General features: G+C 32.7%; 7 protein-coding genes and 1 pseudogene across 9 annotated transcripts; 4 read left to right on the top strand and 4 right to left on the bottom strand.

The window, feature by feature from the left end:
- Positions 1-13,039: 13,039 nt before the first annotated feature.
- Positions 13,040-14,097, top strand: LOC114410350 (annotated as a pseudogene).
- A 471-nt stretch (positions 14,098-14,568) lies between these two features.
- LOC114410349 (psbP domain-containing protein 4, chloroplastic-like) lies at positions 14,569-16,869 on the bottom strand. The gene is made up of 5 exons (XM_028374272.1): positions 16,392-16,869; positions 15,742-15,845; positions 15,398-15,509; positions 15,015-15,242; positions 14,569-14,889 (listed from the first exon to the last, which is right to left on the bottom strand). Exons 1-5 carry the CDS (start codon positions 16,684-16,686, stop codon positions 14,825-14,827), a joined length of 804 nt encoding a protein of 267 aa, XP_028230073.1. The 5' UTR covers positions 16,687-16,869; the 3' UTR covers positions 14,569-14,824.
- Positions 16,870-19,397: 2,528 nt separating this feature from the next.
- Positions 19,398-28,811, top strand: LOC114410348 (putative transcription elongation factor SPT5 homolog 1). Of its 2 annotated transcripts, XM_028374270.1 has the most exons (23): positions 19,398-19,529; positions 19,628-20,072; positions 23,101-23,339; positions 23,427-23,573; positions 23,670-23,828; positions 23,907-23,990; positions 24,111-24,181; positions 24,278-24,632; positions 24,755-24,910; positions 25,013-25,110; positions 25,205-25,253; positions 25,338-25,490; positions 25,573-25,716; positions 25,806-25,896; positions 26,010-26,168; positions 26,249-26,294; positions 26,377-26,471; positions 26,584-26,662; positions 27,010-27,064; positions 27,153-27,267; positions 27,357-27,500; positions 28,152-28,249; positions 28,400-28,645. In XM_028374270.1, the coding sequence occupies exons 2-23, from the start codon at positions 19,703-19,705 to the stop codon at positions 28,643-28,645; spliced, it is 3,153 nt and encodes a 1,050-aa protein (XP_028230071.1). In that variant the 5' UTR covers positions 19,398-19,529; positions 19,628-19,702. The 2 variants fall into 2 exon arrangements, with proteins under 2 accessions (XP_028230071.1, XP_028230072.1); XM_028374271.1 differs by lacking the exon at positions 19,398-19,529 and having other exon boundaries at positions 19,703-20,072; positions 28,400-28,811.
- A 3,117-nt stretch (positions 28,812-31,928) lies between these two features.
- On the top strand, positions 31,929-34,905 carry LOC114410347 (alcohol dehydrogenase 1-like). Its single transcript, XM_028374269.1, has 10 exons — positions 31,929-32,083; positions 32,615-32,751; positions 32,919-32,965; positions 33,129-33,454; positions 33,541-33,623; positions 33,731-33,806; positions 33,916-33,977; positions 34,092-34,187; positions 34,276-34,437; positions 34,571-34,905. The coding sequence occupies exons 1-10, from the start codon at positions 32,047-32,049 to the stop codon at positions 34,685-34,687; spliced, it is 1,143 nt and encodes a 380-aa protein (XP_028230070.1). The 5' UTR covers positions 31,929-32,046; the 3' UTR covers positions 34,688-34,905.
- Positions 34,906-36,735: 1,830 nt separating this feature from the next.
- LOC114410345 (protein trichome berefringence-like 7) lies at positions 36,736-40,101 on the bottom strand. Its single transcript, XM_028374267.1, has 3 exons — positions 38,958-40,101; positions 37,424-37,582; positions 36,736-37,249 (listed from the first exon to the last, which is right to left on the bottom strand). The coding sequence occupies exons 1-3, from the start codon at positions 39,896-39,898 to the stop codon at positions 36,970-36,972; spliced, it is 1,380 nt and encodes a 459-aa protein (XP_028230068.1). The 5' UTR covers positions 39,899-40,101; the 3' UTR covers positions 36,736-36,969.
- A 9,227-nt stretch (positions 40,102-49,328) lies between these two features.
- On the bottom strand, positions 49,329-53,282 carry LOC114410344 (serine carboxypeptidase-like 42). 2 transcript variants are annotated; one of them, XM_028374266.1, is made up of 11 exons: positions 52,882-52,988; positions 52,470-52,551; positions 52,157-52,264; positions 51,957-52,049; positions 51,682-51,774; positions 51,278-51,363; positions 50,855-51,133; positions 50,628-50,761; positions 50,206-50,298; positions 49,978-50,095; positions 49,329-49,837 (listed from the first exon to the last, which is right to left on the bottom strand). In XM_028374266.1, the coding sequence occupies exons 1-11, from the start codon at positions 52,981-52,983 to the stop codon at positions 49,670-49,672; spliced, it is 1,356 nt and encodes a 451-aa protein (XP_028230067.1). In that variant the 5' UTR covers positions 52,984-52,988; the 3' UTR covers positions 49,329-49,669. The 2 variants fall into 2 exon arrangements, with proteins under 2 accessions (XP_028230067.1, XP_028230066.1); XM_028374265.1 differs by lacking the exon at positions 52,470-52,551 and having other exon boundaries at positions 52,882-53,282.
- A 3,922-nt stretch (positions 53,283-57,204) lies between these two features.
- Positions 57,205-60,081, bottom strand: LOC114410343. The gene is made up of 5 exons (XM_028374264.1): positions 59,781-60,081; positions 59,625-59,695; positions 59,339-59,514; positions 58,275-58,383; positions 57,205-57,846 (listed from the first exon to the last, which is right to left on the bottom strand). Exons 1-5 carry the CDS (start codon positions 60,043-60,045, stop codon positions 57,538-57,540), a joined length of 930 nt encoding a protein of 309 aa, XP_028230065.1. The 5' UTR covers positions 60,046-60,081; the 3' UTR covers positions 57,205-57,537.
- A 1,555-nt stretch (positions 60,082-61,636) lies between these two features.
- Positions 61,637-69,020, top strand: LOC114410342 (vacuolar protein sorting-associated protein 45 homolog). Its single transcript, XM_028374263.1, has 13 exons — positions 61,637-61,939; positions 62,559-62,760; positions 62,904-62,983; positions 63,406-63,633; positions 63,948-64,073; positions 64,167-64,247; positions 64,348-64,489; positions 64,605-64,783; positions 66,168-66,323; positions 66,634-66,741; positions 66,835-66,956; positions 67,949-68,080; positions 68,444-69,020. Exons 1-13 carry the CDS (start codon positions 61,850-61,852, stop codon positions 68,502-68,504), a joined length of 1,707 nt encoding a protein of 568 aa, XP_028230064.1. The 5' UTR covers positions 61,637-61,849; the 3' UTR covers positions 68,505-69,020.
- The last annotated feature ends 1,773 nt before the right edge of the window (positions 69,021-70,793 follow it).

Below are 70,793 nucleotides of genomic sequence, written 5' to 3'. Positions count from 1 at the left end.
GGTGATAAAGTTTCTGTGTTTACAAACCGAGGGTACCGCTAAAAGGGCGGAGGATGATTGATTTGTTGATATTACACATCTTGATAAGTTTCCAATGCAACCTGTTCATAGTACATTAGTGTTAACCATTAACGAATATGGTCTGCAATTTGTTATTTCAACCACTGTCTAAATATTCATTGCATAATGATATGTTTTTTTGTTATCAATGAACAATAGACAAACACAAACAAAACATAATAGCCCTCTCTATATAACTTCACTTCTTTTCTTCGGTAGGTAAGACTACTAATAAATTGCTATCAAATTTTTCAAAGATTTGGTATATGCATTTCTGAAACAAGGCATTTTGTATGTACATTCTAGTTTTTCTATTTGTGAGAGAAGGCATTTTGTATTCTACTTAAATTATAATGATTGGTTAAATTAGAATTTATATTTAATATACATAAATAATGAATTACCATAATAATAATAATAATAATAATAGTAATAACATAATTAAAATATAACATATAATGTTTCAAGTTTCTGAAGAAAAAACATAATAGGCATAAGAAAAATGTAAAAATTGTTAATATTTATTGAACATCAAATAAAGAATGAATAACACAACTGATTTTCTTAAAAAAAACTGATTAAGCACATTATAGGGAAAAATGAATTAAAAATTAGTTAAAAAATATTATATTATAACAACATATTTAATATATAAGTGTAAATAACCAAGTGATTAGACAAAATAATTAATGTGTTAAAATTAATGTTGAATTATTCAAATATTATCCAAGTTTAATGACGAGCTAAAACAATACTTGATTTGCTTATCTCTCCAAACTTTGAATTAGTTAAGATTTTTTTCCTATGATAAATTCAAGGGTTAAAACAAAAAGAAATATTTTATTAGTACTATATTTAAAATTTAAAATATTACAACATTAAAAGTTGCACATTTTCTATGAAGGATATCTTGAAGCTTGGTTTTAATTTTAACTTTAGTTCTTAGTTTACTTTCTTTTCCTATTAATCTTTCTCCTCTCTTTTTTAATCTTAATAGTAAATTCGTTTTAGGTTGGTGTTTTATCATTTAAATTTAAATTTTTATTATTGACTGAATACGTTGAATGCTTAATTTGGCATATTCTATAATTAGGATTAATAATCAGTTATTTTCATCACATGAGACATATGAGATTTTCACATTATATTTTCTCATGTAAAAATCTTTATCATCAAAATTCATGTTTTCAAAAAATTATTAAAATTTCTCTCTTATTTTTAATTAAAGACCCTGATTTCATATGACCAAAACATGATAAGAGGGAATTCATTTAACCAAAGGGTTAATGTAATGGTATAAAGTCTGTTAGGCCAACAACACACAGAAATCGTTGCTTCTGTTTATCCTTAATGGGCTAATCATTCTTGTTCTCCATATATATGACTTGGGTCCCAGTGGTAGAGACCGCGATTGCTTTCATTAAAACATTTGGCTCTGTTTCCTTCCTGGAAATGACTCGAAAAGACTACGTTATTCTACTTCTTCAGGTCACACTTAATTTCAATGGCAAAATGCATTTGTGTTATGTGAAATAGTAAGTAAATGGCATATTGAAACATGTTTATGTACGCACGAAATATGATCTTGCGACAAATTTTGAATAGATTCAGCTTAACTCGCTAAAAAACAGATGCTACAAGCCTTCAACCTTCACCATTGACTAGAAGATTCATAAATTTGTGTAAGGCCTTAAGGTACGTCAAAATCATCATTGTAAAGAAAAATAAATCACAAATTGCATATAACAAGAATATATAATACACATCGATCGATCACTTTGATCATAACTCTTTTAAATCCATATTTAACCTTTGATTTTGTAAAAATAATATTTTTAAATTTTGTGAAAAGTCATTTATAATATTTTTTTTATACAATTAAGGATTAAATGATGATTTAAAAAATCAAAATTGGAGTGATTAAACCAATTTACGTCTATGTTGGCAGTCACATTAAGCAACTTTCTTTTTAGTTTCCTTGTCATGCATTAATTGTATAGCCAATTACACTAAACAGTTCTGGTACATTTGTTTTCTTACTTTTTTAAACGCCATTCGTCTTCACGAAACAAAAAGCTTTTACGCAGGATCCAAATATGATAAAAAAAAATTTATATAGATCAATAAGGATTTTAACACTACCGTCTTCACGATCCAAACAAAAGCTTGTATACATTGTTAACCGATTGATAAGTGTATCAATTTTATTATAAATAAAAAAGATTAAAACAAAAAATCGAGTGTCAAATCCATAAGGACACATTACTAAATACTTAATTTGTAAGTAAGAGAAGAAGTAGAAGAGAAAAAGAATTGTAAGTATAAAATTTAAGGATAAAAGGGAAAAGAAAAAAATAACAAGAAAAATAAATAATAATGTAAATGCAAAAGATGAAGTCGGATTATGATAATGTTGGGGTCTAACTATCCTTGATGCAATATTAATATTTTTTTCTATTAAATATTTTTCCAATTTCCACCAACATCCACTAATATGCTCAAGATCCCTCATGATGAAGAACATAATTTATGTTTTCTTTCTCTCAAATTCCTTTGCAAAGATTTAATCATAGACAACATTAAGTGTAAAGATGCATGCAAAGACATAACAAAGTCACTTTATTCCTAGTAATGCAATGTTGAGATTATCTTTTTCGGTTCTTTAGACATTACAATTTCTCAATGTATAACCCCTAAAATCAGATGTATAGATGACCAAATCACACAATAAAGATAAAGAGCAGAAAAAAGACAATAGAAATTAAAATTACATTAATAGATAAGAAGAACAGTTACATTACAAGGGTTTTGACTGCTAAGCTCCAACAGAGGGAGTTGTCTCTCACAGCCATGAAAGATTTTACACTTCATAGGGTAATAGAAGAATGGGATGGATGACTAATAGCAAGAAAAATGGGAAATGGATAAGAGAGAGGATTTCTCTTAAGGGATAAGCTCAGGCTTTGGATCGCTCAAAGACTTGGTATGTCTTTTCCTTTTGCTTCCTCTTTCTTATATAGGCTCTAGATAACTTAATTTTCATGCTGATTTCGCGCTTAGCGCAGACTTTCGCGTTAAGCGCGCCTTTGGATTTCATTGTGAGTTTTTCGCACGGGCATGCGCTAAGCGAGCTGTCTACTTCTTCAAGGTTTTTTCTTTCACTTTTTGTCTAAATTTTCCTTCAAAGTACCCGAATTTTTCTTCTCTTAACTTCTGCTAATAAAAAATAGTAAAGATGTTAATTTCTTCATTATTTCATTGAAAGCAATAATAAAGAAAAAATTATACTCATTTATTAACTAAAATTGATTATCAAATTAACTCATATTTGACCGTTATCACACATGATACAAATATGATAAATATTTTTATATAAATCAATAATAAAGAATACAAACATTGCACAATAAAAAAAATGCGTACAGAGGAGCGCCCAAAGGAATAAGATAGATACCTAGTATTCTCTTTTCTTTATTTTTTTTTAATTCACCTAAGAAGTAAACTTCTAATTTCACAAAGACTCTTGTCGGTTTTGGACATTAGCAATTGCTTCACTTTTTATTTTATTTTATTATATCATTAGTATGAAATATCGGTTTTATAATATCTATGTTGAAAATTTTATTTGATTATTTTTTTGAGATTTTTTCTCTTAATTATATATTTTTTCATGCACAAAATTCAAATTTATAATCTTACATAAAGACATCAAATGTAATATTAGTCGGAATAACAATTTGTTGGACCAATTGGTTAGTCTTTAGTTTAGGAGCCTTTTGGCGCATCCAAACATCATGCATGTGATCCATTTCATGTGCAATGAGAAAGAGGAGACAGAAAGAAACAAAGGAGCTAGTTAACCTTTATTTTCATATGGGGCCATTATTCAAATCGAAAACCTAACCAAATTATTGAATCATGCATGCGTAGTGTAAGTATGAAAGGTAGGATTAAAGGAATGCCCTTCAGAGGACGGCTCTTGCTAAATATTAGTATGTATGTGGCTGGAAAAAGTGCAACGCTTAGAAAGTAGGTTTCCTCCAACTTCTGTTTGGCCACATACAAACAAGTTTCCAGAAATTAATCAAAGGAAAAATGTTAAATATACATTTTAAAGAGTTACTGTTTGTTGGATAGTTTAATTTGACATTGTTTCACATAAAAAAAAGTGAATAGTTATGTCTGAATAAAATTTGAAGATAAAAGTCTTCTTTTGTTTCTCAATGGTTGTTTCTCATGAGCTTATTATCCTCAATTTGAAGATGAAAGTCTTCTTTTGGAATACTAGGTCTTGTCCGCAGGTCTGCATGACGGACAAATTTCTTTTTTTCTTTCTAAAATTATAATAAGGATGAAAATATGTAGTTTAAATCTTTAGAACAAATCCATATGTTCTGAATAAACCTAAAATAAAATAGATGTATGCAGGGATCAGTCGTTTCAAGAAATTCTTCCTAAATATATAATACACATGGCATTCTATTTTATTTTAAAATTGGTAAATTTTATATTTTATATATATGATATGTTAAAAAACATGTTAATAAAAAAAATGCCTTCAATAAAAACAAAATCCAAAAATATAATTCACCTGTGTATAGGCAGAAGAAGCTAAGAAGAGGAATAAAGAAAAAAATATAAAAAAATATTAAATATAGAGAGAAATAGAAATGTGAGATGAAACTGATATGGAAAAGAAATTCACTCTTGTGGAAATAAAGATAAAAATAAATTTAAAAATAAAGATGAAAAAAATAAGATTAAAAGAGATAAAGGGGTTATGTAAAACTCCAAAAACAATCTCTTATCGGAGAAAAATTTCTTAAAATGCTCTCATTAAAAAAGTAACTCCTAAAAGCGTTCTCCTTCAAGATGAGAGTTTATATTTATAACATAAGCGTAAGTCATTTTTTTAATTATTAATATATTAATTATGTTCAATAATTATTATACCACCTAATTAATCAATGAACATTATATTGAACTTGTATTCTAAATTACCCGTGATAAGTTTGGTATCCAATTTATGCTAAATGAGAGGTATTTCCTTCATACTATAAGTTTAATTTGTAAGAAATTTATAATCTTAGGTCATGGTATAAATATGAATGATAACGGGTAAATATGAACTATTTTTTATAATAAAAATATATTAAAAATATCTTTAAAAATATTTATTTAGCTGTAATTATTTTTGGCTTAAATGTTAGGAATTGATATTTTCTTATTTATGTCTTGCAGATATATAAAAGAGGAGTTAAAAGCAAAAAAGATCCAAAAAATATCAAAAATATAAATAAAGAAAAATTTTGACATCAGACCCAAATCTACTTCAACAAAAAAGGGAGTCAAACCCAAGTCCACTTCAACAGTTATAAAAAGGGGGTCAAGCTAAAAAGACTCAGAACTCTTTAGTGACTACATCCTAAATCCCCTTTCTTTCATCAGTTTCTAAATCCTTTTTTATGTGTAAGACCATTTATAGTTATGAGAGACTTAGTTAGGTCTTACATGCATCAGTTTTAGGAGATGTCTTAATAAAATCATTGCTAGAGTGATTGCATTGTGTCAATGCATCAAAGCAAACATCTAAAATTATAACTTCATCTATTTTATTTATTGAGTCTTTGCAAAGGAAGGACAAGTATTCTATGTGGGTAAGAAAAAATTCACCAAATTAATAGAGAAAAATCTAAAATAATACATCTTAAGCAAAAGCAAATAAAGTAGATTAGCTCTCAACATTATCACATGAATTTATCTTTCTTTATCTTCATCTTCATCTTTTATTTTTCTTATCTTATCTTTTTTATCTTTATCATCTTTTAATTTAAATCTTTTATCTTTTCTATCTTCTATTTTTATCTTTAAATCTTTATTTTATCTCTTATATTTCTTTATTTGTTATTTTAAATTTCTTATTTCTTGTTTGTAAATTAGGTTTGCATCAATTTTAAGTTCAAAGTCCATGTGATTTCGACATTCAGACTTCCTAGTAATTTATTATTTATGACAAATTTAGTGTACTTGTCAACAAGTTAACAATAAATAAATTATTATTCATGATTCAGTAAGTGAAAAACATATATCTTGTAATCATTGCTATCAAGTTTTATATCATATGTTCTCTCACATGTAAAAATAGAGAATAGATCAGTATTTATATATAAAGAAATATCTTCAAACTTTTGACTTGTTTGAAATGTATGAATCAATGGAACATAAAAAATAATTTATATGCAAAATCAGATACCCTTCCACCTTATTACCAATACCATAATAACTCATTAGTTTCTCCATTAAGAACAATAAAATGTTTATAATAATTATTGTAACAACTAGTTTACTTTTTTGTAATAATTCTTCATTATCAAGCAATTAACTATGATAATTGGTAATCAAATCAATTCATGAGCCATAAAATATTTTTCAATATACTTAACTAATTAATACATAGTTTTTGACAGAAACAATCATAACTGAAGGTAGTTTTTCTCCCATTGTAGTACTCGACCAAACTATTCATCCAAGTCTTTATGCAAAAAGAGAGTGATCAATTTTTTAGGTCAAGTACACATATTTCATTATATAATTTCTTTTGTATTAACTTGCCATAATCTTGTGTGTATTCGATGCTTGTGTGTATGAGGTCATGAAATTAAGCATGTGCCTCCTGCTTTGGGATAGAAAGAAGACCAAAAAATTAATAAATGTAATAAGTAATCTTATGAGAGATAGGAAAAAAGAACTAAAATAAAATTAAAATAAAGCAACTATATTTATAATAATATTTTTGTGATATATTTTTATCCGTAAAAATCGAATACAACATTCATCATATTCAATCAATAAAGCTATACCACCTCATTAATAACCCTTTCGTTTAATGCTAATTAGGGGTGTGAATAAGTCAGACCGGCCTACAGGGGCCTACGACCTGACCTACATAAAGTCTGGCCTGAACTGAACTATTTAATTAAAAGGTTAGGCTCAGACTTTATTAAAAACTTATTAAATTAAATAGACCGGACTTAAACTTATTAGAAAGCCTTATAAACCTGATAGGCCGGCATATATATATATATATATATATATTATTTTTTGGATACAATTAATATTTTTTTTGAAATTATCAAACTTTGATTATTCTATTCATATAATGAAGGACTTTAATTACAATTTAGGTGTGAGTCATGTCCCTTTTTATATTCTTTATTATTTTGATTGACTTTCATTTTTCTTTAACTTTCTTATTAAGTTTCTATTCCATAGAATATATTAAATATTTATTGTGAAAAGAAGACTTTTAAAAAGGCTATCAGGCTAGGCCAGACCAAACTTTTAAAAAGACTAAATCGAACCAAAATAAAAACCTTTAATAGGTTATAGGCAGACTCAGGTCTCAAAGATTCATTGTAAGCTAGGCTCAGGCCTTCTAAAGTCTGTTCTGACCTATTCCCACCCTGATGCTAATTGTCTTTATCCAGCAGCTTATTGTTGAAAATTCGGGTATATGTGATAGAAGTCTTGCTTTGGTTTGGAATTAGTTGTGGTCATCCACTTATATATTGTAATTAGCTTTAACTACATTGCCCTGTACACGGGTCAACTATGCAGTCCGCAAGAACACGCTGCAAGAAAAATATATATTTTATCTTTCAAGAGGGCAAAATGATGCGCATCGATTTCTTAAGAGAAGCAGGATTAAAAGTAAAGAAAATGTAAGTATGTAACAATAACATTTAGTTATAGTTGTGTCAGACCGATAAACCAGAACAAAATTGGTATAGATTTCTTTTTTATGATTATTTACTTTACTAAATAAGATTCTAATAATGAAGTTTCACTTACATAGTCTTCCAACACGAGAGATTAATATAGCCTTCTGATTTTTGCTGTTTCAGTTGTAATTACCACATTTGAGTTAAAAACTTGTGCCTGGACACTCATTGTCAGAAGGACTAGAACACTAGAAGAAAGCCGTGTACGTAAATGAAGTTTTGCAAAAAAGAGTAACATTACCGATTCAATAACATTAGACTGCATCATGTTCTTAAGGCACCTAAATAGTATAATAAATCTCAAACTGAGCAACGGACCAATAACCTAACTACCACCAAATTGTGGAGCCATCAGACAATAAGAGACTAATTAATTTTGGATTAAGCATAATTTGGTGATGAACAAATTAATGTTGCCAACCTTCCCCTCAAGAGTTTTGGTTTCTTTTCTAGCTAGCTTTTATGTTTCCACAGAAAGTGACGAGACTTTTATGTCTACACGTCTTTTATGCTCCACGTTAAAACCTTGGATTTTTATTATTTAAAACTTTCCATAACAAAGTGTTTTCCGCAGTTTCTGGTTTCTTTTGGGTTTACCTTATTGAAGAACTTCACAAGAGCAAATAACCAAATTAAATTTTAAAGTCCAAATGACCTATTTAGTGTTTTCTTATTTTCATCTTTTATCTTTTAAAAAATCATATTATTCCTTTATTTTTTTAAATTGATTCTTTCGTTCATTGTAAATTAATATCATTAATAATTTAAAAATATTGGCGGCTAAATGCCGTCACAAAATGTGTTTCTCATTATACCCTTCCACCTCTTCTTCTCAATGTGGGTGGGATTTTCCAAGAGGTCAAAGGGGTCACGCCCTCCACGGTGCGAACGTGGCGTTCATGTGGTGGTCCTACAACATCATCACCATCTTCGGTGAAACCATTACCGGGATGAAGTGCAAAGGCATTTTCCCGGCAGGGGCAGTGGGGAAGTTGATGTCCGCGACGAGCTACAACATCACTAGATGACATCTTCTTGGCATCGGAGGAGGAATGCTAAGGTCGTCGACGACGTCTTATTGGGAATCCTCTCGACGTTGTGGTGTGGAACATGGATTTGTCACGACATCAAGATTCCAAGGTCCGTTTTCACGGCTTTCACGCCCCGTTAATTGCGTCATGGCTTCGATCTCGCCAACTCCGGCAGATTTGCGATTGTATTTACAGTATGCAACTTTGGCTTTGCCATGGTTTATGATTGTTGTTGATCTCTATATAATGTGCATTTCATTGATTGTTTTTGTATACGAAGAGGGAGTAGAAGTGAAGGGAGAAGAAGATATGTATATTTGATCAACAATATTAGTTTTAGATTGAGGAGAGGACTATTTTGAATCAAATTAAAAATGTAAAAAAGATAAAGAATTAAACTGGAAAAAAAATAATAAGATAAGAAACTAAATAGTTTATTTGGCCAAATTTAAAAATCCATGAGAAGAAGTTTTCGTGGAAATCATGCCTCTTGGATGCGATTAAACTAGGATCCTTTCCTAAGGTGAGGAGCGGCCTATATGACTAAGCTTTTTATGCATCATTTTCACTTTCTCAATGAATTTGAGATACAATTAAGTTCTAAAAGTATCACATCGCTATATAGTTTCAAGCATCATTCTCACTTTCTCACCTCCTCTCTTCTTCTCTGTATCCATCCTTTTTTCACTCTTTAAATATGCTGGCCATTGAACTTGTTTTTGGAGGAAGTGTCATACACATGTACAATATCATTTTTTATTTATTTATCACTCCATCATTATAACATGTAATAAATGATATGCAGAACGGAAATTGACATGACAACAAAAATGTTGTACAAACTGTTGTATGAATTGTTATACATATAACATTTCTTTTTTTAGAGCAGTCCATGACTTAAATCCTATCAATACCTTCTCTTAGGATCTTCCATCGGCATGTTACCAAGTATTCCTTAATTTAAATGGTTAATTTTTTTTACTAGGACTTGTAAAGCTTCTACTTGAGCCTCAAGCTGACAGAAAATAACCATTGAACTCAGAATTTTAAGCCATTCATTGTGTTTGAAGGGTCAACGAAATAGCCATATAAAGTATCATCCTACTACCCCACATTGATCTCTTCAGTTAATTAAGGTCTTATTTTTTTGGAAACTGTATAGGGAAGACTATTTTCCTCACATGTATTGACCTCTTCACGTATCCAACAATGATTGGTTATGTATTTGCTCTCATCTTTATTGAAAGCAATATGCACTTCATAAGGTAAACCCACAAAATGGGAATCATTGCCTTAAGATAGAACATGATCGAGAATTTAAAACACATCCCATCACTAGATTCCGTAATTTGTACCATTGCTGGTACGTGTTCCTCCAAAATTAGTTGATTTTTTAAAAAGGAGTTTACAGTTTACCCATTACCAACAGTTAAATCCACATTAAGGACAGATGTTCATTGTGGACTCGTAAAATTTCTTTTAGTCTTTACCACCCGAAATTCCTGATCATTTCGACGACATAAAAGGTTTATTAAATAGATAGAGAACCAGAATATTGCTTTCATTAAGGCAGTGAAAAACATAAAAGCAAGAATTTAGGAAGAATAAGGATATATATTGGTAGAATAGGAGCACTTTACATGCTAGGTGAATATTTGTGGCCAATTCGTGCTTATAATTTGCGTTGTCAATAATATATTTGTGAAAGTATTCATATTAGCAATTACGGATAGCAGTTGTTAAATGTCGATTTGATATGAATTTTAGGTTGCCATGATGCCATCCCAACAATGTTAGTTGGATTTGATGCCCGAGTCGACTTAACGATATATCATGATGTAATAGACATGGTGATAATACTGATGCATTATTGAAAGAAGAAAAGACTAAGGATAATGGCTTCTAGAAGAATCAAACTTCATCCTTTTCAGTAGGTAGAAATTAATTGTTTGCTTCTGAGAAGTATATACAGAAATAGGCCCGTTTTTCACAACATACAAAAGTTTTTGAAACAAAGAAGAAAGGGGCTTTAGTGTTTGGTCATATTTTGAAGAGAGTTGTTCTCGAAGAAGGATGAAGTAGAAACCAAATAAAAGGAAAGGCTCAATTCTTCTATTGATTTCTGCTCCTATACAAATAGCTTTCCCGCAAGACAGACACAGATAATAATCCTTGCTAAAGACTAGACCTTTAACCAAAATAACACAAACTCAAACTTCAACTAAAATGTCCTCTCTTCTCTTCCTTTCCTTCTCTTCTCTGTTTCTTGGTTCAATTTTTTGCCCTTGCCAGTTCTGTAACTTCGACGTATTTAAAAAGTTCATGTTGTAACTTCGATGTATTTAAAAAGTTCATGTTGTATCCTGAGGGGACTTGCATGAAATATCATGGATGAGTCTTTTAAGATAGTAATCTACAAGTGCCAGGAGGTCATTCTTTATTATCTTCAACATTGTTTCCAACAATAAGAATGACTTCTTGAGACATAACAAGTAATTCATTTATTTTCAAGCCAACCCATTTATTATCTATTATTTGATTGATTTATCCTTTATATTGGAATGGGTGAAGAGTCAAATGATTTGCCAATTTCTCTCGGGTGGCTGAATCAAGATAATTTTGAATAAGAGTTTTTGATTTTTATTCATCTTTGGCTGTAATAATATCTTGAGGTTTGCAACGATAACTTGATATATTTACTATATGACCATTAACTAAAACATGTTTATGGTTAATTAATTGGGGTGTTTGAGGAATAGTCGCAGCCTTACCCAACCAAAAAAGTATATTATCCAAACGCATTTCAAGTAGTTGTAATAAAATCTGACTAGTTGATCTTTTAGCTTTTCCGGTGATATGAACGTATTTAAGCAATTGTCATTCTGTAAGACCATAATGAAAATGCAAATTTTGTTTTTCTTTTAAATGAATAAGATATTGAGATTTTTCTACTGGAGTGCGATTGATTTCTAAGTTCACTTTTGAGTGTTGGCCTTACGAGCACTATGCTAAAGAATTTATCTTCAGTATTTACACGCAAGTCTCCCAAGATGCAACAATAACTTCTTAGATTGGCTGAGACTACAAAATTGACAAGGACAAAAACTTAAACCCAGAAACAAAAATAAAACTAAAGGAAGAGAAGAGAGGATTTTTCTGTGTTAAAACTGAGTCTGAAAGTATTTACATAATAAGAGAGGTGCACGAAAATCGTCAAAAAAAAATCCCATGATTTTAGTGGTTGGACCGTATCAAAATCAGTCACATTTAAACTAAGGATTTTCCAGTAAGCTTTTTGAATTTTAAATTCATAATAACCTTATTAAATCAAAAGTAAAAATTTTGTAGGCTCATTACCGCATGCACCAGGGGGGTTCAAATCATCAAATTTGAAGTTGATATATAAACACTTGAAAGAAAAAACTATTCTAGGCAACGTGAGACTTTGCCTTTTTGAATACTCATCAAAATACAACAAAATATCACAAGTGATTTTCCTATAATTTTTTGGTTTACTCGTGTTCACAAATGAATGGCAGATGGTCCTTTCCTCGTGCATTTTTTTTTTCTTGATATATATGTTTCTCTGAAGTATCTAATTTGATTTAGAAGCAGTTGAGTTGATGAGAACAGAGAAGCTTCATCATGAAGTTGAACTTTATATCCGGTTGGTCTTTGGTTTTGATCAGTTAACTCCTGTAACCTTATACATTTGAAACCTTGGCCTTGATATAAGTGTAACCCAATAGCAAGACTGCCCCAACTTTGGGCTTGATATTCTACCTATGCTACCAATTGTTTAGCTAATTTCGAAGTTAGAACCTCATGTATACTGTCCAAACTTCCACCATTAAATCGACCACAGTGGGTTATCACAAGCTAGTATGTGCCTTATTAAGAAAATTGGCAATTAAAAGACTAAAGCAATTACTCGTTATTGTTAAATTTAAAATGCTATATGTTAATGCTTCGATCCTACTAGACTACCATTCAAGTTCGTGACAGTTGAACAACCCAAACCGCAAATAACCAGGCATGCCTTGAAGACTTGAAGTGTAATTGCAAACACATACCAACAATATATTCAAATCACCAAAACTCCTGAATCAAAATTTATAGTTGAACATGCCAACACGCCAAATTGCGTGAAACCATAATGAGGCTGTGATGGCTGATGGGTATGCCAGAATAGGGGAGATGGAAGCAGCCAGGGAGGTCTTTGAGATGATACCTGAAAGGAATTGCTTTGTGTGGTCATCTACGATTAATGGGTACTTCAAGAAGGGCAATGTCACTGAGGCTGAGGCTGTTTTTTGACTGGGTTCCGGTTCGGAATTTGGAGATTTGGAATTCCATGATTGCTGGCTATGTCCAGAATGGATTCGGTGAGAAAGCACTGCAAGCTTTTGAGGGAATGGGAGCTGAAGGGTTTGAGCCTGATGAGTTTACTGCAGTTAGTGTTTTATCTGCGTGTGCTCAGCTGGGGAACCTGGATGTTGGTAAGCAAATCCATCACATGATAGAACATAAAGGGATAGTTGTGAACCCGTTTGTATTGAGTGGATTGGTTGACATGTATGCCAAATGTGGTGACTTGGTCAATGCAATGTTGGTATTCGAAGGGTTCCCTGAGAAGAACATATTCTGCTGGAATGCTATGATTTCGGGCTTTGCCATCAATGGAAAATGCAAAGAGGCTCTTGAGTTTTTTGGCAGGATGGAAGAATAAATATAAGGCCTGATGGTATCACCTTTCTTACCGTGCTTTCCGCTTGTGCTCATGGGGGTTTGGTCAGTTAAGCTTTGGAAGTAATATCTAAAATGGAGGGATATAGAATTGAAATTGGAATCAAGCATTATGGATGCATGGTTGACCTTATTGGGCAGAGCAGGGAGATTGAAAGAGGCTTATGACTTGATAGTGAGAATGGCAATGAAACCTAACGACACAGTTTTTGGGGGAATGCTTGGAGCATGCCGGATTCATTCTGATATGAAGATGGCAGAACAAGTAATGAAGTTGATCTGTGAAGACCCTGTTACTGGTGCTAGTTCTCACAATGTGCTTTTGTCAAATATCTATGCAGCTTCTGAAAAATGGGAGAAAGCTGAAAGGATGAAGAGCATAGATGGAGGGTCTCAGAGGATACCCGGATGTAGTTCAATAATCTTCAGTGACTTTTGTGGATTTAAGTGCACAAGTCCCACATTAAAATGAATGGGCTAGGTTCAATCTGAAAAGAAATACCTCTGTCAAATAAAAAAAGAAGAAAAAGAGAAATACCAAAAGAAACACTGCTCTATACACGAAATAGTCTAATGGCGACAAAGACTGGGCTTTTATCATAATTGCAGTAACTGTGAGCCCCACGCCAAGACCAATGCATGGCTGCAGCCTCCATTATGGGGTAATATTCCAACAGTTTTTGATTAGCAAAGCCATTTTGATTTGTGATTCTGATCAAAGAGTTGTCTGAGTAAAGGGCAAGGAAGTGTGGTTTGAAGCCACATGCAAAGTATTGAAAGCTAGTGAAGGTTGACTTAATCGGTAGGATCTAATGAAGTCTTGAGTTCATTTTCTGACTTCATTGATGGATCAGTTAAGTACCATGATAAGCCTTTTCTGAGACCTGTGGCAATGCCCTGACTTGGGAATAGAACAAACCCTCTTCACCTAAAATTTAAATTGTCAGATATTATGTAACCAAGCTTCTTAATTATCACTATAAAATTTCATAGCATTTGATGTGTACTTAGAACGTAGAACAGCAACTTTGAAATATAACACGACTGGTTTGGTATATTGAAGGTACAAAGATTTTGCCTATATGATCTCTTGATTCACATAAATCCCAGTCAGACAAAGTAGTGGGAAACAACCTCTTTGTTGTACTACACTACAAATATAGAAAGCTGCATTTCAATTAGCTCTGGGTTCACAGAAGATTTTAGTTATACAACCCGGAAAGATTCAGCTATCTTCTTCAAATCATTGTAGTGTCTCTTCCACTGAAGACCTGCAATTAAGACAACATTAGATTATTTTCTGTTAGTTCTTATAGCTTCTTTGTATACTTTCTAGCTGTTCAGACTTGATGTTGTGAAACAGTGAAACTATTTAGAAGAGGATAAATAGCTATACCGCTGCCTGTTACTCCAAACAAATATAAGCGGTTGCCAGCTGCAGTGGCAGTAATGAAAATATGGGGAGGCTCTAGCTCAAACTGGTAGTAAGTTCTTCCTTCATGTTCTGCTGCACTAACGCTCAGAACCTTCCCTTCTACATTTTCCCCAATCATTTCTGGACCAAATGCATTGATCACTTTCTCTGGAGGTCCAATTTTTTCTATTGTAGCATTGTCACCAAGATCTGTATAGATGTATAGTAAAAAAGTTATCATATAAAACAAGTAATAAATGGAAGTTACACCTAGAAGTTTCATTGTTCTTTCTGTTTCAACTTTATTCTCCTTGTCTCTAGAAAGCTAAGATGGAGAAAGAAAATGGGGCAAACTCAATACTCACCATCGGAGAATCTAAGAACAGGAGCAACAATGACAAACAAACGTCCTTCCTTAGAGCTGGCAAATCTCAAATCTATCTCTGTGCCACCAAGATCTGCTATTGATACTGGTACCTGTTAAGCAGATGCATCCTGGATGAAGTATACACAAGCAAGCAAGCAGAAGGACAAAAAAAGAGAGAAAATGTCCTCTAGGTGAAGAAATGTGAGAACATATCTTTCAGATTAAAGATAAGTAAATTGCTCACCCAAAACGAGACAAATAGGAGTTATTTCATTAGTCTTTTCCACTGTATACTTAAAAACTTTTTTCCAACTTTAACTAGAAGAGATTATTAAGCATCACCTCTTCCCATTCTTCAGGCACTCTGAAGCTGTATGGAATAATAGGACTCCATCCAACACCATGTCCTCCTGACTTCTCATCCGGCCTGCGATAGGTCCTCCAACCTGTCTGATCAAATACTTGCCTACATTATGTCACTTTCATTAAAGATCTTGATCCTCTCTATTAACAAAACTGACACTCCAACAAACTAACATTTGTCGATTAAAAAAAACATTTAAAATCTATAACAGAAGAGACAATTGGAATTCAAACTTCAAAACATGTATGAACTCAACTTAAGAATTAACACGTGCATTAACTCAACGAATGGAAGAAAATTACTTTTTTTCTTTCCTAGAATGAACATTTGGTAACTGATAGACCAGTGTTTGACCAAATAGCAAATTCTTTAAACTAAACAACCTTACGTTTATTTTTCACAACAAATTTTGACACTTTACATCCACGGCATCCTTCATCATGCAACCGTTAGTGCATGCATTTCCTTTATCACGGCTTCCATGTGAAAATTCTCTTTCTTATGGTTTTTATTCACGTTTGTCTGTCATGTATTGTTACATTACAAAATCATTTACTTTGCGACAACACAGTCTACAGTAAAGAATAAACATAATTTTTTCACATTCGAAATTCCAAAATGAACGAACCTTGTTCATCTGGCTCGGACAGGCCAGGAATTCTCCCTGCTAGAAGGCCTTGTTTCACCACAGCCAAACTCTCACCCGGGAAAGACAACAAGGAAACCCCAGAAGCCAAAATTGTTCTTCTGTTCACCAACAAAGAGGAACACTTGTCACTTTCTATGCTGATATCTTTTGAGGCTGAAGCAGCTACAGTTCTTAGAGTTCCATTTTGAAGTGTCTGTGAAGAGGGTGAGATAATATGCATGTGCTGAGGATTCCTCCAGCAAAGCACACTGGTCGTGGACAAGGCTGATGCCATGTCCTCGAAGGTTTATGTGCTTATTGATTACTTTATTATGCGAGAAAAGAAGAACAGAATTGGTCACCTCAGAATAGAGTGCAGAAAATCATGGAAGCTGATGTCTGGTGGAAAGATTAATGTAGAAGTTGAGGTCCCAATAAGGTTGCCGAGCTCTAAGAATCTTGTGGACACGGTGCTATTGTGCTTCATGAAGATCGAACATTTGTTCCTTCTCGGCTAACACAAGTATCTATTTCTGGCCTTACACGTGTCACTCTTACAATATATAAAAAGGAATTGAAGTAATATAATATATATTGTGTGTGTGTGTGATGATAGAAGCTACATTTGATTAATTATTTCTTAACATTCACACTTATATATTAAATATAATTTCCATGAGATTTCCTCTTTTTACATTTGATATCTCCTCATTTTTATTACATTTGAGTCCCTAAAGTGATCGGTGTAACACCTTTTACGCTTAAGAGGAAGAGTAAGTATAACCAAAATAAAACTCAAAAATTAAGAAATGTTTTGTAGGATTTAAAAGTAGAAGGATAGACTTCAGAGATTTTGTGTGATTTACTATAAATTTAAGTGATTACTTTAAAAAAACAATAGTATATGATATTTTAATTTTAAAATTAATATGTATACTTTCCAAAATTAAAATATTTTTTTAATGTATACATTTTATATTTTATTAAAATTAATTATATATATTCCTTTATAATTTTTAATAATTTTAATATATATTTATCCAATACATAAGATACTTACCAAATTTATTGTTGAAGATCATGAATGAATGACTATGGACAAAGTATTATAGTATTCATTTTCATGCCTACGTTAAAACATTAAAACACATGTATCCAACCTTATATCTATGAGTGTGGCAATCCTCATTCATGTCTTTTATATATATATATATATATATATATATATATATATATATATATATATATATATATATATTTATATTTTATCGCACCTTACTTAAAGTATAAAATCAATAAAACAAAATATTAATTATAAAAATTACTACATTTTTTATTGCAAAAGTCATTCTTAAATCATCTAAACATAATCATACTATATTAGAAGCTTTTTAGTGGGTGTAGTAATATAATACTTGTACATGCATTCATCCCAATCAAATTTTCTGAGTAAAATTCCCTAAACCTATCCCCATTAAATGAATATTTATCTAACTTATTATGGGTATCCGTAGGATTAGGGTAAAATTATCATCCTTATTCATTAAACTGATTTTAACAATTTGGTGTGAAGTTGGATTAATTTCAACTAATCATGACACCTTTTTTAATTAGTGATTGGTAAAGTAGGATAATATTTCTGTTTCAAACATAATTTATTTAGTTTATGGTTCATATAGATTGCGAGTCTTATAAAATACAATTCTTTTAGAATTTAGATTTTTTGTTGCTTGATTTGCGTAATGCATAAACTTAATAGATATAACATATTACATAGTCTAATGTGCATATAATTGAACCTAACTTGAAAAATAGATTCAAGGTTGGAGATCTTAAAATTGACAAGCATAGAGCATGTGCATTCATTGAGAACCCTAAGCATAGTGCACAAGTGCTTAGTGACACTACCTAAGAAATTTGGGTGCTTGTGTTTTAAAGCCATGACATGTTGCCAAGGAATTGGGGCGAGATTCTAAGAAAAGTTTAACATTGAATGGTTGTGTTTTAAGTGAGGTTAGAGAGACTAGAGTATGAACTTAGAGTTGTGAAGCATGAGTTACATGTCGTTTTGTGTGTAATTTTTATGTCATGAGTCTTTTTACTTTGTGTTGACCTTGTGTAATCAAGAGTTCTAGTTTCAAGGTAATTCCTAAAGTTTTATCCCTTTAAAGCAAAGGTGTTTGTAATTTTTCTTGACCTTGAATAAAGTTGGTGATGACTTCATTCTTTTGTCATTTATGGGAGTTCATAGGGCAACACTGTAACTTGATTATTGAACCATGACCCTTAACTAGTGATTTCATTGACATTATAACCTTTTGGTGAAAGAAGAAAAAAGTAGACACTTGAGCCTCTTAGGGAGAGAAGAGAAAGGTAAACATTTAAATCAATATGAAAAGCTAATTTTGTCATATGATTATTTAATACTTCAAAATAGGATTGACCTTAGAGGCTAGAATGTCATTGATAATATGCACCGCAGACATGTTTGTTGTCTTCTTCTCATTGAGGTATGCTAAACTTTGATAATCATAAATATTGGTCAATTTAATTTGTAAAATAAAAAAAACATTTTAATCCTTAAAATAAAACTACTCAACTCAGTAACAATCATTTTATTTTCTGATTTTGCTTGCTAAGTGATAATGATTTAACCCTTAAAATATAAAAAAAAGTTGATCAACATCAATAATAATTTGAGAAATTATAATGGCATTTTTATGATTCAAAGAAATAAATTCACTCTTATTCACAACCAGATGCGCGATTAACTAATGTGAAAAAGCTTCAATTTAATTAATAGTCTGGAATTTAAAATTTGGATCTTGAATTGAATTTTGTATATATAATTTATTTATAAAATAAAAAATACTCATATTCACAATTTTATAAACTAAACTCTAATTTATTTATTTTTTGTTGCAAATGCATGACTTGAAATATGAATAGTAAATTATTTTTATTGATTATATTTTGGTGTTTAATCTAATTTCTTAATGCTAGAGTAGAACTAGAATGGCCCAGGTCAAGGCATCGTCTCTTTTCCTCGTAATTGAGAGACATTAGAGCTACAGAAAGAAACCGTGAAAGGGGAGTCACGTCCAAGTTTTACAGCTGATATAACATTTTTTTTTTCATGTACAGATAATAAATAACTCGTTATTATTATATTATTTTTACGGGCTCCGTTGGTAACTTGGGTGTGTGTTGATGTTACCATAACTCTGTTGTTGTAGGCTTTGCACGCATAGCATTAGCAGCAGCAACACCAACACTCGCATTCGAGAAAGCCTAGGGTTTGCGTTTGCGGCATGAGTCGCCGTGGCATGGACGACGACGACGAGGAGGAATACGAGGAGCAGGACGAGCAGGTCGCCGACTTCGACGAGGAGGAGGACGAGCAGGTCGCCGACTTCGTCGAGGAGGAGGAGGAGGGCAACCACCGAGGACGCGGCGGCGGTGGCGGCAGGAAGAGGGGAAGATCTGGCTTTATCGATGACGACGCCGAGGAGGTCGACGAGGACGAGGACGAGGAGGACGACGATGACGAGGATTTCGATGGCCGGGGTGGCGGTGGCGGTCGGAGGCGCCAGTACAAGAAGGTTTCCGCCTCTAATTTCTTCGATGAAGAGGCCGTGGTGGATAGTGATGAGGAAGAGGAAGAAGAAGAGGGAGAAGACGGTGCGTTTTTTTCTCTCTCTCACATTGTTTAGTTTGCGATTTGATTATATTGGAAATTGAAATCAATCGGATTAGATATGAATGGTGGATGGATGAAATTAGGGTTGGAGCTGCGGATTTAGGGTTTGTTTTCTCTTTCAATTAAATGGCGTGAAAAGCTTATTAGCTGGTTGTGGTTGATTTGAATCTAGATTAGATGTGGTATACAATCCTTGCTTGCGGAGGTTTTTTTTTTTTTTTTTTTTTTTTTTTTTTTTTTTTATCTTTTTTAACCGACTGTGTCTGTATATGAATATCGTTTTTTTTTTTTTTTTTATATATATTTTGGATTACCTTGGGTGTGTTGTTGATTATGCAAGAGTATCCTGCAATTGTAATTTGTGGGATGCTCTTTTGTTTTATTGTCATGGCTCTGGTGGGAGTGGAATTTGACATTGGCAGCCATACAAGTTACAGTTGCAGCCATTGCAGGCTAATGTAATCTGTACTAACTGTAATATGGTTGTGACATTTTTCTTATTGTTAACGGGAAGGACTTCTTTGTTATTTGAGGTGATGTGATACTAGTGATAATTATGAATATGAAGTCATGTCTTCTAGTCTGTTTTATGGACCCATTTAATTTGTCTTGGTCTTATTAAGTTGATGTTTCAGTAATATTCTGGTACTTCTTGTGCTGGGTTTTTCAAATAGATAAGACACTTTAAAATATTGGAATTACAAAATTGAAACTCTTTTTTTCCCCAGAGGCTACACTGATGCAATTGAGGATCAATTTTGTGATTTATGTTTGTGATTTTGATAAAACAACAACTTTGAACTGTAAACATATATTGAAACAAGCTGAAATTACACGCTACATCAATGGTATTCTCTGTTCTCAAACTCACATGCAGAACGTCATAACTGCATTTTCAAACACCGTTCCTAAAATGAAGATTAAGAAAATGCACTACAAAGCATAACTATTATATGGCTAACCACCATTCACTAGGAAGCATAATAGCATAACTGCCTTTTGACCACACCTCCTGGAATAAACATTCCAAATAGAATATTTTGGAGCATGATCCATGCATCTAAACCAAACACAAACCCATTAATCTTGGATCCAGTAGTCAGTTTCCATCAGATTGATTATATGCTATTTGATTCATTGAAATTTTGGTGTGCCCAGAGTATCAATTTCTCAAGAATCTTGATGCATGGTTTAAATTTTTCTGTTGGAAAATTTCCACTTAGTGGCTTGGTGGTGTTTTAGAAATGAGACTACCAGCTGCAACAGTAGCATTGGGTGGCGAGCATCAATGTCAGTGATGACTGTTGTATAAATAGGGTAGCCGTAAACTTGTTATCTGACAGAAATTGGGAGAATAGTGGGGGTGATGTGATGCAATAGAATCAAGGACCATTGTTGATGCTTGATAAGGATGGCAAGACAATTGCAGTGGCAATTGTGGGTGTTGTCGTGATTATTGCCGTGGAGGTGGCAACAACTGTAATGGTAGAAGGTAGAGGTGGGATAAGTGCATACACTTATCAAATTTTTTTGTATGGTGAGAATCTAAAGAACCATTTAGTATGGGCGAGAGTTTCCCTTTCCCATATTGTTAAATTGATATTCAGTACCTGTTTGAAATCCTGAATTAAAATAAGAATCATTACACACCTGGGAAATCTTTTAAAATCTCTGATTCAAAAATAATTACATAGAAATCATTTGTCTTCAGAAAATTTCACAGGGGAGGTCATCGTAATTTCAAAAATTAGAAGGGATTGTCATAGGCTTTAAGTGTACAGCTACAATAACATAAACAGCAGTAGCCTTTTTCCACCATGTGGGATTGGCTGCTTGGATCAAACAATGCCATAATGTTTACTCTAAATCATGTCTATCAACAAACCATTTTTGTGACATTGCTGTTAAGTCCCAATCCCAATGTATAGAAATGTTATATATTACAGAAAACAGCACGTAATTTCTTTCTTCTTGAATCTTGATGTAGATTCATTGTTATTATTTTTGTTATTGTCAGTGTTAGGATGCAATTATGCAAATTGGTTCTGGTTCTCAAGTTCCTCCCCTTTTTAAAGCAAGGACTGTTATATTTCCTTTAGGTTACTTTTTCTGATTGGTTGTGGGGGCTTGCTGTGGTTAATTTTATATTGATTTGGTGTTTGATGAGCTACTTGCTGTGAGAAAACTAATGGTTATTGAACTTTGAAACCAAAAAAAAAAAAATTATGTGGTAGTCAGTAAATCAAGTATGTCTATGTGTCTCAAAAGCATTTCTGTGTGATCTAGCATTTTAAGTGGTAGTTGTACTCTAGGTCTTCTGAGTGTTTTTTTTTAAACAGCATAGAGTTTTCAAAGACACTTTTTCCTGAGTGTTTATAAACAGCATAATGATTGTCTCATCTGGTTACCCTATCTTTCTTTTTTTCAAGATGACTGAAATCATGGCCTATTGACTAGGGGCTTGCTTGATTCTATTGTTATTATTTTTGAGAACTATTTCTCAGAATAAAATATCAAGGCATTTTTTTTGGAATTGTGTTTTGACTATAAGTTTTGCAAGCTTGGCAATGTTTTAACAGCAGTGGTGGTTTGATGTGAGTTGAAAATCTCTGAAAACATGTTAAAGAAAACAATTTTTTAAAAACATTTTTCTACTCAACCAACAGATTTTGGATGACAAGTTTTTAAAAAAAATAAAATGAAATAAAACTAAAAATCCAAACAGATTTATGTGTTTTATTTTTTTAAAAGCAGGCTATAGAAATTAAAGTGTTTTCATGAATGCACTTTAATTTCATGTGTATATGTATGCATGTATATTTTATTGTGATGCTAGATTTTTCTTTCATCTGTGACTGAATTTTGGGGAAGGATTGAACTTTGTGTGTTTCTACTGTTATGCACATGTTGAGCAGTCTTTATAAATTTGTTGTCTCAGGCCCTCAGTTACTATGTGTAAAATACATCCATTATTTATGTAGATAAGTTAACTACTGTTGAAACATGCAGACTTCATTGTTGAGGGTGGATCTGATCTGCCGGAAGAAGATGATGGGAGAAGGATGCGTAGTAGCCGTATGCTGCCACATCACCAAGAGGATCATGAAGATCTTGAAGCTATGGCCAGAAGCATCCAGGAACGTTATGGAAGGCGCCTAACAGATTACGATGAAGAAACGACAGATGTGGAGCAACAAGCTCTTTTGCCATCTGTGAGAGATCCAAAGCTGTGGATGGTCAAATGTGCAGTATGTTCCTATCTGTATTGTGATGATTTCCTTTTTCTTTCAAGGATATAGAAGCAATGTTTTATATTCTTTGTTTTTGTTCATTAGATTGGTCGTGAGAGAGAAACAGCTGTTTGCCTCATGCAAAAGTACATAGATAAGGGGTCTGAGTTGCAAATAAGATCAGCTATTGCTCTCGATCATCTCAAAAACTATATATACGTGGAAGCAGATAAAGAAGCCCATGTCAGAGAGGTATTGTCATGTAAAATGTTTGTTCATAAATAACACGGGTCTTTATGGATTAAATTGTGTGTGCATATGTGTTTAAAATTTTGCGTTTGTTTTCAGGCTTGCAAAGGTCTGCGCAATATATTTGGCCAAAAAATAACACTTGTTCCAATCAGAGAAATGACTGATGTTTTGTCTGTTGAAAGTAAAGCTATTGATCTTGCTAGAGATACTTGGGTCAGATTGAAGATCGGGACATATAAAGGGGACCTTGCCAAAGTATGCATCACATTCTAGAAATTTCATGATACCATCCATTTTGTTTTCTTTATTTACTATCAAATATCTCTTCTATAGGTAGTGGATGTTGATAACGTGCGGCAGAGGGTTACTGTCAAATTAATTCCAAGGATAGACTTACAGGCTCTTGCAAACAAATTGGTACGAAATGTTGCAGTTTTTTTGTAAATTCATGCATTTTATTTGACCAATGTTTAACTTAATTGAAAGTTTAAATAGCCCAAGTCTGTACTTTTTTTACAAATCACTTGTGTCATGCAGGAAGGTAGAGAAGTTGTGAAAAAGAAGGCTTTTGTTCCTCCTCCTCGTTTTATGAATGTTGATGAAGCAAGGTATTGCTGGTTCTCTCCATTCTGTTACTGAAATGTCTTCTGTTTCTTGGAAACTTTTCAGTTCCTGGGCTGAATAAATTTATGCTTTCTATTCAGGGAACTGCATATCCGTGTGGAGCATAGACGCGATGCGTATGGGGAACGATTTGATGCAATTGGAGGCATGATGTTCAAAGATGGATTCTTATACAAAACTGTATCGATAAAATCCATTAGTGCTCAGAACATCAAACCTACTTTTGATGAGCTTGAAAAATTTCGTAAACCAGGCGAAAGTGGAGATGGTGACGTAGCTAGTCTGTCAACTTTGTTTGCAAACAGGAAGAAAGGCCATTTTATGAAAGGAGATGCTGTTATTGTTGTTAAGGGTGATTTAAAGAACTTGAAGGGGAAGGTGGAGAAAGTTGATGAAGATAATGTTCATATAAGACCAGAAATGGAGGATCTTCCAGTAAGTATGAATGGATAATTAACTGGTTTTATTCCGTGTATAGTCTGCCAGTTTTGCATGTTGATGATTAATAATAAATTGATTTCATGATGGTCTAATTATCTTTTTTCATTGTATGTCAGAAAACTATTGCTGTAAATGAAAAGGAACTTTGTAAATATTTTGAACCTGGAAACCACGTTAAGGTAGTTTCTGGTGCTCAAGAGGGGGCTACAGGCATGGTTGTGAAGGTCGAGCAGCATGTGTTGATCTTAATATCTGATACAACAAAAGAGCATGTGAGTTTTATGGTCTCTATATATATTTGCTGAAAGGCTTGTTAATTTCTGTTTTCTAATAATATTTAGTGCAGAAATAACATAAAAATATCCTCTCTTTAGATCCGTGTCTTTGCAGATGATGTTGTAGAAAGTTCAGAAGTAACCACTGGAGTTACAAGAATTGGGGACTATGAACTTCGTGATCTTGTATTGCTAGAGTAAGCCTTTTCTTGTGCCTGAGATTAGGCATAACACCTTGCCTCTGTGTGATATGGTTCAAAGTTTTCTCACTTCTAATTTAACATGGTGCAGTAATAATAGCTTTGGTGTGATAATACGTGTTGAAAGTGAGGCATTTCAGGTTCGTACCTTAAGGACTCAATTTGTTTTATTAAAATTTTGAGACGTTTGCCATTAAATTAATGCCTATTGCTTTTTTTTTTAGGTTCTTAAGGGGATTCCTGACAGACCTGAAGTTGTGCTTGTTAAATTAAGAGAGATCAAATGTAAGATAGATAAGAAAATAAGTGTGCAGGATAGGTTTAAGAATACGGTATCGTCAAAGGATGTTGTGCGGATCATTGATGGTCCCTGCAAAGTGAGGTTTTTTCGTTCGGCTAGATTTATTTCTTGAAAGATATTATTGTTGATATTTATTTATCTGTTTATTTTTTGGTTAGGGAAAGCAAGGTCCTGTGGAGCACATATATAGAGGAATCTTGTTCATCTTTGATCGCCATCATCTTGAACATGCAGGCTTTATATGTGCTAAGGCCCAATCATGTGTAGTTGTGGGAGGTTCACGCTCCAGTGGTGACAGAAATGTAACCATTTCCTATTTTAATTTTTATGATTTTTTGTTTTTTATCTTCGTGACAATGTTTTTGCTTAATTTATTCCTTTCCTCCTTTAGGGGGATGCCTACTCAAGATTTGCCAGTCTTAGAAGTCCAAGTCGTATTCCACCGTCCCCGAGGAGGTTTTCTCGAGGAGGGTCAATGGATTGTATGTGTAAATTTTTCTGTGTATTATATGCTGGAACATTGAACCAGTCTATCATTTTGTTGTACCTTTTTTAAGAAACATTTCTGATGTTAATTTATTTGGATGTGGTATAGCTGGAGGGAGACATAGGGGTGGAAGGGGCCATGATAGTTTGGCTGGGACAACCGTTAAAGTACGCCAAGGTCCCTATAAAGGTTACCGTGGGCGTGTTATAGATGTTAAAGGCACAACAGTTCGTGTTGAGTTGGAATCCCAAATGAAGGTTGTGACAGGTATGTCTTCTTAGTGGTGCAAACACCTGTTTGCATGTATATTTCTGTATTTGCATGGTCTCTGACTTGGTGATTTGCAGTTGACCGGAACCATATATCTGACAATGTGGCTGTAACCCCATATCGGTAAGTTATTTGTTCATGTGTTTTGGATTCCTTGTGTGCGTTGAAAGTTGTTCAACCGTCTGACTTTTATGTGTTCTTCCAGTGATACATCTCGCTATGGAATGGGAAGTGAAACACCAATGCATCCTTCTCGAACTCCCTTACATCCATATATGACTCCAATGAGAGATCCTGGAGGTTTGTTTGATTTTATTGTTATAGATTTTTTTATTTATTTTGGAGGATTAACACGTCTGATGTTTGACTGATTGTTATAACTACTAATTGTTAAATGTACTGCTATTTATAGCAACACCTATTCATGATGGAATGAGAACACCTATGCGTGACCCAGCATGGAATCCTTATACTCCAATGAGTCCTCCAAGGTTCGTCCAATCATCATTGTTCTTCGTTGAGCTAATATATAATACTCTCTTGTTTTGTTTTACATAGTTTCTGCTTTAATAAAAAGATTTCATCCTTCCAATTTGTATGCTGGGGCCCTTTTTAAATTTATTTATCCAACATGAAAAGGAAAAGATAGAATTAAATGTCTAAGTTAATCCACCTTCAAAAGGGCATCAATGTCCCAAACAGAAGCTACTAGAACTTGAGGTTTATAATGAATTTGTTAGTTAAAAGCATTTTTTCCTCTTTACGGTCTGTTGTACTGTTAGGTTTGTAGCATATGTGATGTTTGATGTATGAATTTTGATGGTGAAAATAAAATCAGGGATAACTGGGAAGATGGAAATCCAGGCTCTTGGGCAGCCAGTCCACAGTATCAGGTCAGGAGATTTAGCAAACTTGAGATACTCTGCAACTTCATATGAGGAACCATATTTTTATTGTCCTTTTCCTTTTTAATCATTTCAGCCTGGAAGCCCTCCTTCACGGCCATATGAAGCCCCAACTCCTGGTGCTGGTTGGGCTAGCACTCCTGGTGGAAATTATAGTGAAGCTGGAACACCGCGGGACAGTTCTGCCTATGGTAGCACTACCTCTTGTCCCTTCAAATCAATAATATATTTTGTATTTTTAATTTTATGCTAATACTCTATTCTGGGGGTTGTTTTGCAGCCAATGCTCCAAGCCCATATTTACCATCAACACCTGGTGGACAGCCTATGACACCGAGTTCAGCATCTTATCTTCCTGGCACCCCTGGAGGACAGCCTATGACTCCAGGCACAGGTGGTATGGACATGATGTCTCCAGTTTTAGGTAACTTTGTTTTGTCAATCTATGACAGACAATTTTATTATCTACATTTTCTTGTTTTTTTTCTTTTTTTTTTGGGGGGGGGGGGGGGGGGGGGTGCTTGTCTATTTGGTTACATAATCAAACTGCAACTTTGTGATGTACCTAATTCTCTTCATCTATGATTGTAAAGTAACTTATAAAGCATGGCCCTTGAAATGAAGGACGACTAGTGTTAGGCTTAGTGGTGTGTCTCATTGGTTTTCTTAATTATTATTCTACACTTGTTACATTGCATTTAATACGAAGATGATTATTACTCTGCGCTTAGTATTTGGTTTGCTACTTGTTTGTTTCCTCCTCTCATTTTATTACATACACTAGTCAAATATGGTCAATGATAGAGTGGTTATTCTGGTTCAAACATTATATCTCTTGCTATTCATTTTGCAGATTTATTTATATGATTTTTAGTTCAAATGCCTTGAGTCTCACGTGTCTACCATGGAGACATCCCCATAAGGATAATTGTTAACACTTTTCACTTTTTTACAAAGCTTAATCCTGGATCTATTATGTGTACTACTGATTTGTTTTGATTGGATCATCAACAAAAAAATTGAAACGTCTTTTTCTTACGTTTAGTTTGCCAATTTGGTGGTTTAATTTTTGCAGGTGGGGAAAACGAAGGGCCTTGGTTTATCCCAGATATATTGGTCAACGTACACAGGGCTGGAGAGGAATCTGTTGGAGTTATAAGAGAGGTTCTCCCGGTATGGTGACCTGACCTAGTAGCTCGCTTGTACATACATGTTCTTTTACATTTGTACGAGGGATCTTCAAGTTGAGACAAAATATGGCTGTTTTTTCGTTTCATTTGCTTGGTTTCTGTTTAATGACGTTGGCATTTTTTGTTTCTTCAGGATGGCTCTTACAGGGTAGCTCTTGGATCTAGTGGCAATGGTGAAGCGATTACAGCCCTTCCTAATGAAATGGAGGCTGTGGTACCAAGAAAATCAGACAAAATAAAGATTATGGGTGGGGCATTGCGTGGTGCCACCGGCAAATTGATTGGTGTAGATGGTACTGATGGAATTGTAAAGGTAGATGACACATTGGATGTGAAGATTTTAGACTTAGTTATTTTGGCAAAATTAGCTCAACCATGATATAAGCTTTATGTAGAGAAATTACTTTAATGCCATATCTTTTCTTGTGTCAACTGTTGCTAGCGGTTTTGCCTCTCTGTCTTTCTCTCTATAATACGCTCCCTGCATACCTTTGTCCTCCCAAGTGACAAGTTCCAACTGCAGATAAATATTTGCTTCTAACAAATACCCCTATAAATTATTGTTTTCCTTACATTAGGGTAACCCATAAGAATAGGGATGGAATCTTTGAGATTAAAGTTGTTACCCTCACAAATATGGAAGTGAGCATGGGTACTTTTTTTTTTTTTTAAATGTGGACATGAAGATGAGTACCGTAGCATTCTCTACCCAAATTCTATTCACTGTCATCCTTAGTCCTAACATTACATACTTTTTTTCCCCCTTCAAATGATAAAAGTGTGATCAAGATTTTTTTTGTACAACAATTATTCAAGAACCACCATATCTTAGTATCATAATGTTTCGTAAACAACGAAATTAGAAGTGTATTTTTAGTAAGCGTGTAAAAAATATAAGCACAATTTCATTTAGTGTTACTCATTCCGTCTTATGTGTTCGTGTGTATATATGGATTTTTATTTCGATTCTAAATGTTTTTTTTTCCAAAATTAAGAACATATTAGGTTTTTTAACATTTTTCTTTACTAGTATCTCACATAAATACTTGAATGAATTTATAATTATGTTTTATTTTTAATAATTTTTTTGTTGAAAATAATTAGTCACTATACTATTTGTTATTAATGTAATTAATTTAAAGCTAACTTAAAGACATCTTATTTTTAATGTTGATACAATGAAATACCATCCTAATACAAAATGAGGGTTTTTCATATGCTTGTTTCAATTTGATGATTATAATAATTGATTCATTTTTTTTTGTGTTTTTTCACTCATTTAAATAAATGAAAATAAATTTTTACTTATTTATTTAAATACTTTCTATTTTTATCCTAATACAAAATGATGGTTTTTCATATGCTTGTTTCAATTTGATGATTATAATAATTGATTCATTTTTTGTGTGTTTTCGCTCATTTAAATAAATGAAAATAAATTTTTGCTTATTTATTTAAGTACTTTCTATTTTTATTTATTATTCTTTATTTCCCAATTGCTTATCTTTATCAATACAAAACATAATAATATGTTAAGTTGAATAGAAATAAAACAAAGAGAAATTTTATTTGATTGAAGAGAATATAAATAGAAAAGAAAATATTAACGTGTCAAAATAAAAATTTAAAATTGTTCTTACTTTCATTTTCTATTTTCAATTCAAATTCCATATCTCTCTTATTCTTTATTTCCCATCCACCAACCAAACACATCGAATGTGCAACTTCAAGAATCGAGCTTCATTTTAGAGTTCAAACTATCACTTTTAACTTTTAATTATTGCCACCGATGCCTTTTGTGTTTAAGGTCGAGGGAGCAGAGTGAAGTTGGCATTTAAGTCACCACAAAAGTAAACTGTAACTTATTTTAACTTTTTGGTACTTTATATTAATTTTTTTTGTCGAATTATTTTAAATATAATTCCAGGATCAACCAAATCGAATAATCCAGATTAGCCCACTAATTATTCTAGCTAGAGGACCAACTTGTTGTTTGTTGTGTAGTTTAAAATTTGAAACATTAAATTAATAGACACCTCAAGAAGTGTAACCTGGAAAAGTTGACGGTGAAGGAGAAACGAAGGAAGCAAGCCAATAGAAAAAAAGAGGGGAAAAAATGGTTAACAGTTAACAGTTAACACATACGGTCGTGATCCTGCTTTGAAAATGTGCCGTTGTCGTGGCACGTCGTTTTCTTGATCGGTCATTAGATTAACACTTAAACAAACTACTCTTTGTACGTGTCTTATTATTTTATTTCTAAAGTAATAATTACTAATATTAATTTTTAATTGTTATTAAAATGTTATAAAAGTACAAATTAATAATTTCCATTTTTTATATATATAATTGTATCATTTTAACTGAGAAAACAACAACTTATATTATTTTTATAATTCATCAATATTTGTGTAAACACAATTTAGTCTCTTCATAATTTGAGAGACTAAAACTTATATACTCTCCCACCATTTTATTTTAAAACTCAATTAACATCAAGAAAAAATTAATGTAAGAAATATCTCAAATTGGTTCTTGTGAAAATGTCAAAAGCAAATCTCTAATTTTGATTCTTGAACAGAGGTATTGACAAAATTGACTAAATTTTTTCAGTGTAATATAATGACAAGGAAACTATAAAATTGATCAAACTTTAAAAAAAAAAAACTACTTTTTCTTTAACGATGAAATCAATACAAACGATCACTTTCTAAAAGAAATTATATATTACTATTTATTTATTAGTAATAAATAAGAAAATCGCTTTCAGAAGAGTTGCGAAAAAAAAAAAAAAAATGCCATTGCACAATTGCCACTTGGTAGGCCAGTGTCACAGTCACATCAAAGAAAGTAAAAATTAAAAAAGTTTAATTATTGATTTATTGTTATAATTTTATCATTTGTATCTTTTAATCTTTTATAATTTTAAGGTAATTTTTTATTTCCTATTGTTTACATTTTATTCACTTTTAGTTTATGTAATTTAAAAATGATTTTTTAATTTTAAGGTGATTTTTTATTTCTTATTATTTATATTTTATTTACTTTTAATTTATGTAGTTTAAAAATGATTTTTTTTTGTTTTTATAATTTATAGTATAATTTTTTTTACTTCCTATAATTTGAATTTGTTCTTTTTAGTCTCTATATTTTATATTTTAATATATTTTAGTTCTTACTAATATTATCAATTACAATTAACTACAAAAATATTAACAAATAATTCGTAACTAATTTATCATAAGATAATTTGTAATAAAAAGTAGTTAATAATTTATAATTAATTTGTAGTTAATTATTTTTATAAATTTTTTGTAATAAAAACTAAAAAATATAAATTATAAGGACTAAAAAGAACCATCTATAAGACTAAAATATAATTAAAATACAAACTATAAAAATTACTAAAATCATTTTTAAACTGACTAAAAAATAATTAAAAAGTAAATGATAAGGATTAAAAAAATATCAATAATAAAACTATAGGATGAGATAATTAATTTAACCAAATTAAAAACCAGGTACTGTTGACAGTTTACGTGGCATGTGTATTGTGTACCAAACGAACCTATGGCGCCGCTTGGAAACTAAACCAAAGTGGTTTTGTCATTTGTTTTGATGAATCTTTCGGTGGTCTATCTCACCTTCTTTTCTTTCTCACTAATCACTATAAAAAAAAATCTACACTCTCTATCCTTCCACAACACAACACAATTCAATACCATTTACCAAACTCACTCATCAATTCTCATCTTTCTTCTCACTAACTATTAATTCATCATGTCGAGCACAGCTGGCCAAGTCATCAAATGCAAAGGTGACTTCTTCTCAGTGTCATCTTATTTTGATCTCTTTTCATTTTTGATGCTATACATAGCATATCATATTAGCATTCCCTGCTGAAGAGGTTTTTTTTTTAAAGTTTGTTAATCTGTTATTTATGCATCGATGTCTAACCTTGTTATGATCACTTCGAATTTTACGAATAAACCAATCTTAGTCTTAACACTTTTTTTTGTGGGGTGCATAAAGTTGGTTCTATTTTGCTATTTTTATTTCTGTAATTTAGAAAATTATAATGATCCTTTTCCTGGGTCGTTATTTTTCTTCGTATTAAAATGTTAATTGCCCTCCATTCTAGTCATATTTTTGAAAGTGCTTACTTCTTAATGATATTCAAGTTTGTTTACCAGACGGATTATCATTTTTTTTCGTTATTAAAAAGTGTAAATTTGGTTTTTAAATTTTGTTGTGCCTAATTATAATACTCGATAGACACCACATCATGATCAGAGATATTGTATATACTAACTAAATGGGTTGATTGAAATGAATGTATTACTACTAGCTGCGGTTTCATGGGAGGCAGGGAAGCCACTTGTGATTGAAGAAGTAGAGGTTGCGCCACCACAAGCTGGTGAAGTGCGTTTGAAGATCCTCTACACCTCTCTTTGCCACACTGATGTTTACTTCTGGGAAGCTAAGGTAACATCATATATTATTATTACCTCACTTCCAATTTCCTTAATGACCCAGACACCATAGTTAATTAGATCTTAAGCAAATGCTAGGAAATAGATCAACTTTAGTTTCTTACACAAGTTTATTTGTCTGAAATGTAAAAATTCTTCTAATGTTTAATTATGTTTCAGGGCCAAACTCCATTGTTTCCTCGTATATTTGGTCATGAAGCTGGAGGGTATGTTTCTTACACATCATAAATCCTTGCTTCATAATTTGGACTAATGATTCATTTTTTGTTAAGTCTATTTGGTTTCTGACATAATAGGGTCAAACATTCTGTTTTCCTCATAAGTACATTAAATACATGTTATCAACGTTGGGTTGATGTTGTTATTCAGGATTGTGGAGAGCGTAGGTGAGGGTGTGACTCATCTGAAACCAGGGGACCATGCCCTCCCTGTGTTTACCGGGGAGTGTGGGGACTGCCCTCATTGCAAGTCAGAGGAGAGCAACATGTGTGATCTTCTCAGGATCAACACTGATAGGGGTGTCATGATCCATGATAGCCAAACAAGGTTTTCTATAAAGGGACAACCTATTTACCATTTTGTTGGTACCTCTACATTCAGTGAATACACTGTTGTTCATGCTGGATGTGTTGCCAAAGTCAACCCTGCTGCCCCACTTGACAAAATCTGTGTTCTCAGTTGTGGAATTTGCACAGGTTTGGAAGATCCTCTCATTGACATGGTTTTATAATAATAGTGTTGGTAAAAACATCAAACTCACATTTTTCACTCGTGATTGTAGGTCTTGGGGCCACTATCAATGTTGCAAAACCAAAACCTGGTTCTTCTGTTGCCATTTTTGGACTTGGAGCTGTTGGCCTTGCCGTATGTTAACCTTGTGCCTTTGTGTGTGTGTGAGCACTGTAGTTATTATGCAAATGAAAAAAGACTAATATTAACTCGTGCTCTTATTTTTTTTATCCAAATTCTAGGCTGCTGAAGGGGCAAGGATTTCTGGTGCATCAAGAATCATTGGGGTTGATTTAGTTTCTAGCAGATTTGAAGAAGGTAGAGTGCTTTTTTCTTCTTCCAACAAATGCTTGAAGATTCAGCTCAACATAAATTAAATGGCCATTCCCTAATTGATGGTATTTATTATCTTTGTTTTTCTTGGCAGCTAAGAAGTTTGGGGTCAATGAATTTGTGAACCCAAAAGATCATGACAAACCTGTACAAGAGGTTAGTTGGTGGATAATTTAGTAGTTTATTATATTTCTATTCTCTTAAAGCTGTGCTTTTGCAATGTTGATTTTTATTTTCTGATGCTGATTGAGATGTGAATGTGGTGTCCAGGTGATTGCTGCAATGACAAATGGGGGTGTGGATCGTGCTGTTGAATGTACTGGCAGCATCCAAGCCATGATCTCAGCATTCGAATGCGTCCACGATGTACTAAATCATAACCCACTTGCTCTATTTGATGCTAAAAAGTTTACATTAAGATTTCTAAGGCTGAACCTTGATTTGTTCTTCTCAGGGTTGGGGTGTTGCTGTACTTGTTGGAGTGCCAAACAAAGATGATGCATTCAAAACTCATCCAGTGAATTTCTTGAATGAGAGGACTCTAAAGGGTACCTTCTATGGAAACTACAAACCCCGCACTGACCTTCCTTCTGTTGTGGAGAAGTACATGAATGGGGTAAGCTTATATATATATATATATATATATATATATATATATATATATTGATTGATTGATTGAATTGTGGAGTCTATAAGGACATTCATATTCATTATTGATGTGTTAATTGCTAATGTTGTCTTGTGTGCAGGAATTGGAACTGGAGAAATTCATCACTCACACAGTTCCATTCTCTGAGATTAACAAGGCTTTTGATTACATGCTGAAAGGGGAGTCCATCAGATGCATCATTCGTATGGGGGAGTAAATCTATCAAACCAATGATGACATGGTCCCTGTGAGGGACTGAGTTCTCTTTCTAGTTGTGAAAGTGAAAAGAAGAAAATAAATTTCATATATATGATATATCCCTTTAGAATTATTGAATTAGTGAAAACTTGTGTAAGTTTGAATGTTGAGAATGATAGGACCTTTGCTGCTGTTATTGTCTAATGCATGATAAATAAAATGTGGTTTTTTTGTCGATTTGTTGTTCTTGTGGTAATTTAAGTGACATTTATTTCTTGACGAAAAAATTATACATGTAGTACCACAATTTGTTCAACGCATGTCCAATGGTGTGGGGGCTTTGGTTAAAAAAATGTCATTTCTACTCTAGTATAGCTCTATTTTAATTTTTTATTGTGCTTGTGGATGGTAAAAGACATAAAACCAGAAGAAATGATGGGAATAAATAGTAGATGCAGAAAAAGGATAAATGCAGAGATGAAGCATAAAGGGAAACAAGATTAAGATACTAAAAGCTTGCATAAAGGGGAACAAGATGTGAACTATTTCCACAGATAGAATCTTCACTTATTTTGTTTGAAACATAACTCTTCTGATAAGGCGTGCTCAACTTAATTACAAATTTTCCATACCAATACAACAAAAGTCTTCTCATGAGATTAAACATGTCCACGCCTATATAAGATGCATGTATCATTCTCCTTTTTATATAGTTCTTCTTAAAAATAACTTTCAACTTTAATAAATTCCAAAAAAATTTGCGCCACATTTGTATGGGCTGGTTTCAGTGCATTGTGATTATTTTATATAGGTGCCGGAGCTTATGTGAGTTCCGTGGATGAAGTTGCTTGCTTTTTCATTTGTGACAGTATTGTAGATCCATTTTATTTTGCTTCCCAAAATTTGAATTTAATGATATCTCAGATATTATTTCGTTTTCATTTTTGAAGGAGAGGATAAAAACTCTTTGTGCATTCAGATGCTTTAATGGTATATCAGTTGTAATTGTATTTTTCTACAACCCACTTAAGAGATATCAGGAACTAAAAATGATTGGCAATGCTTGATTTGAAAATAAAATTGCATCCCTCGCAAATAAGATGATAAAATTAGTAAAACGCATTCAATATAACTAGAATTGTATGACATCTTGAATTATGCTCACACTCTAAATTTTCGTGACAAAAGATGAAAGTAATTAATATTATAATATTTATTATAATATTACAAAATAATTGTGTTTAATTTAATCCATTCTCAATATGATTTTTACGCTGTCAATTTTCAGGCTGGTATTTATAGAATATATTATAATCAAATTCTAATTATAGTCATTATTATATTATTAGTACTTTAATAGTTTGGGAAAGCTATAACAAATGTACCCACCTCAAGTCCTTAACCAAAAACAATGTATCCGCAATTCCACAAGTTACCCAAAAATGACAGAGATATGTTAGAGGATGTTTGGATAAGTCTTGTGATATGACAGAGCCCGTTATTGAAGAGCGGCCCAACGTGGAAAAGGAGCAGACAGTTGTAGATGAGAGTATGAGGCCCAAAAGGAAGTTACTAACACCTAAGAAATGGAAAGATTATGTGATTTATCAGTTATCACTAGCCTTTATATATTAGCATTATAACAAGATAGGGGTATGACTAAGCTAGTTCTGGAATACTTTATTTGTGAATTCTGTTAGAAGGAATCATCGCAATATTCCTTTTAGGCAGTTAGTGAAAAGAGAGATAGGGTATATATATATATATATATATCCTTGTTTTTCCTGAGAATGGATTATTGAGAAATTAGTCTATTTCCCCTCTTATCTACTTTCTTCTTTGGAGACCCTCTGTCCTCGAGAACTCAAAGGCTATTCTTACATCATCTTGAAATTAATTTAGTTTAATAACATGTTTGATTACCCTCAAAGGGACATTGCCACAGTTGTAATTTGTTTGAAACTAAATTTCTAAAAAGTAAGACCAAGTTCCATTTGCAAACTCCGTTAGTAAAGTAAAAATCATTTCAGAACTTCAATATAAAATATACATTTAGTCCTCCAAGAATTTGCACATAAACACTTTAGTCCTGGTATCATTTTTTTTTTTTTTTTGTGAATGCCAATTATTTGAAATCACTATACAAACATTATTCATTTCCAATGTACATTTGGTACCCCCCGGTGACGTTAAAGGCTAACAGGTTAATCCTGATTGCTGAGTACAATTGAGTACCAAGCTATATATGGCTTAAATGATATAAGGTCTAACATGTTGGTACCTCTCATGCTAATTTGCTCCTTATTTTGGTAGCAAATACGAGAGGAGAATTTCGTTCCACATATCAGGAACACCGGGTAAGCACCAATGGCTACAATCAGGAACAGATGGCTGGTCACTCCAAGTGCCCACGTGTCCATCACTTCTATATGCAGTCATTGGTGTAACATGCATAACTGTTACTGGAGCACTCATGCTTTTGACAACTTTATTGATCATATTTGAAATTGGGTTTCTCTCTTTGCGATTAGTTCTCTTCCAAGGCCTTTTAGTCACTTTGCAAGAATTGTGATTCTGTCCACTGCCACAAACACAAGCATCTTAATGATTAACATAACACTTCAAAACTATTTAAGTATTAACTAAAATAAAGTTTGATGGCTCTTGTGTTTAATAAAGGAATAGTGAACTGAATATTATTTTGGTTCATATTTAACTAAACAAAAAAAATAAACAAATATGGTGTAAAACCCACCTCCAATGAGATGATTCGAAGGTGCGGAAAAATACTCTTGTCCTGTTTGTGTTAATTGTACTCTCTACCCAAGATGCCCAGGTGAGTAAAGCTGTGTTGAAACCAGAGTTAATTGTCATTCCAAGCTTCAGTGAGTTATCAACCTGAAAATACCAGCCCCTGTCTGAAGGTCACGTTAGCACCAAATGATTGATAATCTTCATTAAAATATTTAGTCTAGTTCTGTATCAATTATCAAACAGTCAAACCTTAGAGGCACACAAAGTCAGAGGACAAGTTTAATTGCTAATTTGCTATGTACTATCATTTAAGAATTTTCTATGTACATAAAAATTAACAAACTTATCATATATGACAATCTCTGGATGGTAGTTGTTTAAACCATGTGCAAATTGAGAAACTATCAACTATCAGCAAAATCCATTTAGGGTCATGTAAGTAACTGATGATTCAAAGCAAAGGAGTGCAAGATAAAGCACATCCAAACTTGTTGCTATTCACTATCAGAACATTATTATTCCACCCAGATGTTTTAAATCATTCCCTTTCCTTAGTTATGTTAACAGGACCATGACCCTGCATATAAGAAAATCTCAGGCAGAATTCACTGATCCAGTTCCATCTTCAGCCCATCCCAAAGGATCCAAAAACAACAATCTTGTAATTTGTGGCAAAAACTCTGTAACTTAAGTCATAAGCCAGTTTTCCATATACAGCTGTTCATCAGAGACCATTAGACCATTTCAAATAAGCCTATTTTTTAAGTCTCGTCAGAGAGTTGATGAAGACCAAAATCATGGCAACCTCTCAATAAACTTGTGTCAACAACATTATTTGGTATCTTACCTTACCAAACCTGATTCTTTGCTTCTCTTTAGAGAAACTGGTTTATATAAGTAATACCATTATTTAAAATTTTTCAAACGTGACCAGAAGTATTCCAGAAACATACAAAATGTGATAAATTTTAAAGGCTTCCCAGTAATACTCATGAATCATGACAAATATTCAAAAAGGTAAAATTTCTCTGCAGCAAGTGCCCAAAATTACCATAAGGATGAGGTTATCATTTGAAGAAAAGCTAATGCTAGTTGAAAATCTTTTGCACACCCAGGACAATGAAATTCTGAGACATCTATCTTCTGGGTTAAAAACTGCAGAGTATCCTCTCCTTTATTTATTTATTGGTTTTATGTTAGAATATTAAAATAGATATGTTGAAAAAATTTCAGCCCTTGGATTATGACTGCAGTAGGTGCAGTTAAAAATACAACTGCAGCCGATCCATTTCTATTGTTTGTAATTCTTATCAATGGTGAAGGTATAATTTGTATAATACCAATAAAGCATGCATTCTACGAATCCAAAGATGAAAATTAAGTCCAAAAGTATTATCATAAAACATGTCGAGGACTAAATCCAATGTTGAATTTATAAAAAGAAATAGAAAACTAGATTATGACATCAAAATGTATATCTACTATCAACAAAATGATGCAAATCATATCACTATTAGGAAAATGAAGCCACTTACACGTCAAAAAGCTTAGTCCGTGTCCACCAGTGACCTGAATTGAATATAAGAACATCAGAATCAATCCACTCATGGCTAATATCATCAATCTTGTCCAATCTCAATGTTGTCTTCACTCTTTGGGGTGCATGTCTAGGCACAGAACCAGGCCTCACCAGGAACACCGATCGATAAAAATCGATTCTAACATCAAAAGTACTAAACCTCACACCTAAAAACCTTATCTGTTTTGTGATTTTGTTGCCCTTGATTTCATAGATACTCTTCTTATCCTCAACTCCTGTCATCAGCAAGCATATCATGGACTCCCATTGTGTCCTACTCAACGAATCGCCAACGAATACCACCCTTTTCCCACGAAGTTGTTCAAGTATTCCACGGGCATCAAACCTTGGAATCTCACAGTTCTTAGGTTTCCACCTCCATTTTGTGTAATCTCTATCTTTTCTCCCATTAGCAAGGCAATTGAAACCCCTTTCAACAAAAGGGCAGTGAGAAGCATCATACAAAGGGTAGCTATCATCCCTCACCCAACTTCCTTCAAACACATTGCATGTGTCCATTGAAACATTGGGTTTTAGAATCACATCATAACTCTGAACAAGTGAGTCAGAACTGTTGCTGGGAATCTCATAACTCTGAACAAGTGAGTCAGAACTGTTGATGGGAATCTCATGACTCTGAATCAGTGATTGAGAACTGGGAAATGCGTATAAATAAGCCCAGGAAAGGACCAAGAGGAAGAATATGAAAGAACCAACTGTGACCAACCCATTGAAGGAAACAAAGATCCAAGTACTGCAGTCACCCTTCACAACCTTGTGGCCATAACCAAAAGCTCTTGAGAATAAAGTCCTAAACTTTGCAAATGAAATCCAAAAACTAAAAAAACCCAGAAATTGCATAATTTGCAAAACCCACCAACTATTCCATATCTCCATTGTAAAAGTACTCGGGAATGAAACAATCACAATCAGGCTCTACATTTAGTCATTTACGTTATTTATAAGCATGAGTTCTCTAAGAAGGAAATGTGAAAGAAAAAAAATCCTACTTTGATTCACCAAAAAATGAAAACATACGCTACTTTCAATTAGTGGTGGGTCATGGACCAGTCGCCCCTCATAAGGTCTGTCCACTTAAGCTTGTATTAGTAAGTGGATGTATGCACCCTTATAGGAATGTAATAAATTGGTCTGCTGTTGTCACGTGAACTCGACGGGTCAAACGAATCCGTCAACAAACCTAATTTTAAAAAATTACAATTTTAATAAAAATACAACTCAAACGTAAATAAAATATCAATAATTAGTCAATTACATTAATAAAATAAATAATGTCTTAACAACAAAATTCAATCAATAAATCAAAAATATGAAACTTTAAGATCTTCAACAACAAATGATTTTTTAATTGACTAGAAGTAAACGTTGCATCACATACATGAATGTGTTTTAAAGCTATACTTGTAATGCAATTAATGTGTATTACAAAATGTTGTTGATACATCTCTGACAGGTTCTTAAGTAATATTTAAATTATTTTTTAATTAAAATTAAAGTTGTACTTAGTCATTCATGTCATAAAAATTTATATTAAAAGATTATATATATTGATAAAACTTTATTAGTTCTAATTTAAAAAAACAACAATACAGATACCACTTAAAAGTTATTCTAGTAAAGAAATTTCATCTAAATTATTGTCTTATTTAATATGCACAACAATGTCCTGACACTCTCGATCTTCAATTAAAAATGTATATTTAGACTTCCTAAGTAAACTTACGAGTCAACCCATGGACCAAACCCGTGGGTTAAGTGAGATGGTTCAAAATATTATATAACCATTGATTGTTTTAAAAAAATTAGTGTTACCCGCGTGTACCGTGGGCTTCATGGGTCAATCCATAGACTCAAGTCCGTTTACTCACACCTACTTTTAATGTCTAAATTTGGGAAATCAGCTTACTTAACCCAAAACGGAACATTTTTATAATTATAATAACTCAAATCCAAGACTAGAAAATGGCAAGTTTGGAGACAGAGAATTGCAGAGCAACGAGAGGGAGAAAAAAAAAAGAAAAGGAAAAACAAAGATGGAAGATAGATTTTGTGGAGCTGAGAGGGGTGGGGAGTTTTAATGCACAGGGTGGTTGTGTTCGCAGCCTGAAAAGATGGAAATATATTTGGAGTGGAGGGCAATTTGGTCATTAAAAACGTATTCTTGTAATGGCTACGTTAAAGAAAAAGGTCTTAAATACACGGAGAATCAAAGGTAATTGCATATTAAAATCTGTCGGTGCTTATGAAGAAACGAACAAGTTACTGAAACAACCTCTGACTTTTTACGTTTTTTTTAGTCCACTAACTTTTTTAGTTATTTATTTTAAATTTCGGTAAATAAATGCTTTAACAGCTTAATGGATCAGTAGGGTTGGCCCAAAATTGTAAACATATAAAGCTAAAAAATAATGTCATCTCACAACTCTCTTTAAAGGAGGTTATTTGATTTAATTTTATTTTTCTATACCTTGTTGAATAAATTCCGTTGGATCCATATGTAATTTTCAACAACAAAAATAAGCTGGCTTGCGTCCAACTCAATTCCTTTTTATGAATATTGTCATACTTGTTGACAATTTCCGCGTCTTTAGTGAGATGATTCGGTTTGACTAAGATACCAATGGATAATATGCACCCAACAACTGAAATGACTAATTAATAAATTAAGTTTGGTCCCCTGTTGTTTTATTTGGTCACGATTCATTCCTAATTTGTTACACTTATTTATTGTACGGAAATTTTAAACGTAGGGAAGTCTATTAAGAATTAATTAGTTCATACTATAAGGAGCTAATTCAAATGGCTGTATCCTTCTGTTTTAGGCAAATGAATTCAATAATTGACAGTAATATTAGGTTTGAAAATGTTTGCTCCAACTAAATGATGTAATGTTTGAACTTTGAACGCCTATTTTCGGTATACACAGTGATATTTAATATAATAATGTTGGATTTTCTTTTCGGGAAAAAAATATAAAAGTTATTATTTATTAATAAAACTATATTGGGTGAGTAGTGTTAGTGTGGGGCTTAAGGCTTACCAATTGTCAAAGTGTCAAACTCAAATGCCAGCCAAAACAATGTGTAACAGCTTTCACATGACAATTAATTGAATGTGTCCACCAACAATGAGATCGATGAGCACAACCTCATAAGACACTGTCCAATGAGAAAGCGATGTTGCATGCACCAGGTTGGTGCGTCTGAACAGAAACATTACTACTAAGCCAGATTTTGGATCTCTGAGAGGAACCGTGGAGGAACCACATTCTCTTCAAGCCTCTCCCATATTCACTCACCAATCACAATCACCAATTAGTCTTTCAAACATGCAACTAATTAAATCTGGCTAGACATAAAATCTACTTCAAAAGTTGTATTATTGCAAGTATACAAGCAGGCGGCTATGTAAGAGTTTATAATGCTTACGAAAGTTATTCAGATTAATATACAATAAAATAAAATAATCAAGCATCAAATTCAAATACAGGAGGAGTTAAGGCATATATAATATTCTTAGCTAGACTTTTCATCCGTACATGATTTTTTTTACTGCCATATATTTTGGTATACATCTTATAAAATGGTAAGATTAGCTATTTGAAGTTTTCAAACTTTTTTAAGTTTCAAGATTAAATATTTTGAACATAATCACAGTCACGAATAAATTGATGAGAACATATTTTAGATCATCAAAAGATTTGATTAGACATGACAATTAAATTTAATCTTCATTTAACTTTTGACTTTGATTGAAAAAATTGGTTTTGACTAAAGTTGATATCGGGTTTGAATTTTCTCTACTTTGTAGAATTGGTGAATTATTCACGCATAGTCATGAGAATAAAATAACAGAAAGAAAACATCAAACTCGGAAGAAGAGTGAAAGGATAATGATCCAAGCTTTTCCTCTTAGTCGTCTAAACCTAAGGGTTCAAAACCTTTTTCCTAATCCTAAGAGGTTTATTTTTATTTAGGCTACAATTAGGGTCTAAGCCCATGTAGTTTAAAACTTTAAAACACAAAATAATGAGCTACAAGATCATCACACCCTTAGAAAACGTGCCACACCTGAAATGTGAACTTTGTTGTGGCTAACTTCTTAGCACTCCTAGACGGCCAAATTTGTGGTGGGTTCCACATCCAAGGTGTGATCTTTGATAGAAGTAGTTTTTGAGCTCCTTGGAACACCCACACTAGTGATGGTTGTCACACCTTGAGTGTGGCACTTGTTGGCTTCCATTTCTTCAAGTTTCTCTTGCTTCCAAGGTTGTGATATTTCATTTGTATATCCAAGAAGCTCCAAATCGTCCATCTTTTGATGTAAGTAGGGTCTTTGGCCAAGGTGGTCAAATTTACAAAGGAGTATTACAAGATAATAGAATTGTGACAATTAAAAAGTCTAAAATCAATATTCCAAACCAGATTGAGCAATTCATCAATGAGTTGATTGTACTTTCCAAATTAACCATAATAATATGGTGAAGCTCTTGGGATGTTTTTTAGAGGCAAAAGTTCCCGTACTTGTTTACGAATCCATTCCTAGTGGTATTGTTCATGAGCATTTTCACAATCAAGGTCGATCTTTAAGACTTTCATGGAAAAAAAAATTCAAATGGCAATAGAAACTATTGGATCCTAACATACTTGAATTCAACTAGCTCTACACCAATCATACATAGAATTGTGAAAACTTCAAACATACTACTTGATCACAATCTCTTTGTAAAGGTTTCTGATTCCAAATCAGAAACCTTTGTAATAAGATTTTGATCAAGTAGTATGCTTGAAGTTTTCACCTTGTTATGTATAATTGGTGGAGGTAATTGAATACAAGTATGTCAGGCCTTAATAGTTTCTATTGTTATTTGCAATCTTGTTTTCCTTGAAAGTCTTACAGATTAGCCTTGACCATAAAGATGCTCATAAACAATGCCATTGGGGATGAATTCATAAACAAGCAAGACAACTTTTGTCTCTAAACAACATCCCAAGACCTTCAACACATTCTTATGGTTGATAATAGAAAACACAATCAACTCATTGATGAACTACTCAATTTAGTTTAGATTATTGATTTTCGACTTTCTAATTACCAGAATTATATTATCTCATAATACTTCTTTGTAAATTGTTCCTTGGCAACCTTGGCCACCTTGGCCAAAGACCCTACTTCCATCAAATTTGTTGGTGGACTCCTTTAGCTCATCTGTAGTGAATACTTTAGCTGTTTCAGTTGATCCTCTATGCTTGGCTATTTGTTGTTGTAAGAAAATGCCACCATTTTGTTGAAAAAATTGTTCTTTAAGTTTGATGTGTGTTCTTTTCTTCTATTATTCGTGGCATGTTGGCACATGTAGCCACTGGAAACATGTTGAGGTAAATGGGGTCTGTGTGGTGGAGAACTTGTAGGCTTCGTCTTTAACTAGTAGCGCAGGTTGAGGCCGATCGACGAAGGTACTTGCAGAAGAATAATACTTAAAATTTGATAGCCTTTGTGGTATTGAAGTCTCACAACAACAAAGTGCTAGAGCATGACCCGTTACATCCTAGACCATCACCGTTCAGAGACACACGCACTAAGGGGAATCTCAATATTCACTCGATATTCCGCACCTTTTACTACTCCGGTTGTGTCAGCGCTCACCACAATTAACTTGTTTCGTGTGGATGATAAATGAAAATGCATCAGGCTATAGTCGCACCCATGAATTTCAATCTAGTCCTATAATCGGGATTGTTGGTGACTACTTGCAATGAAATGTGCAAGTTGTCGTCGAGTGAGATATTTAGCACATGCATGCTTTGATATTCAAGAATGGGATGTGTGGTGAAAGGGTTTGGTTATTGGTGACAAGAAATTAGCCGTCCAAGGAATAATCCTTGGCCATGCTAAATGGCAGAGGATTGCTTTCGTAGCCACACTTTGAAAGTTTGGCTTAGGCTTTGAAGGCACACATTGTGGTTGTGATGAACGTACAATACATTATTATATACTGATTACCCAGTATATAATCAAAAATTGAACACACAAGTTTCTAAACAATTTCAGTTAAAACAGAAAGGAACTTAATAAATGTTGCCGAAAAAAATAAATAACACCTGAATAGGATGCAAGAGTGTTCGAGCTAAAATCCAAAACTAAGATATTCTTGTTGGCAGGATATATGCAGAATCAAAGTTATAAATAAGAGACAACCAGAATTGTGGGATTAAAATGGAAACGGCTAGAAACTTTTGTAGTTATTAGTAGAGAGAAAGAATTGATCATGAGGGGCAAAGAGCAGAGGATAAGGATGCTGTTCTATTCAAAACTTTCAAAGAATAAAAGGTGTAAAGGTGATAGAATTAGAATCATGACTTTATCAAGATTTTCTAATGATGTAAAAGTGAAAAGACTAGGTCCAATAACAGACTTGAATAAGTTAATTTGATAATACATTATTAGAGTATATGATTAGTTAATTTGATAATACATTAGTATGGTTTATACCTGTTGTCTCTCTTTTTATTATAAATTTTTTTGCTATAAAAAAAAATTGTTTAAGACATTAGTTAGACATGGCTAGCCCATAACACTCTATGAATACGAACATTGTAATTCATTTTACCATCTCCATCTCTTCCCTTAAACGGAAAATTAGTGATGATGCATTTTTCGATTGCACAGAGGAAGATTCAATATCTTTGCCGCCACCTTCTTTCAACAGTGAAGAAACTCATCATTGTCACTATCGAGATCAGGCTCGTTGAGGAGATTGTTAAGCATTCAGCCTTCGTCGTGATTCACCTTGGTAGAACTGTTCCTCAATATTATTCAAGCTAGCGGTCCAAGCTTGGAAAGAATAATGCTTCGATATCTTTCGAGAATGGTATCACAATTGATCTTAAATATGGCATATATTTGTTACTATGACTTAATACTTGGAAACAATGATTAGGCCAAAGAAGAAACGATTGATCTATTATATGATTCAGAATATTTCGTGCCTTGCGAGATTGTTCTTTCTACCTCTATGATCGTCACCTCGTTGATTTCTACATGTTTATATTTTTTTTTTCTTTAATTTGAATTTGTGCTTCAACTTTCAATCTAGCTATGATTAGGCCAATTCACTTTTTGGTGATCAATAGGAGCTATATATCGCCCCAGCAAGAAACTATTATTAAAAATCACGAGGAAAAGACAGGCTAAATCAGCCTTTATAGCATTACAAATAAAAGATATGGAATAAAATGAATTGGCCCTTGATTAATTATAGTCTTAGTATTTTTTATGTTCCTCCTTCGTTTTTAGCTATACCTCTATACTTGATGATGCCTCAACAACTTTTTTCCAGAGGTAGTTCTTCATTGACCGTTAGACGACCCTTTTTCAGGTAAAAAAAAAAAGAAGAAAGTACAATTTCAATTAGGAGGGTTCATTAATTTAGTTCAATCTAATCATCTAGAGAGAACTAACCTTGCTAAAATCTTACGTCATTAAAAGACAGAAAAAGAAAGGAAATCCATGCACGTACGCATATACAAGTATCAACCGTCAATCAAAGATTTAAAAATAAAGATATATCTAGAAATATAAATTTATGAAGCAAAACTAACATGATGTATTCTCTTTATAATTCATTAATTTGAAAAAATATATATAATAAAAAAATTATCCACACTTCTTAAATTGTCATGTTCAAAATTCAAATAAATAAAGAAGCTTCAATAATTACTAATTAAAAATCACCGAGCTTAATTACGTGTTTACCATTACCAAGGCTAATAATAATAAATAAAAAATACGCATCTTATCACAATACTCAACGTTTCCACCATGAATGAATAACAGCAATATTTTCAATCCAGTGTAAAATTCAACTCAACACATAGACATTGACTCAGTTTCTTATAAAAAGTCCAAATTACAGTTAATTTGGTCCTACCTAAGTGAACAATCAGCCTTTCCTAAAATAAGAGAAATTAATTAAACCCGTGTATCGTCTTATCTTCACCACATGACTTCTCTTCTGACCAAAATTGAACGGAAGTAAACAAACTAAAAGTTATAAAGAGATAGGTAGTTTAATTAAAAAGTATATGAATTAAAGTAATTAGAGTGGAATAAACAAAGAAAAATCTTGTTGATTATTACTTGACTTGAGAAATTATAAACATGAAGTTATACAGTTTGATTATTTAAGAAGAAAATTAAAAAAAAAGTTTGAAAAAACAGGTTTGACACACACAAGTTAAGGAGAGTGACATTTAACGTTGGAAATTAAGGACACTAAACTTGCCGCCATTATTGATGAGTTCTTCAAGCTCGGCAACCTGTGTCTGCTATCAACTAATTCATCATTTCTATATATATATATATATATATATATATATATATATATATATATATATATAAACAGGAAAAGAGAAAATGAGTCAAAGCACGCAGTATCTTCGTTTTCTGTTTGGTTTCGAAAAACCACATAATGCAACTCAAAGCTACAAACACAATTCAAAGAACGTAGAAAGTAGATACCATGCATGCTTTAGACACTGAAACACTATGTGTGTGTGTGTGTGTATGAGACTTGAGTTAAGACCTCTGTTGTGTGGCTATGGCTTCTTCTCCAATGAGCAGCAGCAGAAGCAACAAGAGGACCCATTTTGCAGAAGCAAATATATATATATATATATATATATATATATATATATATATATATATATAATTGCTTCTTTTAGGAATGAGAATGTTGAAGGTGTAGAGAGTGAGATAAGTATTAGTGGTGGACGCAGAAGAAGAGGTTCCAACAACGGTTTTTTATACATACCAAACCCTTCACGCCACGTTAAGTAATTAATTAACAAACAAGCTGCATTAATTGATCTTATATTTCTAGTATATCTGTTAATGAGTAAACGCAAAAAGCAATGCTATGTTGCAATGGTGTAGCCAGGAATATAAATGAACGGTAAAAGCAAAAAGTAATGCTATTTAATACCAGCAAAGCAAATTGCTTACCAAACTGAGTCCAAACAGTAGGAGAATAATCAATAACCATGTAAGGTAAGGTGGGTGACTGGGTCCATATATAAAGATGATTTCATGAACCTCTTTCACATTTTTAAACCAATCACATTGCATTCGATGTATTTTGTGTTTCGTAAATTTTTATGAATATTTTACTTTTCAATATAACAACAGGAAAAGGCAGAATTATTACAGAAGGGTGCATGTGATTAATAAAAAATATATATATATATATCAATAGTTTTGATATATACATTAGAGATAATTAAATATAAATTTTCTTATTAAATAAAATATTTTTGTATTTTTTCATATGTAAATATAAAAACATCTTATATTGTGTGAACTCTGTGAGTTACGCATAATATATATTAAAAGAGATGAGAATAAATTTTACTTTTGATACATATATAGAGATGAGAATAAATGATCACACGTGGTGGGGTGTAGAATATCCTCAAATCGTCTTCCAAAAGTTAACCTAGATGAACTCTCTCTTTCATGCTTCTTTTGGGGTTGTTTAATTTAATTAATTGACTCGGGCAATGACTGAATTATCTTTCACGTCTCTTCCAAAATTAAGACATCGAAAGGAATGAGGGGAGCTCCTTTTATTTCCGATACAAAATCTTGCATTTTAACACTTTCGTTGCTGAAAGAATGGGCCTATTTTTAGTTTTTTTTTTCCTCGTTCTTCTATGTTACTTTTCCTTCTTTTCAATAAAAGGAAAATATTCTCATTATACGTTGGTTCTATCAAATTTGTAGTTCTGTACCATATATTCACATCTTAATTAATTGAGTTCTAATTCTTTGAACATTATTAATTTACCATCATGTCAAGAGATAGTTTTAATTTTCATTATGAGTTCATTTTATCTCTTGCATGGAGTCTGCGTTCCCAACATTGCTTTACCAAGCTTAATTGTAATTAAAGATTGACTACTTCCTTTGAAAACCATTATCTTCGTTCCTCTTTCTTAAAAGTGACAGAACACAATTTAATTAGAACAGACAAGATACAAATATTTGTTGTTTTAAATTATTTTTTAATTTATATAACTTATAGACATATAATATATTTGCTGTTTTAAATTATTTTTTAATTTATGCTTATTATATATCTTACTATTTATTTTATATTTTTAAAAAAATAAAAATAACTAAAATAAATATTTGTATCTTGGTTTGGTCAGAGTAGGATTCACATAGTTTAGTCAACATATTTAGAGTCTTATTTGGTCGGGATTAAATTCAATAAAAGACTCGGTCAAAATTTTAAAACAAAGATAAATTCACTCAAAATTACGTTGTATATTTTTTCCGGTACAATCAGGAATAAAGCACGAGCCTGTGCTTCCAAAATAAAGAATGTAGAACATGCAATGCAACTTGGGAATCAATAGGCTCCAAGAATGGAATATCTCCTCTTTTTTTTTTATTCCTTTTACTTACTTCCCTCTCTTTTCCATACATTAATTGATAAATAATAGCCTATAATTAGAGACTCCCTTCTCTTTCACTGCTTCCTCTAAAGTCTTGAGATCTAAGAATCAACTAGCTAGAGTGTAGAAGCTGCTATTTCCACTTGTTATATATATGGCTGGCAGATCCATCTTCTTCTTAGTTATACTATTAATCATCAATTGAAGGGTGTGTTGTGTTTGGCAATCTTTCTCTAAGCACAAATGAACTAAAGAGATGGAGTGCTCTTGAAGGTTGTGCATAGGGTACCATGTGAGCAGCTCCTCTTACAGTGGCAAAAGTCAACAAATTTCCATACTCGGTTACCCAACCTCCAACCTATATATGCGTATATATAAATGCCATCAAATTAAACCACCCATACTTTATAAATTAGTGTAGAGAATAAAATTGCAAAACCTTACATAGAAAAATTATATGAAATTTTTCAATGTGCATAATTAATTGTTACAAAGTACCTGGCCTTTGTGGAACCAAGCTCCATATGGGACTGTTATCTTGAACTTTAGATCATGAGCTAGTTCACGAATTAGTGTTCGAGAACCTAGTAATGGCACAACAGAATCTTGGTCTCCACTGTGAGAATTTTACATAAATAATTAGTACTGTACGATAACTAAAAAGTATACATAAATATGGGCAATGATATTGATGACTAGTCTACTTTGTTGAATAAAAGTTACTACCTGAAAACCCATACTGGAATATGGTTTTGAACAATCTTTTTAATAACTGGAAGGATATCTATGTTAGGATCAGTGTCGCTATAATTTAAGACCCTGCATGCAATGAAGAATATGTAGGGATATATTAGCTAGACATCAATAATGAAAGTAGAAAACAATGAGAAATGGAGTTTCATGTTTATCATGATTAAGAACTAAACGCACAACTACAAGGGTATATAGAATAATATAATATATTTTGGAGAATGCTAATTATTAAAAAAATCATTGCGATTCTCCTTGCATTCAAATTTAAAAGAAGATATATAAAGACAAGTTCATGAAATTCAATTTGTGGTATTACTTTGCTTGTCAGTTTGAACCATAAAGAAAGACAGAAAGATTACAATTGTTTCATTAACACCAAAATATGAATCACTTACCCACTGCACATGGACCATTGATACGGAAGATTGGTACGGTTTGCATGGAGAGCCTTCTGAACCTCAGGGAGGTTGAAATAAAAACTTCTTTCATAAGTCATACAAACATCTACACCTATGCTTATTTTAGTAGCCTGCATTAAAATAATCAAATTAATTAGTTTATAATTTTAATAGAAAAAACTTTTTAAAATATCAATAGAACAGCAAAGAAATAGGCACAGTACCATTTTTTTCAATCTCAGCTCTTGTTCAACTATGGATGGATAACACACATCCAGAATCACATCATAGTTGTTTATGTAATCGCCAACAATTTCATTTGCTTCATTTATTGCTTCATTGCATGATTTAGATACATTATGTGTACTTGCAAAGACATAATCATCAAAATCGCAATCATTCGTAATGGCTAGGCCAATTTCATCTGAAATCATTCCATGTGACCAGAAGTATTCATATGTTGCTTGTGCATCACGATCAAGTTTCAGAAGTGGGTTTCCAATCTAACAAATGATAAACAAGGAGGAAGGGGTAAAATAACTTACAAATTAAACAATAAAGGTAAGGTAACAGAGACTAGTCTACATGTAACATAAATATAAAAGAGTGAATTAATGCCAAAAGATGTCACGTGAAAGGGATCTTACAGCAACTCCTTTAATATTGAATTTGAAACCAGTTGAATGAGCATTGTAGTCCAAAAGAACATTAGCTAACTGTGGTATATAATGTCCTGCATATCACTATAAATGTTAGTAATAAACAAAAATATATTGTAGTTTGATAAAATAAAATAAAAAACACTTTTTCTTTCAAAAGGAAAATAAAAATGTAAACTAGGACAATAATTTTATGGCATGCCCCCTGCTAGGAATGATGACATAACTTTTCTGCATGTGCATGAATAATAGAATAAAAAGTTTAATCTTTGACTAAATCACGTCAGCTAATGTATTATATAGAATATTTTGGAACTCGAGACCAACTTTTTGGAATTTCAATTAAGATAAATAAATTATTAAAATTGAGATAATAATATTATTTGTTGGACCTGCATAGCTTTCTCCAGTAAGGAACAACTCCCTTGATCTGTAGGAAGGAAACTTCTCGTACCATTTCCGCAAGAACAGAAGCATATCAGTGGCTGGCAAAAATAAAAGGATTATTAAAGCTCAAGCCTAGTAAAACAAATTGAATAACATTTGAAATTATGCTTAGATAATTACATAAATTCATTCCCAGCTATAATAAAAGTCTGATATATTAATAAAGAAGAAAAATTTGAATGAAGAACACGAAAATATATTAATTGGTCACTCTATCTACCGGTGGAGGAGTCTCCAGAGTTGTAATCTGAAGTTTTGTTTGAATATGACCACCCAACTCCAGCTGGGGACTCCACAAAGAGAAGGTTGGATGCTATGAAAAAGACATAATATCATAATCAGGAATCAATGTAAACCCACATTATTCTCCAATATCACAAGGAAAATTCATGCATAAATATTGTGTCACATATATTATACCTCTATTCCAAGACATTGAATTTCTTCGGAGACCACGTCCATCACCTTTGGGATAAAAGGGACCCAACTCAGTGAAAGCACCTCCTCCAATGGAGGAACATCCCGGGCCTGAAAAAACAATGGTGCTTGCTCTGAGTTAAAGGAGTTCGACAAGTTTTATGAGTCACTAGTAATAATTGCAACAAGTGTAGACATTTATAATATATTTGATTGATGTAGCCATTATAGTTTTTTTTTAAAAAGTTGCATATTTCTTGTTAGTTATTGGTTGTAATTGTAAGCATCTTTCAAAAGCAATGCACTAGAGGAAAACCAGAGTTGTTTTGAAGTTTTGATCCAGAGGATGTCACTGAGAGGTCCAAGCAAATAGGATTTTCTGAGTAGGACAACACAACCTGAATTGGTAGGGACAAGCAAACATAAATGACAACCAACTATGCTTTTAAAAACATGAATATGAAAAAAATGAGACAAAATAACTTTAAAATGAACAGGAAAAAAAAACAAGCTAGAGACCATGACAAAGTATTGAAATTGAAGAGTATGAATGAAGGAAATTGGAAGAAACAAATATGAAGATTGAATTCAATCCTTAAGCACACAGAATTAGGTTTCATGAATACTAAAACTCTCACAACAGCTTAGAAAGGGATGATGAAGCAATGACAACTTTAGAAAGTAAAATCTTGATGATACAATTAAGCACAAGGTTACCAACTACCAACCTCCATTGAGCCAAAGAGTGAGGGGCTTCTTATCAGGGCCATTCTCAGCCTCCACAAAATAGTAGAAAAGGCTTCTCCCATGCTTGACATCAATATCAACATACCCTGCATATTGCTTGAACCCAACTTTGGGTTGGCCAGGTAAACTTACTATGAGATCCTCATCAGGGTACCCTTCTACTCCAACTGTGCCCATCATGCAGGCACACCCCACCACAATCAAGACCCCAACCAACCAACACCTTTTCATCTCAACAACTCCAAGTCCCACACCGGTCACAACTCACAAGAAACCCAACCTTTTTATCCATTCCCTCAGGGATCCTTGATTCTTATATACTGGTTCAAATATATTTTTAATTACTATTTGATGATCTCTATCAGTCACTAACCTTGTTCTGAATTTGGTCCCATCCTATCATATACAGTCAGAAGTTGGAATCAAGTGAAAATAAATAATGTCATAAGAAGGAATTAAAAATATTATATCTCTAGTTCACATTTGCTTGAGTATAAAATGAATATGACTATTTTAATTTGGTGCTTATATTTTACTATTATAATGTTATATTAATATTGCAGGGTTATAATGGTATTAAATAATGATAACAAATTCGAAAATACTAAGATGAGATTAAAAATTTCCACGATTATATTTAATAACCCATCAGTTAAGGGCCGTAAGGCATGCATTAAACTGAATCCTTTCTTGTCATGTGACCCAAAAAGAAACTGAATCCTTTCTTCCCTCTAAAAAGGGCAATTTGTTTCTTTATAGAACAGAATGAATAGAATTAATTATGATTCCATATTACCATACCTTTAACTGAACAGATTCTGTTAATGGGAGGAAAGAAGCACGTGAATCCCGGATTTTTCTTTAACAAAAAGGTAAGTTCCCACCTCAAGATCTGAATTGCATAGAATATGTTATTATATGTCCTCAAATCAAATGCGTGAATAAATGGTATGAGGAGTTGAATTTTCTTTGGTCGATTATAACAAGAGAATTTTAACAACAGTGGTGGTATTTTATTTTTGCATTCAACGATGTAACACAGAGACAATAGTCCTTTATATTAATGGTTAATGCCGCACTGCGACACATCAACATCATTCGCATGCAACGAATACGCCTTATTCTGCCGAAAACAGAGAGACAGAGCCAAGAAAGTAGCATAGTGGGGAAGGTTATGAGTCTTATGACTAAGGGTCGATAAACACCAGACACTTTCTGTTGGGCCTAGGAACTGCAAATATGCTCACAAAAAGATTATATTGGATTGTCCTAATATTTATTGTAGTTTTTATTTATGTTTAGAATAATATGATGTTAACACTAGTTAATTTTTAGTTTTTCTATTAATTAAAAAATTTATTTAATTATTCGATAAATAAGTTTTTTTAATAATTTTTAGTATTTTTTGAAATGATACTTAAACTAACATTTTTTAAAATGCTAACTTATAGTTCTTATATTTTTTATTTTATTTTTATCTTCAATATATTTATTAAATTTTCTTATTATTTTTTAAAATAAATCATAATTTTATTATTTTTATATCATTTTATCATTTTCAGCTACTTTAACAGTTAATTTTATCAAATACTTATATTTTAATAAATTAATTTTTAATTTTTTAACTTTTAGCTATCAATCGATTTTTTCAGCTAGCTTTTTCCAACATAACCTTATTATCCACTGATTGGCATTAATTAGAACTATATATAAATCTATTTCTTCTTTAGGAAATGAATGAATGAAAATATCTCATTTTTTATTTTATAGTTTTATTTCTATTTTTGTCTTAGTTTAATGAGGAGTGATAAGAATATATTTTTTAACATATTATTTGATTGGTTAAAATTTATTAAAAAATATAAAATTCAAAGAAAAAATTATTAAATATGATATTATTTTCAATAAATTACAACCGATAAAAAAGAATGTGTTAATGTTAGAAAATGTGTTTCCCGCGTTTTTTTAGGTTAATTCTTGTAGGCCTGGTTTCAGCTTCCTAACGCTTTCAGCAACGGTAAACAAAATGTTCCAAAGTTGATAAGAAAATAATCAAAGTCACAAGTAAAAAAAAAACAAAGTGGGTATCTTCTTTTGGACCTATTTTGGTGGCAGATTCATGATTCGGGTTCATTGCTTGAGAGGGAATATTTATTAATTTTGAATGTTTAGGCGTGTTGCCGTCCTCCAATGAGAGAACACAGAAAGCTGAAAAAGGAGCAGAGTTCTGTTTCCTTGTTTTGGAAGGCGCAACTACTAGTCTACCACCTTACCTGCAATCTCGCCGCACTTGCTTCTCTCACTTTCTGCGTCTCATCACCAACCGTGCCACATAGTATTGTTTAAGGTTTCTACTTTATTGCCCGCGTTTTACAAAAGATAAGTAAAGAGGAGGCAAAACACTTTATACCTTTTACAAACATGCGCGGGGCTCAAATTCAGAAAAAGTAAATTGCCATGACATTCCTTAGATTTCTTCAACTTATACGTAAACATCCTTTTTCTTAACGTTTATAGCAGCTTCTTTATTGAGTACTCGGTGTAATATCTTTAAAAAATGTGAGGTACAAGGAGTGTAAGTGTGATATTTATCACACAATTAATGTAGGTAAAAAAAAATGGGGGGATTTTGAGAGAAATTTGACAAAACTACAAATTTATTAGTGTAATTTACTTTAACTTATTATACAACCGTTGATACTACTAGTTATATACAATTACTTTATTACAATACATTATACATACAAAGTACAAACATTTACATAGACAAATCTAATACATCTTAGAAGAGAAAGTGAAGGGAGATATAAGGTTGAGTCAATGGATAGTTAAGAAAGAAAAAAAATGTAATAGACTCGATTCCTCTTGTTGACAAAAAAAACTAATAATTAATACACATCTTACATTTACATATACAGACGTGTGTGTTCGTGGCACTTTTTTTTCTCATATAAACTAAACTGTATGTCAATTAGACATTTGATTTGAAAAATTGTTCTACAAAAACGAAAAGGTCAGCATACTAGTTTTGTCTACTTACGAAACAGGACTTTAATACCATAAGATATATCAAAGTTATTGGAGCTAAGAAAAAGTACATTTCACAGAAAAGTTGTAGGTTTACACAATATATATAGACCATTAGTTTTTGCAAGGGTTACCAAACCCCGTTCACAGCCTGATTCACAAAAATGGATCAACAGACTTTAAACTCATCGTCTTGTGTCTGGCAAGAAAGATTTATGTGCATCATTGTCAGTAATGGTACTTGTCTATACCAAAAGTCAACAGAACATTCAAAGCATTTAGAAAAATGACTTCTCTTTGTTCAAATTGGCAATTATGTCACTTCTGCAAAATGATATGAGCGCTTGAATAAGACCATACACCCATAAGAATCCTAGAAAACTTTATTTTTAGAGCAATTTACAATCATATAATAGTCTTTAACTATTTCTCTTTGTACAATTTGGATAAATCGACTGAGTATAACAAATATATATGCCCTTTAAACTTAACACTCGAGGGTCTGTGGACCATCCAAGTGAGGACTCTTTAGAACGGGTAGGCCTCTTACCCTTCTTAATCACATTCAATGAATAGGCAATATTCCTTTGGATCACATACACTAGGTCACATGGAGAGAGCTAATTGGATTTTCTTGAGGACTCGTCGGTATGTTAAGATATGAACATTTTTTATCACATCTTATATTTCTCTTATTTTATAAAGATATTGTATATTTTGTAACATTAATATAATTTCTCTTTGAGATAGGATCTGATGTATTAGGTAGGTAGAATGGAGTGTCTTTCATTTCTTTTTATATTAAATTTATCTGGATTGATTATATTTAATTTAGTTTGGTTTAGATATTATTTTTTTTGGATTGATCTAAAACCGATCCAATTAAAATTTGAAGTAAAAAAATCAATTAATTGAATTAACCAAAGTGATTTAATTGGTTTGATTTGGATTGTTGAATTCACCAAGTCAATCTAATGTGATGAACACACTTATGACTTAAGTGTGATCCAATGCATTGAAATTTACACAAATTTTCTTTCTTTTTTTTTTTTTTTAAGATAAGATGACAACTGGATAAATAAGCAAGAAGCTACGAAGACTTGGTAATTCAAGTGATGATATGAACCAATACTTTGCAAGAGACTTATTCATTGTCTAATCAATATTTGGATTATGAGATGATATTTGACTCGAGCTTATAGATAGGAATCATAAAATGATCTCAATCTCATTGTCAAACACACCCTTGGGGAAAACTGCAATGTATGTCACAGATATATTGCTTGAACCAAATGTATTTTCCATAGGAGGCAACCTGAATTGGATAGAATCATCATTATGGATAACAAAACTCTCATTGAACAACATGTCTAGAACTCGAATTCAAGACCATTGGTTAAGCTGAAACAATCCAATGTCTCTTGATCCACTCGCATCTCTTAATTTGTTTTCTGCTTTACATTTCACACGAACTAGTTAGAACATGAGCAGTATATGTGCTAATTGTTCTAATTATCTATTCATGCAGTCTATATGCATGTACATATACAGACGCACATACAGACGAAAAATGGAAATCTAATCATAAACTTTGGGGGAAAATAAATTATTTAAATATCAGAGTGCAACCGTACAAAACGTAAGGAATCAAAGGGGGTGCTTAAACGCCATTCTCTTTGCTTTTTATTCAGTGGTCTTCCTTTCCCTGCTTTCTGTCTGTTGACTTTTACATCTGCTAAACCCCAGGTACAACATTTTGTTTCCATGTCAAAGGATTCAAGCCTGAAGACACCATCACCTTCTGCAGCTGGATTATTTAGATCATCATTAATGGCATATTTCACATACATTGGTCGTTCCTTGAATCGATCTAGGTCATCTGGAATCCGAACTATTCTTTCAACGCCAGGAGAAGACACCTAAAGGAACACATATCAGAAACAAGCTAATAGAACCAATAACATGAAACATTGATGATCAAAATTTCAATCCCTTAGCATCATCCCTCAAAATCTAGAGGGTAAAACATAATAACCTTTGCCCTATAAGCTGCGATGGATCCCAAAATTTTAAATTGTAGGAGCAATATTCATATATATAAATTTGTGGGGACAATATACTTTTTTACTACATTTCACTTTATGGGAACAACTTGTAGTTATACATATTAAAAAATAAAAATCTTGGGGAGCAACTGCCCCCAAACCTCAAAACCTAGATCCGTCCATGTCCATAAAAACATTGTCCATAGCTGTGTGGATTTGATTAAGTCACACATGAAACTAATAGGATAGAAGAGTACTTCATAATTGGTGCTTATATATATTGATCATACTTGAAATGGTACCTCCAAACATATATTGTCAGGAACAGATTTGGCAAGTTCTGCTTCATCCAATTTTGCTCTATATGTTGCAGAGAAGGCTTCAATATCTTCCAGGCTGGGGGAACCAGACCTATAGGCAGAACTCAACAATTAAGCCAGCCATTCACTATAATAGCAAGTTCAGCAGCAGATTAAGCATAAATGGAATATTAATTCGAGCCACAAATTGCATCGTGTGAAAAACACGAAATGATCTAGATTATCCATACTTGGTTAGTGCCGGTGTAATTAAAAGCCAAAAAAAAATCATTGAGCAATGTACACAAAGGAATAGCATTTACTGTCTTTAATTATATGGTGAAAAGTCCTGTCATAGGTCATGAAAAAGGTTTTCACTCCAACTGTGATAAATCAGGCACTCCATACCAATCTAAACACATGGTATAATCATAAAAGTCTTAGACCTTTTCTTCGTTAGGAGAAATGCAAAAAAAGACAGAAGTATTGTGCTTTACAGTCCTTAAACTACGTAAATAAAACCTTTGTTTTCTTATGGGGCATAGAAATACTGAATACCAATAAATTGCATTCAACTTCAACATTTCCTTTTTCTGTAGATCTTCTTTACAGATAAATTGCAACAGTTGCTCACATACTGATCAAATGGTTCCAAATTCTGGAATCTGGCCTAGACACCCTATCTGAGTATACCAAATATGACCGAAAGAAATAAGCCTCAGAATAACTATAAATAACAGGAGCAATTGACCTAAAAGAAAGATAAAACTCGATATAAAATCACTTCTTAGGGAGGAAAACATTGTTATATAGCACGTAAATTTCACCAGACGACCATCTCTAAAATTCCCTAGATATCTTAGATATACATACATGCGTTATTTCATAGACAATTGGACAATCCCTGCATATTATATCTGATCCCACAATTACATAAAATAAGTAAAGATTCATCACAAACTGTTCAGTATAGATATGCCTTTATTCATAATAGCCATTCAATTAATAATAAAGTTTATCATGCTAGATATACACAACTACTACTAATATTAATAACAATGTCTTACTTTTTGGAAAGGTTCTCAATGCGAACTTGAATGGTGCAGTTGACCAGTGTTCTAAAAGCATAAATTTGCAATTCGCCATCGAAGGAGAGAGTAACCTCTTTAGCAATGGCTAGTGCTTTTTTATCCCACCAAGTTCCGGCGAGGGAGATTCCGCCACCTGCGCCGCCATCACCTGCCTTCAAAACGTGCAAAATCACATCGTAGTCTCAAAAACACGCATTTATCCACCTAATTTTCCCAACAAAAACACGCATTTATCCACCTAATTTTCCCAACAAAAACTTACATAAGGCACACCAGCCTCCTCTTCGTATTCCTCTTCTTCCTCATAGTATTCATCGCCATCCGCTGCTTCATCTGCGCAATGAATCGAGAAATTCAACCGAGTGTACGAAAAGAGAAAGAGAAACAATGAAAATTAAGAGATTGAGCGCAGTTGTACCGTATTCAAATTCGTCAAGGAATTCTTCTTCTTCTTCGTCGTCGTCGTCGAATGAAACTTCTTGCACGATGGAAGGTTCTAGAAGCGGCTCAGAATCAGAGTCTCTCCTTTTGCCACGTGGAATTGGAACTAGAGGCTTTGGACGAGTGTAGGGAGAAGTTGAAAACTGAAAAGAGAAAGTTCTTACACAAATGGGAGCAGCACAGAATGGTGAGGGAATTGCACTTACAGAAGGACTCAACCTCCAAGCCTTGATCAAATCCATATTCGGCTACAAGAATCTAGTGCCAAGCCAAACCACCAAAAGATGTAACCAAATCTTTTGGGTATTGCAAGTGCAACGGCCCAATCCCACACATCCAATCCTTTTGGGCTCTGTAAAAATAATAAAAAATTCATGAAGGTGCCACCATGGGATGATAAATTGGTTTCTCAAAATATAAAATAAATTTACTCTAAATATATAAAAGTGTGTTAAATTAGTTCTCTCATTACATTTGTGGAATCAAATTTTAATGCTCAAAAGACTAATTTCACAAAAAATTATATTTTTTAGGACAAATTTTGCAATAAATTGTAAATTTTAAGATTAATTTGTGATTAAATTATCTGTAAAATTAATTTTTCGTATTTTTAACATATTTAAATACTAAATTTGAATTTTTTTATCATTTAGATATCAATCAATTTATTAGCACCTCATAATTTCAATGATGAATTTGACTATTTATAAAAAATTGTAAATAGGTTTATGTTAAAAAATAAAAATCATTCCGGAATTTTAATTATTGTTTTTAAAACAATACTGTCCATTTTAAGTAGTATATTCATGACATAAAAAAAGTAGTATATTCATTATATATCACATTTTCACGATAATTCTTGTCATTTTTTTTGGTGAATTCGATAATTCTTGTCACGAAAATATATGTTGGAGCAACATCTATGACTACTGATTTGTCTAGCTATATATAAGATTAACTGATTGAGCACTTGTTCTGTAAGACAAAAAAAAGATTAAGCACTTGTAGAAAAAAGAAGTAAAATGTATTAAATTTCTCTATAATTTTATAATAAAGTGTAATAATATTTTTTTACCACAAATCATCCCATTCATTTACCAAAATTAAAATAAAAAAAAATCCTCTCATCACTTCATCTTATGAAGGAACTTCTTTATGTTGGACAAATTAAGTTGTCTGTCAACTTAACTCAATATTTGTATCAGGGTATTCATCTAATATAGTAAGAAGGACAAAATGGAACTTGCTATTAAACTAATAACTCACTGTTGGACTAGTAATTCACTTATTCAACATTCTGGTCAAGTTAATAATTTAAGTCTAATACCATTAGTTATCAACTTGCAATCCTTAAGTAATTACAGACCAGATAAAATTGTGTGCAATTTAGGTATGTATAATAAAATTTCTAGGTAAACTTTTGCTTATAGCCTTGACATACATTGATGTCCTACACGGTTTCCCCATCCTAACAATTTTTGTGTACCAGAAAAAGTCATCAAACTGAAAATTAAAGTTATCATTTATTCCTAAACTACTCCATTTATATTTCTGCGAATTAGAATTTCTGTTTTTCACATGTAGAGCCTCGAAGTTAATTTCAAAGTTTATTTTTTATCTTATTCTTTATTTTTACATAAACAATTAATATTCATTAGTGTAAATAAAAACAATTTTTTTATCTAAGTGAGAATCTGGAAATAATTAACTAGTTAATAACATTTTATGATTCAGTAAAAAAAAAAAAAACATATTATGCATATATAAAATATAATAAAGAAAAAATAAAGAGGTGACCAAACAAAGTAAAGGAGTCGCAACAAAAATTGTCATAAAGACAAAAACAACTTCTAAAACGGTGCGTTTGGAACGAAGTGTTCGTCGTCCTCGTTCGTCGTGGATCTGAATTTCTGAATTGTGAAGTCTGAACCCCTAAGCTTCTCTGCTCCTTCCTGATTCGCTTTCGCTGCAGTTAAACACTTGAACTGGCTCAACGATTCATCATCTTCACGGAGAGATTCAAGTTCTACACTACACATACATAAGATGGTGGTCACATCCTCTGCGCGCGATTACATCAATCGCATCTTGCAGGACATCTCCGGCATGAAGGTTCTCATCCTCGATTCTCAAACGGTACTTGCACTTTGTCTCAACGATCTCCCACAATGTTGGGAAATCCGATCAAAATATCAATCAATCATTTTTTTTTCTTTTGAATAAAAAATTACTTGTGTTGTTCACCGTTGGGTCGATTTTTCTTACTTATTTATTTATTTTTCCAATTGTCACTCTGAATCATGGACGATTTAGTGCCACTCGTGGTAGTTCCAATTATCTATTTGCAATTTTTCGTGGACCGTGAGAACAGATTGTAGTTTTGAAAGCACTGTGAATTGACGGTGAAACTCCGCATTATATGAATATATGTATTTTTCATTAAGGGAAACAAAATCATGAAGCTCCCTACTTTTGACAACTATAACGGTTTGATTGATTATTGTGATATTGGTCTCTTTTGACATTATGCTCGTAAGTTATAATGTTGATATGTTTGTGTAAAGTCACTGTCGGTGGTTTTATGGCCAAGACACTAAAGAATTATGAGTTGGCTTATACGATTTTGTTTTACTTCATCAAAACCATAAGTCAACCTGCCAAACGGACTTGGTTTGTAGAATTTATTTGCTTGAGCTTATTAAGGAGGAAAATGGTGTTCTGATGTGGAGTCCACTTTTTCGGAAAATTGGTGCAGGTAGGTATTGTGAGTGTCGTGTATTCACAGTCGGAGCTTCTTCAGAAAGAAGTGTTTTTGGTAGAGTTGGTAGATTCTATTTCCAAGTCAAACGAATCAATGTCGCATCTCAAGGCTGTTTACTTCCTTCGACCTACATCGGAGAATATCCAGCTTTTGCGCCACCAGCTGGCTAGTCCTAGATTTGGAGAGTATCATCTATGTAGGTTCTTTAAATTTTTTGCTTGAATCTTAGATAAGATACAGGGCAATCCTTTAGAATTTAATTTTTAATTTCCCCTTGTTAAGTAGTAATTTTCTCCCATTGATTTGAAGACACTTTGTGAATCCATTCTGAAATTACAGTTTTCTCCAACATATTGAAGGACACTCAGATTCACTTACTTGCTGATTCAGATGAACAGGAAGTTGTCCAGCAAGTTCAGGTAGTTATTTATGTGTGCACTTTACTGCTTACTTTTTTCCTTCCTGTTTGGCCTACTTTGCTATAACCATTTTGTGGTTTTTGAGCTGCATAAAATTTTGTGATGACAGATGCTTGTCTGAGAATTCATTTTAAAATAGATGAGAAAAATACAGATCATTTGATAGTGTCACAAAAATATTATAAGTTCTCATGAAAAAAATCCCTGATGGAACATGGAAGGATATCCGCTTCTTTCTTATTCCTTCTATAATTGCATAGTTTGCTTATTCACCATCCTGTTCTTTATCTGACAAATGACTCCACATTTGTTGAGCATGAAGCCTTGAACCCCCCAACCTTTATGTTTCAAATTGCAATCTCAAATGCAGGGTTTGTGTTGCAAAGTTTAATTCTGACACAGTTGTTGTCCTGATCATCCAGGAGTTCTATGCAGATTTTGTTGCCATTGATCCGTATCATTTCACTTTGCACGTGCCTTCACATTACATATATATGCTCCCAGCTATGGTAGATCCTTCAACAGTGCAGCGCTTCTCTGACAGGGTTGTTGATGGTCTTGCAGCTCTTTTTTTGGCATTAAAACGAAGGCCAGTAATTAGGTATCAAAGGACATCTGACATTGCAAAAAGGATAGCACAGGAAGCAGCTGTGAGTTCATGCACTTTTTCTAACTCACTGCATTTGTTTTTTGTTTATATTAGATAATTATATATGCATTTTGGAAATGTGGTTACCAGTTTATTTGATGAATTCAAGCTTTTATATCTTCATCATTTATATGATTTTGAATCGGATAGAGCTTTTCTTTGAGCACATGCATACTGCTTTACACACATAGTTAATGTATATGTTCTTTTGGCTGGCATTCTGGCAATGTGTGTATCACAGCATGCCATATTTATCATTAATGATTGTGCTTGCACACATAGTGAAAGCTAATTTACGTTACTGGGCTTGAACAGAAATTGATGTACCAAGAGGAAAGTGGTCTTTTTGATTTTAGGCGAATGGAAGTTTCTCCACTGCTGTTAGTGATTGACAGGAGGGATGATCCTGTAACCCCACTGCTAAATCAATGGACCTATCAGGTATCTGGAAGATTAACATATCTCTAGTGCTTATAATCTGATAAGTTGTTTATTCATATAAGTAATGCTCAATTGTGGTGTTATACTGTACAGGCTATGGTTCATGAATTAATAGGAATCCAAGACAACAAAGTGGACTTAAAATCCATTGGTAAATTTCCAAAGGATCAGGAGGTTGGAACATTTCTTAAACTGGGTAATTATGTCATTAGTGTATTGCATTACAGAATTTGTGCTCATTAAAAGGTAACTTTTTTGCTATTTTTTGTTACAGGAGGTTGTGTTATCATCAGAACAAGATTCATTTTTCAAAGCTAACATGTATGAGAATTTTGGAGATATAGGTATGAATATCAAGCGGATGGTTGATGAATTTCAGCAAGTGTCAAAAAGTAACCAGAACATCCAAACAATAGGTTTGTATTGTTATTCTCTCACATCAGAGTAATAAATTTCTGTCATCTGTGAAACTTATTTATACTTGGTGGCATAGTATAAAATTCACTGATTTTATGATTTGACTCTTGGCAGAGGACATGGCCAAATTTGTTGATAATTATCCTGAGTACAGAAAAATGCATGGAAATGTGACCAAACATGTTACTTTAGTAACTGAAATGAGCAAGATAGTTGAAGAGCGAAAACTTATGTCAGTTTCGCAAACAGAACAGGAGTTGGCTTGCAATGGAGGACAAGGAGCTGCTTTTGAGGTATATATTATATGGTCTTAATTTATTGAAATATTCTCCTTGCTTTTGCTCTAATTTCAGAAGTTTTGGATGGTCATTAAATAAAGGTTAAAGTAAATAATTTTTTTTCGAGTCCCAGGACTAGGGTTCTGATAGGAACTGAATTGAAAAATAAGAACTGAAGGTATTATTTATACGGAAGTAGTCACTGAATCCAAAGGAATGAGCCTCTGTTACAGAATTCAAAACATAAACTATATGAAGATTGAAATATTGAGTGGGAGCTTGATAGGGACTTGGGTATTATGGAGTGCCCAAGTCCCACATTAAGTAGTATGAGATACTTGGTGGAGTACTTAAGTGGCTTGGTACTCCCCCTTTAACTGCTAGCTTTTAAAGGAGGGTTCTCCTAGTGCTTGGGTGCTTATCAATTTGTATCAGAGTTGGTTCTTAATGTCTTGGAAAGGGCTACTTATGGAGGGGATGACCATAAGGCTGAGTGAAGTGTCATAGAGTGCAGCCGCCGGAAGGTTGGCTCTCAAGGGCCATGCTTTGATAGGGACTTGGTATTAAGTCCCACATCTAGTATTAGGATGCTTGGTGGAGTACTTAAGTGGCTTGATTCTCCCCCCTTTAACAGCTAACTTTTAAGGGAGGGTTACCCTAGTGCTTGGGGTGCTTATTAGAGCAAGCTCCAACTTACTACAAAAAAATGGAAGACATAAGAAGGGAAAGGACCCCTGCACTGAGAAGTGAGAAAGGACTGACTCCTACTCTCAGCTATTCCCCAATGATCCTTTGCAAATGCTGTCATACCTTCCAACCCACCTCCCCTGTCCCCTCTATATAGAATTGTTACCATCTTTCTCCACTCATTAATTGCACTTGTCCTTTCTGTTACGCCCATCCTTCCCTTACCCCTTCTCTTCTTTATTTGCTAGCTCCTAACTGCTGGCCCAGTATGCCCAACAATGGGTTACCCATTAAGCTTCATATGGTTTCCCTCATAAATTGCTATTTTCATGGATGAAATGAGTTTTTCTGACTTACTCTATACTCATAATTCCATTTTTTTTTTTCCAATGTGGGACTTCTTCACTCATATTTGACTTCCCAGCAATGATACAAAGTAAAAACAACAATCAACAGTGTATTATAAGAGTAAACAAATCCTTGAATAATATTCATCTTTAGTAGTTTGGTTTCACTTGGCAAAATATTCATGTGTATCATGACAGATTATATGGTATACGTAAATGAAGCAATCTTTTTATTATAACCCCCTTCCCCTACATAAAAAAAAGGTTTTCTATTTTCCCTTGTTAATTGTTATTATATGTACTGATGAAAACTTTAAAACAATAAAGGTGATAACTTATGTCGTCTCTAATGTAATCTCCTGCAGGCAGTGACAAATCTACTAAACAATGAAAGCATATCAGATGTGGACCGACTACGTCTGGTCATGCTGTATGCTTTACGATATGAGAAAGATAGCCCTGTTCAATTAATGCAGCTCTTCAACAAATTGGCTTCCAGATCTGCCAAGTACAAACCTGGGGTAAACTAATTTAAACTGTTGCTTTTCTTCTTAAATCCATTATTCTCATGCATGAATGTCTGAATGTCAGTCTCTAAACCTTATGGGAACTTGTACCTTTTAATCCTTTGGATAATTGAGTAGTGATGGCGAGACTATTTGGGGTTGTTTTGTCTTGTCATATCACTGGCTTTGGATTCTCAATGTAGAAATTTACATTCAATTAGATTAAAAGTTAAATTAAGAACAGAATATGGATGGATGCCACTGTTGTTTTTTATATGGTTACATGAGAAAGTTACTGATATTGATCTTTGTTGTGGCGCCACAGCTTGTCCAGTTTCTTCTGAAGCAAGCAGGTGTTGACAAGAGAACTGGTGATCTTTTTGGAAATCGAGATCTAATGAATATTGCCCGTAACATGGCTCGTGGTTTGAAGGTATGCATAGAAATATTGTGATTATTATACCATATCCTTGATGATCCAAGTCTTCAATCTTAAAAACTCTTGCTTTTCTGAGTTTTGGTGCAGGGTGTTGAGAATGTTTACACCCAGCACCAGCCACTTCTGTTTCAAATCATGGAAAGCATTGTCAAAGGGAGGTTGAGAGATGTGGACTACCCATTCATTGGAAATCACTTTCAACAGGGAAGGTTTGTCCTATTAAATATAAACTTTTAATTGTATCTTTTTTGTGAATTTCTAGATGTAACTTGGTTTCTATCATGATTAGTGATGCCACTACATTGCTTCCTGATTGCTAAATAATGTTATATTTAATGAAGTGAAATAACAGTGACAAACTTCTTAGTTTTTAGCACTAACTATTTATCAAATTGATGTAGAAAATTATTTCAATTGTCTACAATGTAATGTGGCACCATTTATGTGACAAATCATATAAGAAATTCAATGTGTAACGAGGTAGGACAGGCTTCACTTTGGGAACACATTAATAAAGGTGCACTATCTTGAGTTTTCGCAACACAATAGTAGTGGGTTCACACACTTGATAAGTACAGAATTCTGCAATTCCTTCTGTATTATACTTATAGTTTATTTTATCCATAGTACAGAACCCCATAATAGATTGGTGGCTATGGTCTCCAAGGGAAGACAAATACTAATCCCATTCTGCCTATCCTTACAAAGTTTTAACTACCTTAATCTGAGCTGTTACTGTTTATAACTTCTGCCATGTGGTAGCACTGACATCACATGATTTTATCCCTTGCAGCTCTGGTCTATGCCCTATGCTTTTCATAACCTCTCACAAATCTGTAAATTATGCAATCTGTTAAATGTCTTATGTTTGACTAACAGCTGCAAGAGTAAACTATACTTTTGGAGTTAATCTGGTTAGTTATCTGATAAAGCTATTGTAGGTCTATCTGAATTTTTCACGTGCTTCATTTTAAAAAAGGATTATTTAGAAGTTTGAAAATTTTCAATGCAAAGTTTTGTGTTTAATATTTGTTCAACTCCTGCGTCCTGACAAATCATCTAGTAAAAGGTTTTTTGACCGGTAGTCCAGTACAGACAGCGCAATTGTAATAGGAAGTTTTTAATCTTTATTAATAGCCATTATTATCATAGAATTATGGAATAATCAGATCTTTGTTGTTGACGACTAAATGAAAAGCAGGCCACAGGATGTGATCATCTTCATTGTTGGTGGGACAACTTATGAGGAGTCACGGTCTGTTGCTTTACAAAATGCTAGCAATACCGGCATTCGTTTTATTCTTGGCGGCTCTTCTGTTCTTAATTCTAAAAGGTATGATTAAGTCATAAAGATAGTTTGAATTTGATTAGTGGAGATGTCCACTTTGTTTGCTCCAGTTGTGCTTTCAATTTGGCATGCTAGAATTGATAATAATTTTTTAATTTACAGTTCCAATTTTATCTTGTGTAATGTGTTGACTGCAAAACATGAAAGGAGTCATAGTTTGGGCTAGTTAGTCATTTTAAATGTTGCTCGAAGTGAGTTGGTTTTGACTTACAGATTGATGGCTTTGTTATAGTTGGTTGTTCATTGATTGGTTCAAGGTGCTTTAGTTAACTGCAAAAACATTCAACTTGCTCGGCACCAGGTAACAATCTGGATTTCTTAGTAACAGGTGTTTTTGTAAATTTACAGGTTTTTGAGGGACTTGGAAGAAGCTCAAAGGGTAGCTCGTTCTAGCACCACTGTCATTTGAAGTTTATGCAGGCACATTTTGCATCTAGAGGGCCAGAGTTTTTACAGCTTCAGGCTGGTTGATTTCTGCTTTGAACACATGTATATGTATTAAAATATGTTGCAGAAGGAGCTTGATGTGTGGAATCAGACTTGATCCATTGTTGCTGCAGACGATCATCAACCATTTAACAGGTTAGGTACTAGTTGGTTCATTGCAGATGAGTGTGCTTTGAGATAGAAGTGTGAGAACTTCAATGTCAAACCGGGGCCCCTCTCTTTTGTTCGTGAGGAAAAAAGTAGACACGGAACATATAGGTATGATGAAAGAAACCTTTTTTTGGTCATCATTTTGGCTGATCAAGTCTAATGGTTTTATTTGACACTTGCTAATGAAAGAACAATTTTGTATAATCATGTAATGAATGTCTCATTCTTTTGTATACCAACAAATGTCTTCCATTTGTAGATTAACGGATCCATAATAAGTTCAGGCTGAGACAAAGTTGTGATTAATATATTATTTTTATACTATGCACTTGTTGATGCCATTTTGTCTGTTGGAAAATGTCATGCAAAGATCAAAGAACGTCTGGGCTGATAATCTTTTTATTCTGATGGAACCACTGATAGACTACTAAAGATTCAATTCATTCAAAAGGCCATACTAAAGATTTCATCAAGACGTCAAAATCTCGTGCACTTATATCTTGTGCAGCGTATGATTTTTATTTTTTTTATATTTCAACTGAAAAAGAGTAATAATAATTGCACAATTATCGTTTATGAAAAATTTCACCCTTTATAAGTTAAACCATTGATAATAAGTCTACAGTCCCAACAATAAGTTAGACTAACATATGACATTTTAATTAAAATTGATAAATGAAAATACAAATTCCAACTTAATGGAATATCGAGGCTCTTAATTCATGTTTTAATTGAATGAAATGTATTTTATTTTTTATTTGTCCTATTTTTTGACAAATTAAAAATTGATTATAGAAGATGACAATAAAACTTGTTAGCTAAAAAAGTAATATTTAACTCAGTTTTAATATATGTAAAGAATTAATGAAATCTTAAATTCAGGTCATAAAATATAACAAATGTGTATACTCTAGGTTAAAATGTATTTTTGATTGTTATTTTTAAAAAAATTTATTTTGATTTTTTTTTAAATATTCATTTTGGTTATACTCTCAAATTTGAGATAATTTATTTTATTTTTAAGAGGTTCATTTTGGTTGTTGAACTCTCAAATTTAAGTTAATACAATTTTGGAGCATGATTTTTTTTATGGCCAATGTTAAATTTTTTGGACTTTCAACTTTAGTTTTTTTAGCACAATTTTGAATTTAATTTTCTTTTATTAATTCAGGTAACAATAAGTATTTAAGTTTAAGAATTAAAGTGATAACATACAAATTTATTTTTGAATTTTATTATTTTTTGAAGAACTAAAATAATAGTGTCTCACACTTTTGAAGACTAAAGTGCGTATTCCCCCCTATTTTTTAATAGAATTATGTATATATAACTAGTTAAAAATATTCAAGACATATTTGACTATTTGTTAATCATTAGGCATCCGTAGCAAACACGACGATTTTGTTAACGTATATAGTACCAATTCCTTGATGACTGGATTTATCAAGAAAATTAGTATTTACGTTGTTTCCACACCTTTCATATCATTATTTGTATATTAACATTGAGTTTGCTACAGAAAAAAAAAACATTGAATTTCTCTAATTTGTTTTCTTAAAAAATATATTTTCTTATCATATCAATTACTATATTATTTTTATTTTTTCATACTTACAGCAGAAATCATTATTCTGCCTCTGACTGTTTGGCAAGAAGAATGGGTGAATGTTTGGTTTTTCGTAGATAGAACTTGAACGGACGTTTCAAAGGACATTTCTTTGTTACTTTTGCCTTGAACGGACGTTTCAAAAGACATTTCTTTTGATATTGTTAAAAAAAATATTATTTTAGTTCCAACATGAGGTAAAACATAATTTTGGTGCAAGACCATGCTTAAATGATGTGATGATAAACATAAAGATATAAGAAAATAATGATATAAAAATAAGATGAAAGAAAAATTGAGAATGCATTTAATATTTTCCTTGGCAGAAGGAACACCTCCTTGGTAAGAGATTTAGTTAGGTTTGTTGAATAAAATAAAGTGGATGGATTATTATAATTTTTTTATTATTGTCTCTAATTTTTAGAGGATGAAAAAATAATACATTTTCTATTATCTCTAATTTGATGAGAAATTATTATATAACGTTGAATGATT

The sequence above is a fragment of the Glycine soja genome, chromosome 4, assembly GCF_004193775.1.
Source record: "Glycine soja cultivar W05 chromosome 4, ASM419377v2, whole genome shotgun sequence".
Lineage (NCBI taxonomy): Eukaryota > Viridiplantae > Streptophyta > Magnoliopsida > Fabales > Fabaceae > Glycine > Glycine soja.
This window is presented reverse-complemented; position numbering and strand designations above follow the sequence as displayed.

Excerpts from the sequence above, each read along its gene's own strand:
- LOC114410348 (XM_028374271.1), top strand. The coding sequence starts at position 19,703 with ATGAGTCGCCGTGGCATGGACGACGACGACGAGGAGGAATACGAGGAG. Across the intron at positions 23,829-23,906 it reads ATAAAGGGGACCTTGCCAAA|GTAGTGGATGTTGATAACGT; the intron begins GTATGCATCACA and ends TCTCTTCTATAG. Across the intron at positions 26,663-27,009 it reads ACTCCAATGAGTCCTCCAAG|GGATAACTGGGAAGATGGAA; the intron begins GTTCGTCCAATC and ends AAATAAAATCAG.
- LOC114410349 (XM_028374272.1), bottom strand. The coding sequence starts at position 16,686 with ATGGCATCAGCCTTGTCCACGACCAGTGTGCTTTGCTGGAGGAATCCT. Across the intron at positions 15,510-15,741 it reads TGCCTGAAGAATGGGAAGAG|GTACCAGTATCAATAGCAGA; the intron begins GTGATGCTTAAT and ends TCTGCTTAACAG. Across the intron at positions 14,890-15,014 it reads GTTTGGAGTAACAGGCAGCG|GTCTTCAGTGGAAGAGACAC; the intron begins GTATAGCTATTT and ends TCTTAATTGCAG.
- LOC114410345 (XM_028374267.1), bottom strand. The coding sequence starts at position 39,898 with ATGGAGATATGGAATAGTTGGTGGGTTTTGCAAATTATGCAATTTCTG. Across the intron at positions 37,583-38,957 it reads CGGACTAAGCTTTTTGACGT|GGGCTGGTATTTTCAGGTTG; the intron begins GTAAGTGGCTTC and ends ACCTTCAGACAG. Across the intron at positions 37,250-37,423 it reads TTCGAATCATCTCATTGGAG|TGGACAGAATCACAATTCTT; the intron begins GTGGGTTTTACA and ends TGTTTGTGGCAG.
- LOC114410342 (XM_028374263.1), top strand. The coding sequence starts at position 61,850 with ATGGTGGTCACATCCTCTGCGCGCGATTACATCAATCGCATCTTGCAG. Across the intron at positions 66,324-66,633 it reads CTGCCAAGTACAAACCTGGG|CTTGTCCAGTTTCTTCTGAA; the intron begins GTAAACTAATTT and ends GTGGCGCCACAG. Across the intron at positions 66,957-67,948 it reads AATCACTTTCAACAGGGAAG|GCCACAGGATGTGATCATCT; the intron begins GTTTGTCCTATT and ends AATGAAAAGCAG.
- LOC114410344 (XM_028374265.1), bottom strand. The coding sequence starts at position 53,131 with ATGAAAAGGTGTTGGTTGGTTGGGGTCTTGATTGTGGTGGGGTGTGCC. Across the intron at positions 52,265-52,881 it reads CACTCTTTGGCTCAATGGAG|GCCCGGGATGTTCCTCCATT; the intron begins GTTGGTAGTTGG and ends TTGTTTTTTCAG. Across the intron at positions 50,762-50,854 it reads AGCTGAGATTGAAAAAAATG|GCTACTAAAATAAGCATAGG; the intron begins GTACTGTGCCTA and ends ATTTTAATGCAG.
- LOC114410343 (XM_028374264.1), bottom strand. The coding sequence starts at position 60,045 with ATGGATTTGATCAAGGCTTGGAGGTTGAGTCCTTCTGTAAGTGCAATT. Across the intron at positions 58,384-59,338 it reads ATTGAGAACCTTTCCAAAAA|GTCTGGTTCCCCCAGCCTGG; the intron begins GTAAGACATTGT and ends TTCTGCCTATAG. Across the intron at positions 57,847-58,274 it reads CTGACAATATATGTTTGGAG|GTGTCTTCTCCTGGCGTTGA; the intron begins GTACCATTTCAA and ends GTGTTCCTTTAG.
- LOC114410347 (XM_028374269.1), top strand. The coding sequence starts at position 32,047 with ATGTCGAGCACAGCTGGCCAAGTCATCAAATGCAAAG. Across the intron at positions 32,966-33,128 it reads TTTGGTCATGAAGCTGGAGG|GATTGTGGAGAGCGTAGGTG; the intron begins GTATGTTTCTTA and ends GTTGTTATTCAG. Across the intron at positions 33,624-33,730 it reads TTGGAGCTGTTGGCCTTGCC|GCTGCTGAAGGGGCAAGGAT; the intron begins GTATGTTAACCT and ends TCCAAATTCTAG.